The sequence below is a fragment of the Engystomops pustulosus genome, chromosome 7 (assembly GCF_040894005.1).
Source record: "Engystomops pustulosus chromosome 7, aEngPut4.maternal, whole genome shotgun sequence".
In the NCBI taxonomy this organism is placed as follows: Eukaryota; Metazoa; Chordata; class Amphibia; order Anura; family Leptodactylidae; genus Engystomops; species Engystomops pustulosus.
Genome location: NC_092417.1, coordinates 155,119,487 through 155,190,514, shown reverse-complemented (window position 1 = coordinate 155,190,514; position 71,028 = coordinate 155,119,487). Strand labels below are relative to the sequence as shown.

The 71,028-nt window shown below is 42.8% G+C and overlaps 5 protein-coding genes across 8 annotated transcripts in view; 3 read left to right on the top strand and 2 right to left on the bottom strand.

The window, feature by feature from the left end:
• Window positions 1–4,724, bottom strand: part of TTC9C (tetratricopeptide repeat domain 9C) — a 5,123-nt gene extending 399 nt beyond the window's left edge. Inside the window, exons 1-3 of one of the 2 annotated variants that reach the window (XM_072118440.1) lie at window positions 4,704–4,724; window positions 2,491–2,737; window positions 2,234–2,416 (exon numbers count right to left, since the gene is read on the bottom strand). In XM_072118440.1, the coding sequence (XP_071974541.1) occupies window positions 2,234–2,416; window positions 2,491–2,737; window positions 4,704–4,706 (433 nt within the window). In that variant the 5' untranslated portion in view covers window positions 4,707–4,724. Of the gene's footprint in view, window positions 1–2,233; window positions 2,417–2,490; window positions 2,738–4,467; window positions 4,678–4,703 lie in introns of those variants that run through there. The other variant, XM_072118439.1, reaches the window with a different exon arrangement.
• A 184-nt stretch (window positions 4,725–4,908) lies between these two features.
• HNRNPUL2 (heterogeneous nuclear ribonucleoprotein U like 2) lies at window positions 4,909–12,298 on the top strand. The gene is made up of 14 exons (XM_072118438.1): window positions 4,909–5,663; window positions 6,409–6,541; window positions 6,764–6,834; window positions 7,218–7,357; window positions 7,944–8,034; window positions 8,121–8,233; window positions 8,513–8,776; window positions 8,963–9,085; window positions 9,308–9,436; window positions 9,696–9,864; window positions 9,944–10,129; window positions 10,213–10,322; window positions 10,450–10,539; window positions 11,671–12,298. The coding sequence occupies exons 1-14, from the start codon at window positions 5,165–5,167 to the stop codon at window positions 11,734–11,736; spliced, it is 2,184 nt and encodes a 727-aa protein (XP_071974539.1). The 5' UTR covers window positions 4,909–5,164; the 3' UTR covers window positions 11,737–12,298.
• Window positions 12,299–34,110: 21,812 nt separating this feature from the next.
• On the bottom strand, window positions 34,111–40,652 carry GNG3 (G protein subunit gamma 3). The gene is made up of 3 exons (XM_072118437.1): window positions 40,484–40,652; window positions 35,387–35,491; window positions 34,111–34,534 (listed from the first exon to the last, which is right to left on the bottom strand). The coding sequence occupies exons 2-3, from the start codon at window positions 35,483–35,485 to the stop codon at window positions 34,406–34,408; spliced, it is 228 nt and encodes a 75-aa protein (XP_071974538.1). The 5' UTR covers window positions 35,486–35,491; window positions 40,484–40,652; the 3' UTR covers window positions 34,111–34,405.
• Window positions 40,653–42,787: 2,135 nt separating this feature from the next.
• BSCL2 (BSCL2 lipid droplet biogenesis associated, seipin) lies at window positions 42,788–57,747 on the top strand. Of its 3 annotated transcripts, none has more exons than XM_072118433.1 (10): window positions 42,788–42,931; window positions 44,076–44,600; window positions 46,548–46,629; window positions 49,317–49,460; window positions 49,539–49,673; window positions 51,236–51,333; window positions 52,319–52,442; window positions 52,531–52,603; window positions 53,960–54,034; window positions 55,067–57,747. In XM_072118433.1, exons 2-10 carry the CDS (start codon window positions 44,389–44,391, stop codon window positions 55,237–55,239), a joined length of 1,116 nt encoding a protein of 371 aa, XP_071974534.1. In that variant the 5' UTR covers window positions 42,788–42,931; window positions 44,076–44,388; the 3' UTR covers window positions 55,240–57,747. The 3 variants fall into 3 exon arrangements, with proteins under 3 accessions (XP_071974534.1, XP_071974536.1, XP_071974537.1); XM_072118435.1 differs by lacking the exon at window positions 42,788–42,931 and adding an exon at window positions 42,971–42,993; XM_072118436.1 differs by lacking the exon at window positions 42,788–42,931 and adding an exon at window positions 43,609–43,740.
• A 5,000-nt stretch (window positions 57,748–62,747) lies between these two features.
• On the top strand, window positions 62,748–68,164 carry LOC140069009 (LRRN4 C-terminal-like protein). The gene is made up of 2 exons (XM_072114355.1): window positions 62,748–62,942; window positions 67,226–68,164. The coding sequence occupies exon 2, from the start codon at window positions 67,226–67,228 to the stop codon at window positions 68,066–68,068; it is 843 nt and encodes a 280-aa protein (XP_071970456.1). The 5' UTR covers window positions 62,748–62,942; the 3' UTR covers window positions 68,069–68,164.
• Window positions 68,165–71,028: the final 2,864 nt, after the last annotated feature.

Genomic DNA, 71,028 nt, shown 5'->3' with positions numbered 1-71,028 from the left:
AGGTTCTCTCAGTAAATCCTAAAGTTTGTTGGAACAACTTCATTTGTAAGCAATGGACTTTAAAAGCGTTTGTCCAGAGTTTAGAAGTGATAGCCTAAAGGCCCGACTGCTGGGACCCCTACCGATCACAAGAACAGGACACCACACCATCTGGGAGTTCTGTTCCCACAAATTGATGGAGCGGAAGGTTACAGTAGCCATCTTTAGCATCCTTACAGAATAGAATGGAGCAGCCTTGAGCGCATACTTTTCCTGCCTCTCCACCCTCTGGTTAAAACAGGAGCCTTATTGTTCAAATCGACGGAGCCCCCAGAAGTCAGACCCTTACTGATCAGCTTGTTATCCCCCTTTCCTTTGGGTAGGAGATAACTGCTAAACTTGAGACAGTCCCTTTAAACTCAAAAAAGTTGAGATCAAATCAAGATCAAGACATCACAATGAACAAAGGAGTGGAAGGATGTGATGTAAAATGTACACTTAGTATATATACCTTATAGAGGACCTGTCACCAAATTTTGCTCCCCTGGCTAACAATGTCTGCTGATAAAGGGTTACAATTCCTCCCTCACCTAAAATTAGCTTCCAGCGAGGCACTGTACCTTAATTACAGCCATTTTTCAAATATGCAAATTAGCTTTTCAGACTCTCCAGAGAGGGGAGGAGTCAGAGATACTAGGGAGCCACGCCCCATTATTCTGACTGACGGCTCTGTGCCTCCTCAAATCATTGCTCTGCCTCCTTGTACTTAGGGACTGTCTGCTAATATTCAACTACAGACATAAAGCTCTATGTACAGATAGGAAATATTGTGTACATTTTTTTTTTTTTTACACGGTGCCTTGTGTTACATTCATGACATGTGACCAGTGACATCATCACAGGTCCTTCAGACGTCTAAGAATAGCAAACTGTACCCCATGTATGTAATTACATGAAATCACAGCAGCCTCCATGGACCTGAGATGTCACTAAGGGACCTAAGATGATGTCACTCTGGTCACATGGCATGAACTGTGACCAGCAAGGAGGCATAAGGCATGGGTTAGGATTAGATGGGATGGGCCGCCGAGCAGGACAAGCACCCTTCTGATGCCAGGTAATATAAGCTAAAAGGTGATTTCTGTGGATGCAAGCAAGCTAAAAGAAGGGAGTCAGTGAGTTATTAGAGCTCTATAGGAACCTGTCACTGGCTGTATATGTGCAAATGTGGTGACAGGTTCCCACTATAGGAGTTTGCCCATAGTCTCAAATCCCCTAGTGATGTTTACACAATAAAGATAATTTTTAAACCCTTTCTTTACAATTTTACTCAGTTTTATTGCCATTTTATCTCCTATCCCTCAGTGATGGTCAGTGTAATATTCCAGAGTGTGGGTAGGGACTCTCTTAGCAGACACTTCTTGATCTCTCTGTGCTGTGAGATGCTGTGTTCTGACCATGTGCTTAGATAATTAGGGTCCAGGTTTATATACACTTTCATTTAGTCTGAGCATTCATTAGTGTCGGACACATATATAGGGAGATAATTCCACACGATAACTCCCATTGATGAATGGAGGGACCAGATTTTCCATGTCATATGTAATCAATTCCAACTAATGGGACAATTGGGTTGCCCCATCTCTATTCCCACTGGTCAGCATTGCGGAGGAAAAGCAATATCTTGGGCTGGTGTTATAACAATTCTGAGGTATATCTTTTCTGCACTCTATTCTTCCTAATAGAATTTTATACAATTTTTAAAATTTTATATGTAGTGCAGGTATTGAACCCTATGGGATTGCTGGATATAGGTGAATGGATCAGAGCCCCATTAAGACCACTTCACCATTTAGCTGGTTTCACACAAACAGCCGCCTGTTGGAGAGAGGAGGGGTGAGCACTGCTCCACCCTCCTAACTCCATGGGGAGAAATGAGGCATGGCCATACTTACAGAGACAGGGAGATAAAAGCTCTTTTTAAAAATCTTTTTCCATGGTACGGCACAGTGGGCAATACGTCCATTAAATGGATGGATTTATTTCCTATATGGTATACAGGTATTTCCTGTATGATACCTGTACCAAAACATTATTGTATGGGTAGCATACAACCCAAAATATCTGCTCTTGTGAAAGATGCCTAAGGGTGCAAGGGAATTCTTTTTTCAAGACTATTGTGGTCCCAACATCTGGACCTTCACTGCTCTACAATATATGATATACATAGTAAGAAGCGCTGCAGCAGTCTTACCTTTGGGTTGTTGGGAAGCAGCTTTGGTTAAGTAACTGTGGGCTGTGCTATAGTCTTTCAAGTGGTAGCTGGAGACCCCTGCCCGGTATAGAGCCTTTACATTATGAGGCTGGATCTTTAGAGCCTGCAGACTGCATTCATAAACACGTTCATATTTCGGGGGCTGATTCTGGAGCAGACACGCTACAATATAGAAAGCATGGGGTTAACACCACATGGTTCACACTTCGCAGTTTCCTCTAGGGGTAACATACTACCTGCTAAGTTGTTATAACAATCTGCTTGAAGATTTTTGAGTGTTTCCATCTGCTGAGGCGTGAGCTCAGCTGTAGTCGGGCCCAGTCCAGGAAGGGGGGTCAGTAACGAAGGGTCCAGACTACGAAGCTGGAGGAGGGCTCGGTGATACAGACTCACAGCCTCTCGTATGCGGTGCTCAGAGTAACAGGCGTTACCCTGTGACTTGAATAAATTGGCCTGCAAGAGGCGCTCTTCCACTGTTCCATCCTAGGACAAAAATTAATTTTTAGTAGTGGCTATACTGGGTATTGCAGCTTTGTCCTATTCAAGTATGACTTGACGTAAGATACCAGATGTTTAACTACTGAATTGCAACTTAAAGGTAGCAGCCCAAGTTCCAAAAATAGAAACCTTTAAATAAATGACTAACTACCGGTATATAAAATTTGGTCAGCATCAACATGTCTTGACCCGACCACATACAAGTATCCAGTGAAACGCATGTGATTGGTAAACTGCAAACGCTGGTTTTACGGATCGCATGCGTTTCACTGGAAACTCACATGCAGTCAGGTCAGGCCACCCTTTGGCGCTAGCGTTGAGTTCGTAAATGCAACATTGACAGCACATGTGCCCACACTCTGAAAGGGATAGCTGACAAATATCTGTAGGGAGTCGGCACCCGTAGCTTTGAAAGTACTTAAAGGGAACCTGTCATCAGAAATTGGCCTAATAAACCAATACCAGGATGTTGTCCAGAATAGTATAGTTGTTGTCCAAAATGGTATAGTATAATAGTTATATAATAATAGTATAATAGTTATATAACAGGACAGTACCAGAATAGTTGAAATGTTTCTTTTGTGATCCAGCTCGTTGGCGTCATTCCGAAAATCATTTTTTAAGTTAGATGTATAAAGTCAGGGAGGTGTAGAGTTCAGCACTGAAGTCAAGCTCTCCCCACCTATGAACAACTCCTCCCATGTGATTGAAATCATGCGCCAGACCTCAGGAGATCGGACCAATGATGTCCCTGGATCCAGGACAATCAATTACAGTTAAGGAGGCATTTTACGGCAGGGAAAGCGTGACTTCAGTGTTAAACTCTCCGCCTCCTTGACTTCATAAAACCATTTCACATCTCACTTCCAAAGTTGATTTTCTGGATGATGCCACCGCACTTGGCCAAGCAAGAAACATCATCCAGAAGCTGCTCAGCTGCTTGACAACATACTGGTAGTAGTTTATTAGAACAAGTTCTGATGACGGGTTCCCTTTAAGTGTTCAGACAAGTCCTAGAATCTCTTCACTTTTCATCAGGCACAGCGCCATATATTGTACAGTGGTTGTGCTTGGTATAGCAAACCCAATTTATTTGAATGGAACAGAGATGCAAAAAGGTCTTGTTATGAATCATAGGATTTTTCCCAGAATCTGTAGGCGGGGTTAAATCTGCTATCAGCTCCCTGCTTAAAACTAAACTAGATGAGGGCGATTGTATGAGAAATGTAGAGAAGGACGGGTCAGGTGGAGGAGGAGAGACCAAAGTAAAAGGAACATGTCTTGTCCTCCTGCCTGGTCGTCCCTCTGTAGCATAATCAGAAACAAACAGCTCAGCGGATTGGCACTTAGACAGGAGCCGGCTCAGGTATTTCAATACAAAGCGCCAGCTCAGTTGCGAACAACCCTTTACTACCATCCTTGGCGTTAACGTGAATTATATCTGTGACGTAATTACTACAGGACTGTCAGGCGCCATCGGTGGTCGCTTCGGGTTACTACAGACTTATACACCCAATATTGAAAAGCTAAGAGATTATACGTATAGTGTTCTGATCTACCTGGACATCCCCTTTAAGCAACTAGCTCTGCTCTTACACAATAATGAGTCCTTCCCCTTTATCAAGAACAACCCCAGCCGGTTGTCACCTATAAGTCGTATAACGCAGCAGAACTGTGTGTCTGAATAGGGCTCCATAACGGCCTCTGCACTCTACCTGCTCAGCCATAGTTCTCCCCCAGTGACATGCTGCTCCAGCTCCACTCTACTCCCCAGCCGGGATCTCGTCACGTGACACCAAATTTAAACAACTTTATTTACAGTTAACAAAAAACGTCAACACGCAGCATCGACACCTCGCCGCATCACACCGGGGGCCGCACCGGATCTATAACAAAAAAACGTTGTAAACTAATCCCTCGTCTCCAACGTAACCAAAATCTTTACAATTACCATAAACCTGACCAATCACACGCTAGTACGTCACCACAGCACGAGAGAAAAAAAAGAGGCGGGAACTCTGGGGAAAGGTCACCTGACACCAAGAGCCAATGAACGCCAATTACAAATCTTGAACTACAAAAGGGAGGAGCTTTTACCAAATTGACGAATCGCTTGGCGAAACGTTCAGTTAATTTGCATAAACGGCCTTGGCAGACCAATCAACTGCAGTGTACGTTAAAGGACACGGGAATAGACGTTAATTGTCCCTAACTGTCGGTTGTGTAAAAAGATTTACCGTAAACGGTGGTGTCGTAATGTGTGTGTAGTGGAAGAATATTCAAGGTGTGTTGTAAGGACATCTTGGCGCCCACTTCCCTCTACTTCCGGGGCGTGGTCTGCGGGCTCCTCGTCCACTTCCTGTGTGTTCAGAGCACATCCGCCCTGTGTCTTTATCTGTGATCAGCGGCATCATGAGCGGCCTGGACCCGCGGAGGATGAAAGTGACGGAGCTGCGAGCCGAGCTACAGCGGAGGGGCCTGGATTGTCGGGGACTGAAGGCAGAGCTCAGTGATCGGCTGCAGGAGGCGCTGGACTCCGAGATGCTAGGGGGAGGAGAAGAGGAGAGAGCGCCGGGCAGCATGGAGGAGGAGACCGAAGAAGAGCGGGCCCTGGACCTCGCTGAGGGGGAGGACGACGAAGACGCGGCCGCCGCCACCGCTGATGAGCAGCTGGAAGAGGAGGAGGACGAGGCGGCGCACAATGAGCGGGAGCCCGGCGCCCAGGAGGAGCAGCAGCAGGAGGAGGAGGACGACGACGATGCACCTGCAGAGGGGGCTGCTGAGGCGCCAGAGGAGATGGACCAGGCGCCACCTACTGGTGATGCTGCCGCAGGAAACCTGAATGGAGCCGCGCAGAAGGAGGAGGCCGGAGACTCGGAGGGGAAGGATAACGCCGAGCAGGCGGCAGGAGGTAAGAGTGCCATGTGCCGACCACAACTCCCAGCATGCAACTGCAGCCCGGGAGATGTATCACAAAATCTGGAGTGCGACTAGATTTTCCAGATTAACCCCCTGCTGATGCATGCTGGTACATGTAGTTCTACGGCAGATGTTAAACTACATCTCCCATCATGCATCTGCCATTGGGGGCAATCTGGAAGATATAGTATCCCCAAATGTACCCCAGCTGTTGTGATACTACATCTCCCAGAATGCACGGACAATGCGGGTACACACAGAATTACATCTATTGTAAAAATTCAAATTCCCGTCGTGCATCTGACCGTGGGGGTTGTAGTTAACTATATATGTATCTGATTGCCACTCTCAGACCGTTGGTGAAAATAACACTCCCATCATGCATCTCTGCAAATTTATGTTCTGCAGGAGGCGATTTTGAAACTACTTTCCACAAATGTCCCCACAGCAGATGCATGATGGTAGATGTAGTTCCCCCAGTCAATGGGGAAACGGCTTTGCACCTGCTGGGGTATTTTGGTTGTATAACTGAGTGATGACCATGTCTAGGGAGGCATGTGTGTGATGTAAGGGGACGCCATACATCAGAATAGAAACCTTCAGGCTTGCATAGTATTATCTCTCCTATGGAATAATCATTCATGGGGACTGTGGTCCAGTGGTTTAATACTCTGCTGTACTCCTGGAACATTATATATATGTGTGTCTTTAACTTTGTGCTTTTTTTTCTTTTATAGATGAGCAACAAGATAAAAAAGACATACAGGCGAAGAATGCTGGAGCGGCACGTCAGGGAGTCAAGAGGGTGCGGGAAGAAGAGCAGCGGGGGCGCACCTATCATGAGTACAAGGAAGAAGGCTACTTCAGTCGGTGAGATAAACCAGGATATTACTTATGGCTAGAAGTCCTGTGCTAGTATCCATATGGGGAGGGCAACCAGACCAATCTAACAAGTTTGCCTCGATGTGTATAGTGCAAGAAGATTGGCGGAGTCGTGGTCTCTGTGGGATTCCCAGTGTTATTGTATTTTAAGAGTTTTATTATATAATTTTTGGAAGGATTGTATGTAAATTCCCTGTTCTTTATCTGTAGGTCGAAATCACCGGTACCCCCCGAGGAGGCTGCTGAGGATGTGGAGGACAGCGTGGTGTGTCTGGATAAAGGTAAGATGTTCTCAAAGTAAAACTACTATTATCCTGAGTAGTGAAGGGCCCAGTGATCGGAGACGTTAAGCCATAACTATTGATAAATGTGTGGGTTGTTCAAGGTCCAAAACTTGCACTTCACCTCTTGCATGATGTCTTATTGAAGAGTCTGCTGTGTTCTATAAGTGGTCTAGTGGTGATGAAAGGTTCCACAAGCAAATCCCATTTATGTGCACTACTTTCCTGGCTACTACATACTGTTTAAAGCTTATTCACCACAGAACTGTACTGATCACGTATGGATCGTATACAAAGAGTAGGTTGTCATTAATAACCCTAACATGGTGCAGTACATGGCTTTACTTGTCTGAGAGCTCACGGTTTCCCATCTCTGGTTGTAGCTACCTGCGATCTGCAGCTCAAAATGGATAAAGATCAATTTGGCGGACGACCACTATTCGCAGAGAAGTTCCCCTCCCTGTGGGCAGGATCTCGGGCTACTCACGGCGTGACAAAGGGGAAGGCATATTTTGAAGTGAAGGTAAGATTGCTTCTACCATGGATCTTGAGTGGTCTTGTGTTGCATTGAGTTTAGCCTTCTATGTAGGGAGTCCATTTATTGTGTACCAATGCCTTGTACAGGCTGGCTTGCTAACCATTATGTTAATCAGCTTATTGAGATGTGCATATGATAATCGGCGCCAGATATTCATGTGTAAATGAGCCGATGTCTTGGTCAGTTACAAAACGCCATTCATTTTCGCCCTGTTAACAGATGGTAACAAAATAAGGGAGTGTATATGGAGAACGGTGCTCCTATATAAGGGAGTGGATTCATGGCCATGTACACTTGCGGTTCTTTTGGATATAAAAAAAAAAAATGTGACTAAAGGAAATTTACCATCATGATAAACCGGGGACAGTTTCTGTTCCAGGCACCTTGACTCTAGTAACTTTCCTATATTTGGGGATATATGCCTGGATCTATGAGGAGGTGTCCTTGGTTTATCATGATGGTATCTGATTCCCTTAAATCTGGGAAATTAAACAGTTGGTGAAAACCATTTTCATCCAAGATGCACTTTGAACTGTTATCATTGTAAATCTTTCTCACTTTTTTATTTTAGGTGACGGAGAATCTTCCAGTGAAGGAGGGCTCGTCTGAATCTCCTCTGCTCCGCGTGGGCTGGTCTGTGAGCCGATCTGCCGCTCAGCTTGGTAATGCCGTCTTATTGCTGTGCTTTCAGTAAAGCTCCTTGTGACTGCTGCTCCCAGACTCACCACCTTCTTCTCGTGTCTCACAGGTGAAGATGACTTGTCCTTTGCTTATGACGGTCGTGGACTCAAGGTCACCAGTGCAAATTTTGAATCCTATGGGGAATCGTTTGAAGTAAATGATGTCATTGGATGTCTGGCTGTAAGTTCTTGCTTTGTATTAATGATCTATTGACAATTGTAGAGCAGGAGGAGCTGAGCACATAGTATAACTTGCTCATGTGCAGTCCTGTGTCTTTGTGAGCCTATGTATAGAGATGGGGCTACATGCTTGACTCCTAAGCAGAGAATGAGCTGATAATATAGAAATGACAACTTTTGCTAAACTTTGCTTTAGGTGTGTTTGCATGCTACTGGGAAGAGGGGCACTGAATTGGTGAATCCTTAAACAATCTTCTTCTGTTTTATCTCTTCTGTACAGAACCTAGACGCTGACCCAGTGGAATTATCCTTCTCTAAAAACGGCACGGATTTGGGCCAGGCTTTTGTTGTAGATAAAAGTACTCTTGGGGAGCAAGCTCTTCTGCCCCACATCTTGTGCAAAAGCTGCACTTTCCAAGTCAACTTTGGACAAAGGGAAGAACCTTGGCATCCACCTCCAGATGGCTTCTCATTTGTGAAGGATTATCAGCCTGAGGATCTGACCAGGACACCTGTCTCACCTAAAACTTCAGAGGAGTGCGAGGTACGCCATGTTACTAATGTCGGAGACAAAGCATACGTTTGTGCCATGGCATGGGGGCGAATGGCTGAGTTCCAGGATCCGCACCCATATTTAATAGTGTATGTGGGGTCCCCCTGTTCTACAGCCTGGCCATCTACGCCACAACTTTGTTTTTATGCATTTTCTATCATCTTTAATTTTATTTAGGTTTTACTGATGATCGGTCTCCCAGGCACTGGCAAAACCACTTGGGCCAAAAAACATTGCGAAGACAACCCAGAAAAGCGATTCCAGCACCTTTCTACAGAAGCATTAGTCCCACAGTTAAAGGTATGTGAGGAACATGCACTTCATGTTTTGGTATTTTCTGCCCACAGGATAGGGGGCAGATTGGGGGGGGGGGGTAGAATTGGCTATTACACGTTCCCCTTATCTGCTGTAGGCTAGCAGGTTTTGGAAATGCTGTAGGCCCATCTGGAAGTTCCATAGAAGTAAACAGAAGTCTTGACTCGCACTGCAAGTTCTACATGTTTTCTGATGCTTTCTTTTTAGACATTGGGTCCAGATGCTCCAGAACTGGATCAAAAAGCTAAAGATAATCTTGTGCAGCTGGCAACAAAATGTCTCATCAGGCTGGTACCGGTGGCAGCGCGCAGGAAGGGCAACTACATTATTGATCAGGTGAGGGGATAGTGGCATGGGCTGTAAGGTTTTCTTCAATTATTGTGACCCAAGACCAGGAGTGATGGAACAAACAGAACAGATAAAGGTATTTCCATTATACCTCTTTAGTCACTGGAAAGACTTCTGTGTTTCACCACTCCCTGGTCTAGGCTTACAATAACTTGAAGACCTAATAGAAATGTGAACTCTGCTTTAGATGCATTGGCCACTTGTCTTGTTGGCCCCTTTCCTTAATAACTGGTGTCCTCTCTTGCAGTGCACGGTCTATGGCTCAGCTCAGTGCAGGAAGATGCACTGTTTCAGGGGCTTTCAACGTAAAGCGGTTGTGCTGGTTCTTAAAGATGAAGAATGGAAGAAAAGATTGGAGTCTCGCAAGGAGCAAGAAGAAGAGATTGTCCCTGACTATGTGCTCCTGGAAATGAAAGGTATCTGATCACCACCATGGTCTCTACAGTGTGCAATGTTATCTGCTTGTTTTCTTATATCCTTTTCTTTCCTCTTCAGCAAACTTTGTGATGCCTACAAAGAGCGACTTTCTAGAGGATGTTGTCTATGCCGAGCTTAACCAGGAAGAAGCTGATGCGTTGGTAGCAGAGGCTAAGAAGGAAGCGCGCCTGAAACTTCCTACCAATGATAAGAGGAGAAATCGTACACAGAAGCGGGCTCGCACAGACAGAGGACAAGGCGGAGGTGAGTCGTCACTCAATGGAGGACACATGTCTATTGCAAAGCTTAGTGCTGGCCCTAAAATCCTCTTTTTTTTATTTTCCCAGGAAACTACCAGCAACAAAGGAACTTCAACAGTCGTATGTACATGCAACACTCCAGGCCGCAACCCTATCATCAGCAGCCACCACGTCAGTACTGGGGAGCCCAGAGAGGGGTAAGTATGAAGTACATATGTACATTGAGGATTCTGAATAGTCAGTTGGATACGTTGGAGGCTTGTCGTTTTTGTTCTTTGTGCTTTTTAATAGGATGTATGTAATTCTTTTCTATCGATCTTCTAGGGATACCAGCAGAACTACTACGATCGCTATTCTGACCAGCAAAATAGATACTATGGACAACAGAACTACAGACCACAGAGCAGGGGAGGGGTAAGTTTGTTGAGCGTTCTTCTAAAATGCTGATCTATATAGTACATTTCCACCAGCTTTTTAACGGCTGTATTGTGTTTGTTTGTCCTGAAGCTCTTAGTCTATTTCGCCTAGGTCATTGGTCATCTATCTCCTATTATTAAAATGTGTAAACTCCTACCAAATTTTTTAAACTAGCATTGAATAGTCATAAATTATAAAATATATATATATAATTTTTTTTTTGTAGTATCTAAAATATGCAGACAATAAAATGTCAAGATTCCAATACAACAATAGCCATCAGGCAGGCGAGTCATCATGAAGGGGACAAAGTTGTGTAGTAAATGAATTTCACGAAGACAGTAAGACTACCCTGTCACTACACTCTGTTTCCAATACAACTGATCTCAAGTTCCAATATAAAAGCACTGCATGGTTATAGCTTCCTTGCCCATGTTCAGTGACTGCGCCGCCAGGCGGCCCGGTGCACGTGGTGTGAAATTGTCTTGCTACACAACTTTCTGCAACTGTGTTTCCTTCAATGTCCCCCCCCCCCTGATAAGATTTGTGTTGACTCTCCTGCCTGATGGCTTTTGTTGTATTGGAATCCTTGACAAATATTTTGTCTACATAGTATAGAAACTACAATTAAGATGAAATAATTTTTGTAATTGTTTTTGACTATTCAATGCTGGTTTAATACATTGTGTAGTAATGCTTGGGGAAAGCAGCTCCACTCCTGCTCAAGGGGGTTATACCAGTTTTTGCTAGTTATCCATTGGGTAGTGGACAACAAGCTAATTGTTGAGAGTCTAACTGTTGGGACCCCCACCGATCACAGGAATTTCTGACGAATGGTGGAGCAGCATGTTTGTGGTGTTCCATTTTATAGTATAGGAGTGTCAGACATGGCCATGCTCTGCAGTCTCTGGCTCTTAGATGGAAGTGCTGGGGATGCCTCAGTGCGGCTCCAATTTCTGACCTGATGGAACTGCTGCTCCACCCTTTAATAACTGGAACGCTGTTGACTTGGACTGGGCGTGGTTCTGTATAGCTTGGTTTATTCTGTACATTTACAACTCTAAGTTGGTGCTATACAGCATCTTGTCCTTCTGCCTTGTATAAATTGGTTTTAATTTTCTCTTTCAGCAGTGGCAAAACTACAATGACAGATCACAATACTGGGATTACTACGGCTACCGTGGATATCGATGAAAAGTCCTAATGCAGGGGAAGGCAGCACGGGGGGCTTGGATTGTATATTTCTTTTTTTTTTCTTTTGTTTTTGTTTTCTACATTAAAAAAAAAAAAGCAAAAAATCCTTTTGTGAAGAAAGTGCAGCGCATGTAAAGGGTCATGGACTTGATCTCCTTTCAACGTGTGTGTGTGTTTTTTGTCAAGCTTAGAAAAACCTTGTGAGGTGTATTGCAGGATTGTCGTCCTCCTCCCCCCCCAGGGCATCTTGCAGCAGGCACCTGTGTGAATGTCCAAACAGAGGGCTCCGTCCTGCCCTGCATCCTCCTGCTTAGCTGGGAGTAATATGCAGTAATTTTTACTTCCGTCTCATTATAACCCTGTAACCTTTTTAATTTTTATGCCAAGAAACATTTTTAAGAAATAAATTTTGTGTGATGTCATTTCTGTTCAGTTGTGGGGGGGAGGGGGCTGCCCACGTCTGTATGCTGCCCACCACCTGCTTTCTTTTCACACTGCTCTGGCTTCAATGTTATTAATGTAGAATAAGTAGAAAATAAACCCTCCGTATCTTGTTGAATAACATTGTTTGTGTGCCCCCGTGGAATCGGATATGCACTTGCATTTTATTACGCGTTCTTCCCCGTTCTTTGACACTACAGATCCTCACTGCCTGGATGGTGTCTATACTGCATATGGTCCATCTCTCCTTGTACACATGACTGTACTATACTACACATCCTTCAACACCTTACACATTTACTAAGGTTGAAAGAAAAAAAATACACAGGTCTAATCTATAATTGTAGGGTGTTGATTTAAAGAAATGCAAAATCCCCTTTAGAAGTCAAAGTTGTCTTGTCTCCAATGCCCCAGCATTGCACCTTGCACACAGCTCCTGGTCTTTGATGTCCCATGTATGCAGCTCATATGGGTCTTAACATTATATTTTATAAACTCATTTCTAGAACAAATGATTTGCTCCTAGATGCAACTAAAGAAATTGGGGCACATTTACGAAGACTACACTGTGCAGTCTGCAGGGGGCGCTATAATCAGTATATCTGGTACCTCCTGCACTCTTCCAACAGTGCACTGCTTTTTTTTTTGCGCACCTTTAACATGGGGCGTTAATTATGTTGGACTTTGCATGTTAAATCTGCCACATGGTCTTCACCAGAACGACCCTTTCAATGCAGAAATCTGTGTCACATAATGAGTAGTGCAGCCACTACACACAAGGGCTGTGAGCATACACTGTATGTATTCTCCCTGCAGTTAAATCAAAATGAAGGAGGCAGGACAGGGTTAAAGTCATAATGGCTGCCTGCTATATAGTAGCATCCCTGTATTAATGGGCTCACCTGGTCTGTGACCCCAAATTATTCAACATACAAACAAAATGTACCCCTCAAAATGTAGTTCTTATTGTTCAGATTGTACCAATAAAGATTTACCCCTTTGTTTTATTGGAAAAGTCTTAGTCTTGTCCTCCCTCCCCTTGTTTTGAGGGGTTACATTTGGTTTGTATATTCTTCCTGCAGTCAGTCTTATAGTATCTTAATTTGACAGATGAATATGATGGGGTTCTCTGTATGATCTCAGTTTTGTACTTGGTGGTAAAAGAAATTTTTTAGCCAAGGTTAGGAATGGGTTTTTCAGCAAAGATAATTTTTTTTGGCTTTCCTTTTCATGGCCATAGCTATTCTAAAATAAAAAAAAATCCGGCATAGAGGGTAGAGAATTAGCAATTCCAGTTTTGGCATCTGTCTGTTTTCAGGTGTGCAAGTGGTGATAAATCCATCTCCCCTTGTGTTTTAACCCCTTAACGCTGAAGCCACTTTTCACCTTCCTGACACGGCCCATTTTTTTAAAATCTGACGTGTCTATTTAAGTGGTTATAACTTTGGAACGCTTTAACATATCCAGTTGATTTGGAGATTGTACTTCCTGTTGGTTCAGAAATTTTATCAATATATTTAGTATTTATTTATGAAATAAATGGAAATTTGGCAAAATTTTAGAAAAAAACAATGTTTTCCAAATTCAAAATTTTCTACTTTTTGGAAAGTTGGTCATACCACTAAAATAACTTGATAACTAACATTTTCCATATGTCTGCTTTAACTTGGCATCATTTTTCAAACATCTTTTCCTTTTTTTAGGATGTTAGGAGGCTTATAACTTTAGGTGCAATTTTTCAGATTTTCATTAAAATCATCAAAACCTTCTTTTGGAGGGTCAATTTAGTTAGAAGTGACTTTATAAGGCCCACATGACAGAAAACCCCCACAAATGACACCATTTCAGAAACTACACCCCTCAAAATATTCAAAACAACCTTTGGGAATTTTGTTAACCCTATGAGCGTTTCATGAGGGTGAAAGATAAATGAAAGTGAAATTACAGAAATGTAATTTTATCTTACTATAGATTCATTGAACACTAAAATTTGCACCTTCACAATGGGTTAAAAAAGAAAATGCATTTTACAATGTTGAGGGCAATTCCTCTTGAGTATGCCAATACCCATTTTGTCACTGTACCCTGCTGTACGGGCACAGGGGGGCACTTGGAATGGAAAGAGCGTTGTTTCGTTTTTGCAGGGCAAATATGGCTGAAAAAGTTTTCATGTGACAGGATGCATTTGGAGAGCCATAGTGGTACCAAAACAGAGGAAAGCCCCAACAAGAGACACCATTTTGGAAAGTACACCCCTTGGAGAGTTTAGCAAGGTGTAATTTGTGTAGTGGCCCCAAAAGGGAAAAAAGGTGAAAATTTTCTCAAAAAAGTCACTTTTACCCCAAATTTTTGTAAGCCACAAGGGATAAAAGATGAAACAACCCCATAAATGTGTAAAACTATTTCTCCTAAGCACAGAACTGCACCACTTTTGCATATAAAGTGTTGTATGGGTACACAGTAGGGCTCAGAAGGGAAAGAGGGGCTTTGGCCTTTTAGAGGCCAGATTTGACAATCATCCTTTACATGTGTCAGGATGCATTTAGAGAGCCCTAGTGGTACCAAAACAGAGGGGAACCCCAACAAGTGTCACAATTTTGGAAAGTGCACCCTTTGGAGAATTCAGCAAGGTGTAATATGTGTATTTTCCCCTACAGGTGTTTGCTTCAATTAGGTCCCTAAAAGGAAAAATATGAACATTTTCCCAAAAAAGTCACTTTTACGGCTATTTTTTGTATCCCATAAGGCATTAAATATGAAACAACCCCAAAAAATGTGTACTAGCATTTCTCCCGAGTATAAAATTGCCCCACACATGCAAATAAAATGTTGTATGGGTACACAGTGAAGCTCAGAAGGGAAAGAGGGGTGTTGTCCTTTTAGAAGCCAAATTTGACAGACATCCTTTACATGTGTCAGGATGCATTTAGAGAGCCCTAGTGGTACCAAAACAGAGGGGAACCCCAACAAGTATCACCATTTTGGAAAGTACACCCCTTAGAGAATTTAGCAAGGTGTAATATGTGTATTTGTCCGTAAAGTTGTTTGATTTCATTAAGACTTAAATAGGAAAAAGGTGAAAATTTTCTTATAAAGGTCATTTTACCCCTAATTTTTTATAGCCACAAGGGATAAAAATATGTAATAACCCCCCAAAATGTGTAAACCTATTTCTCTCGAGTGTAGAAGTACCCCACATGTGTATATAAAATGTTGTATGGGCGCACAGTAAAAGGGAAGGGGGATGTTTGTCTTTTAGAAGCCAAATTTGACAGAAATGTTTGACATGCATTTGGAGAACCCTAGTGGTATAAAACAGATTAGAATCCGAAAAGTGACCCTAATTTTTGAACGCACACCCCTTAGAGAATTTTGCAATGTGTAATATATGTATTTGCCCCTACAGGTGAATGATCCAATTAGGCACTAAAAATTAAAAAGGTGAAAATTTTCCTATAAATGTCACTTTACCCCTAATTTTTGTAAGCTACAAGGGATAATATATTAAATAACCCCAAAAAAGGTGTAAAACTATTTCTCCCGAGTACCCCACATGTGCATATAAAATCCTTTATGGGCGCACAGTAGAGGAAAAGAGGGATGTTTGTCTTTGAGTGGCCAAATTTGACAGAAATCCTTCACATGTGTCAGGATACATTTGGAGAGCCGTAGTGGTACCAAAACAGAGGCAAACCCGAAAAGTGACCCTAATTGTTGAATGTACACCCCTTGGGGAATTTAGCATGGTGTAATATGTGGTGTAGGGAGGTGGAATATACCAAGGGACCAACTAAACTTTTGTCACTCTGGAGTTGTCGCAGGTCTCTTAGTAGTATATAGTGTCCATCCTAACTCCTCTTTTGGAACAGACTCTTTATTGAGTCCTACCTTTAGAAGGGAAATTATCGCCAAGTGTTGCTCTTATTCACCCTAGCGATGCCCATTGTGACGAATATTGCTGCTTTTGGCTGGACCAAATCGACCAGCCAATAGCGGCAAACATGGACAGAGGGGGGCAGCAAAACCCTTCTGGACCGCAAGGCACAATTGGTGGCTGTCAGGAACAGCCGCCACCCTGCCCCGATCACCGTGTCTACAGACATAGTGACCGGTATAACTGACGTCATACGTAAATTCGCTTCTATTGGCTGGTCTGAATTGATGAGCCAATAGCAGCGATCATGAACTGGGGGTGTGGGGGGGATCGGAGCCATCTTGCCCCGATCACTGTGTCTGAACAGTGTTGGCAAGTCACTACCCGCCGCACCGTTCTATAACAATGCGCGTTGGGAATGGGCTATACAATCTTTATTTATTTTTTAAGCAATTTAGTCAAATAAGGGATTATTTTGATGCACTGTAAAAAAAAAACCTTCATTTTAGTGGGTTTTTAGTTTATTGAAGCAATTTTATTAACTTTTTACATGTGGAGGAAAATAAAATCATCAATTCTTGTTTGGGATTTTTAGCATTTTTTTGGGGGGGGGTGTTCACTGTAGCATAACAATAATATATTATCTTTATTCTACGGATCACTACGATTACGCTGATACCTCATTTATATAGTTTATTTTATATTTGTCCAATTTTATTGAAGGAAAACTAGAATAGAAAAAATTGCATTTGTTTTAGTATTGCCATTTTTATAGCAGCATAACTATAGTATTTTTTGATTGACGGAGCTGGTTGTGAGCTTATTTTTTGTGTGAAAAGTTGTTCTTTTCAGTGGTATCATTTTGGTGCTTGTAACTTTTTCGGATCACTTTTTAGAACATTTTTTGTAAAGCAATTTGATAAAAAGTTTTAATTTTTGGCAAGTTTTTGGGGCTTTTTTTCTACCATGTTCACCGAGCGGGTCCAATTATGATTAGGATTTGTACAGATTGTTACGGACGCAGCGATACCAAATAAGTGGGGTTTTTTTGTGATTTAGTGTTTTTTATACTTTATTACTTGTGTACAGGGAAATGTGGTGTTTGTGGGGACTTTCACTTTCTTTTATTATTTATTTTTATTGTTTTAACTTTTTTTTACAGTAACTGACATTTTAGCTTGAACAAGTGATCTTCTGATCACTTGTTCAAGCTCTTTTACAGGTTACACAGTGCAATACAGAAGCTGCGCATGCCCAGTGTCTTACAGCCGGGTCCTGCCAGGAGGCATGGACCCGGCACCGGGAGGAGGATCGCGCAGCGGGGGGGTCCGATTCACTTGAAATGGTTTTTAAATGCCTCTAACACGCCGCGGTCAGCGCGACCGCAGCGTGTTAGGGGTTAACACCCGCGATCGGAGAAATCTCCAATCGCGGGTGTTAGAGGCGGGTGTCGGCTATAATATATAGCCGACACCCGCAGCTTGACGTAATAGTACTGCATTTTGCGGGAATGCAGGACTAAACCTAAGATGGCAGAAATAAATTGGGGTGGCATTTTAAGATCTAGTCTCGATCTCTGAGTGCTAGGAATAGACAAAGATGACAGGATAGGAGTAATAGTTCTGTGCTGTCATATAAGGAAATATTCAAATATGTTTTCCAAGGTGGGAAATGGAAAACAAGGCCTCATTTTGCTACCTTAACGCCAAGTATAACCTACAAGAAATCTAATAACATGATGTGGGATATAACCAAACCAGTATATCTATCCCAGAAGGAACAGACTATAGACAGGACTGTTTCGATCCTGGTTGGGTCTCTTCAGCACAGGATTGGCTGATATAAGGCGGCTTTAATTAGCAAACTCACCATAAGGAGAACTCTTACATGCTGTCATATGCAGGCTAGGGACAGGGCCATCAGCGGGTGCGTTTAGTTTGACTAAGGTGGAGGGAACTCACTGTGTAGGAGTAATGTCATTTTGTGCATTGCTCAGATATGCAGGCTGTGAGGAGTTTTTTTGTTGTGTGTCCATATATACAGAATAAGAGCAGTACTGTCTCCATATATACGCATATATGCAGGACAGAAGTAGTAGTACAGGATAGAAGATATAGTACTGTGCAGGGCCCACATTTGCAGGCAGAGTGGAGTATGCAGGGGAAGATCTGATATAAACGGACACATAGGGGGAGGAACTTCTACACCAGTTTTGTGGCATAGAAGCACAGATATAATCACAAATTCTTGTGCACTGCAATAAATTGCAATTTATTATGTAACCTAGTGTAGTTTTGGCCGGCAGATACATCATGAGTTTTATGAATATGTAAATCAATTTTATAAGGGAGATTTTTTTCATATTCTGTCTCTATTCCAGGTCCTGTTCTTGAACATTATGTTACATATGGATCTATTAACCCTTTAAGGATACAGCCTATTTTGAGTATCCATTTTTTTGCTCCTCATCTTTAATAATCTATAACTTTTTAATCTGCCTGTGTGCAGAGCTGTGAGAGTGATTATTTTCTGTTTGAAAAAAAAAGTACTTCTTATTGAAGGTATTTAAAGGGAACCTACCACCACGATTCTACCTATAAAGGTAGAACGGATGGTAGGTGGATGTATGGGAGGTGAGGATAGCCCTTTTTAGAGCTAATCTTCACATCCCCGCTATCTTTTTTCAAACTTTAATACCCTAATATGTAAATTTTCTTTAGCAGCTACTGGGGTGTGGAGTAGCCGGACATGAGGCTACACGTTACGGCTACTCCACGCCCCAGTAGCCTACTTTCTCCTCCTACCCTAACAGCTTCAGCGCGCAGCTTCTCATAGCTGCGCGCCCTCCTCCGTGAAGCTGGAGTTCTGAGCATGAGCAGTAGTCCCGGCTTCGGAGCAGTGGCTGCGCAGTAGCCGCTTAAGAAAATTTACACATTAGGGCAGTGGTGGCAAACCTATGGCACGGGTGCCAGAGGTGGCACTCGGAGCCCTTTCTGTGGGAACTCAGGCCTTCACCCCAACACAGAGTTTGCCAACTAGGACTCAGGGCTTTCTCCTGTGATCCAATACAGCCCAGGACGCACCATGCTCAATGCTATTTTAACGCAACATCCTTGACTGCCAGGACTACAGGAGGAGCGGGAAGGTGTGGATAGAGATGGATTGTCATTTGAGCTCCTGCTCTGGGTCCCCTGATTCTTCCTCTTCAGGGGGCCCTGGAAGGAAGCTACAATCCATCTGTCTATTGTATTGGTGAACTCAGGACACCAATACGATTAAAACCTGTGATACCGCAGGGATCAATAAGTTACTGCTTAAATTGTCATGTTGGCACTTTGCGACATAAAAGTAGATTTTGGTTGTAGCTTTGGCACTCCAAAAGGTCCGCCATCACTGCATTAGGGCATTAAAGTTTTAAAAAGATAGCGGGGATCCTCTAGGGTACTTTTGACCCAAGACAGTCTGAGTGCTTCTACCATATACTGCAGTATATGGAGAATTAGGGGACATATACAAATAAAATATTACATTACAGAGTAATAACGGTCATATGGAACAATAGGAGTGAGGGCCCTGCTTATAGCAGCTTACAGTCTATGAGGATGAGGGGGTGACACAAGAGCTTACAGTCTATGAGGATGAGGGGGTGACACAAGAGCTTACAGTCTTTGAGGATGAGGGGGTGACACAAGAGCTTCCAGTCTATGAGGATGAAGAAGGGACTCAAGAGCTAACAGTCTATGAGGATGAGGGGTGACACAAGAGCTTACAGTCTATGAGGATGAGCGGGTGACACAAGAGCTTACAGTCAATGAGGATGAGGGGGAGACACAAGAGCTTACAGTCTATGAGGATGAAGAAGGGACACAAGAGGTATAAGAGTTTATATAATTGTCCACCCATTCTTTATAAGGGAATGGAATAAAATTTTTTAAAATAAAGTTGTTGCTGCTTGAACCAGTCATCAGTCGCCATCTTATATACAAGTCCAAGGTGAAAGTGACTGCAGAGAAGCCTGGAACTTGGTATCTGGTGTGTGCTGGATAACAGCTGAGAGGAGGATACCGGATGGATTAGTAACGAGAGAGTTGACATTTCATGCAGTTAGTGAGTATGATAGGTTTGCCTAAATTGATGGGTTTTAAGAGCACATTTGAAACTATTAGTCTGATAGTCCGGGGAAGGTCATTCCAAAAAATTGGTGCAGCTCAGGAGAAGTCCTGGAGACGTGCATGAGAGGTTTGAATTAAGGTAGAGAATAATGTAACATCACTGGCAGATCGAAGAGCACGTGTTGGGCGGTAGTCTGAGATGAGATGAGAGGTTAAAGTGTGCCATTGGCACACTGTTACACATCTTCAGCAATGACAGGTCCTGCAGTCTTAAAAAGGCTCCAGATTGTCATGGCAACTGATCGTCGCTCCCTGATGACATCACACACTTGCAGGTGCTACCGGTGGTTGTTTGCTGCAATTTATCATACGCCGGTGTTCTTTAAAAAAAAAAAGCACAAAAATACATGATTGCATAGTGTTGAAAAAGTCTTACCTTCCCGTCTAAGCTAAGAAAGAAAACTTTGCCCTTGCATTTAAATGGTTGATACCTGTGATTGTTGACAGCATTATGCAGCAAACACTTGCTATGTATGAAGCTTGTGAACCCTCTTCATACATCCTTAACAGCACAGTGGCGTACAGTTATTGTCGCTAAGGGAAGGGTGGGATTAAAATTATGCCCCCAGTAGCCAGCAGTCATAAGTAATTATGCCCCCAGTAGCCAGCAGTCATAAGTAATAATGCCCCCAGTAGCCAGCAGTCATAAGTAATAATGCCCCCAGTAGCCAGCAGATATGCCCTCAGTAGGTATAATTCCCCCAGTAGCCAGCAGTCATGCCCCTATTAGCCAGTAGTTATGCCCCCAGTAGTAATAGAGCTCACACTGTAGAAAGATCCCTCCCACGCAACACAGTGATGGCGTCAACGCGTACGTGTGTGCTGGGGCAGGCCCATCACAAGTCAAAGTCCGATTCAGGTGCAGGCGGACTTGATTAGCACGCATCACCTGCATCAGGGAAAGGAAGCACACAGCAGGGAGACACAGGTACTTCCAGTTCCGGCCCCGGCATGTAAGGAGGTGCACAGCGGAGCTCCACTAACCCGACCACATAGCACACAGCACAGCCACACCAGACCCTAAACCGCACAAGCTTGAGTCCCTGAACCTGGAGACTTACCGACGGAGCTCTGACAGAGCCTTTCAGACCGGGAATCACAGAAGGAAGGGGGAGATGTCGGAGGACGCAATATCAGAGTCATACGCCAGGTCACAGCAATGGGTGAGACAACCTATCAATTATAGAAAGCTAGCCAAAGAAGTGGCTAAAAACATTACCCCAGGCATAAAGGAGGCCGTTTCCATTACCACAAAGGAGACGCTGCAGGGAATATAGGCGGAGGTAGACCAGCACACCTCCCAGCTTACTGAAGCAGAGCGCAGGATATCTATTCTTGAGGATGACCTGAACAAGCTAAAAGCAGCCACTAATGACCCATATGGCAGAAAAACTAGATAACCTAGAAAACAGGTAACGCTGAAGCAACTTGAGCCTGGTTGGACTTCCAGAGGCAGCTCCAGCCTCCCAACTACCTCATGTTTTCTCAGTCCTCCTGCCACAACAGCTGGGCCTGCAAGGCTTGTACGAAGTGGAGCGGGCACACAGAATAGGCCCCCAGAGAGTGCCATGGTCCTCCTCTACGCAACCATCAGGGAGGGAGGATTGGCCGCGCCAGGTCATTGCAAAATACCTGGACTGTGCAGAGAAGGAAGCAATTTTAAGGGCCTATAGAAAACGCCAGGAGCCACTGAGGATCAACAACGTAATTGTCCTGATCTTCGCAGATTACTCCGCAGAGCTCACAAGAAAGAGGCGCACTTTTAGCTCCCTATGCTGTGAACTTTTCCAGAGACTATGGAAGTTTCAATTGCTATACGGAGCCATGCTGAAGGTCACCCATCCAGATGGCTACAGACAGATGAGTCTCCAGAGAACCACATATGTCTGGTGTAGGCGTATTAGCTTTGCAACATCCACCACCGGGGCCTAGCCTTTTCTTAGGGCATGGAGGCAGCCGGGGCCCAGAATACCGGAGTGGCTGGCTAGTGCGGTCTTGGACACGCTGTGGTCATGGTGCTTGGTATGGGACCGGAGGGCTGTCCTACAGCCTGGCAGGTCTCCATCAGGTGGTGTGGGCAAGAAATATGGAGGGAAATCCGATGTACTGGTTCTCCCTGGGGCAACCCCTGAGGTGTCTGTAATATATCTCCCTGGGTAATGGATAGGGAGTCCGTGGTAGTGATACAGCCGTAACCAGAGATCAAATGAAGGCAACGTGGTGCAAAATAACTCACTGTTCTTTATTAGAACAACTGCAGGCAACAGGCCAAACGGTCTTGTTACAGATGCCGGATTGTTGGATATTCCGGATTACTGGAGTGGTCATGGAGAGTGATCCTCAGAAATAGATTCACCAGCCTGGTAGTAGATACAGGCCGGGATGTAGCTGTGTCTAATACTGGAAGCTGCAGCTTTGTCCTGGGTTGGTTAAGTGTCTGTACTGGAGGTGCACAGACGCTGTCCCTGGTCACTCTGTCTCTGATGACAGACCTGTGCTCTCTAGGTGGAGCTGGTGGTAAAGAGGTGTGCTCTGTAAGAGAGCTAGATTCCAAGACCTTGTGCTCTAATAGGTTTTTGGAACTCAAGACCCCTAGCCCCTCCCTGTCCAGGGGTTTTGTTAAACCATGATCAGGTAGTGGCTCACTCCTCAATCACACACCAGTGTACATAAAGGAATACAACTGGATAATGGTTCACATAACTTTAAGCCTTGCTGTACAGGCAGTGTCCACCGCTGCTAACAACTGATGTCCAGGTCTGGAACCTTACTGGAGGGTTCCTGACTCCCTCTGACAGCTCCTAACCTGGAGAGGGCACTGTTCTCCACTACCCCCTTGCCACTGTATTGGCAGGGGTGTTGCAGCTTCATAAATCACAAACTGGTTGTGAAGCTTCCCTTTCAGGCAGGAAAATGTGAAAGACACTCATTGGACTACTCATCATGGCCAGTAACTAGGTCACGGCTGAACGTGTTTGCTTTGGTTTCCTCCAGGTCCTCTGATTTCCTCCCACACTCCAAAACATACTGGTAGGTTGATTAGATTGTGAGCCCCATTGGGGACAGGGACTGATTTGGCAAGTTCTGTGCAGCACTGCAGAATCTGTGTGCGCTATAGAATTAAAAATATTATTATTATACACCTTTTTTCGTATTATGTTGTGTTAATGTTAATGTCACACTGCACTCCCACTCCATGTTAGAAGACAATTGGGTACTACATCCTATTCTGGACCACCCCACGGGAAGTGTATACAATGTACTGTATATGCCCTCAACCATGACCAACATGTGTTCTATACTAACCTAAAGGCGATATTGGCCCAAGACACCTCGTCTCATATACTCTTAGCTGGCGACTTTAACCAGGTTATGAGCAGCGCAGAAGACCAGTCATACCCAACACATACGCCACAATTAGAATCACAAACAGATCGTGATAATACTGTCGAATGACCTGAGGATGACAGAAATGTGGAGATATTGGAGCTCATTTACTAAGGGTCCGCAGAGCGCATTTTAACAGGGGATTTTGGCGCATCGCCGCCGGCTTGCACGCGACACGAATCAGGGGGCAGGCCGTCGGACAACCCGACGGATTCGGACTAGGTGCGTGATTTAACATTTCGAATTGTGTTGCAAGACACGCGCTTACAAGCACCGGGAAGAAGAAGGTGAACTCCGGCGGACCTCGGCCGGGGAAGCGACGGATGCAGGAACTCGGGTGAACGAGCTACGTGAATCGCGTCGGACTTCATCTTCGTCTGAATCGGGGATCGCGTCAAGACCAGGTAAGTAAATTTGACCCAATATCACCCTGATGTACATCATACGTGGTCCAGACTGGACTACATATTTGTGAAGGGGCCACTGTTGAACAGAACAATGGACATGACTGTAGAGCAAATACTAATTTTGGATCACACTGACTTCTGCTGGCGATTTCCAATGTACCTCGCCAGAGATGACTCTTTTAACCAACTCTTAAGGGGCTGGTGGACAGAATATGAGATGTTGCAGGCAGGACACCAAATAGAACCCGCTCTATACTGGGAAGCAGCTAAAATGGAGGTTAGAGGGAAGATCATGTAGCAGTACTTAAAAGACGGAATAGGGAACCGTATACCACCAGCAGTGCAGCACTTAGGGAGGCCTACACCAAATACCTATCGCACCCTACCTCAACACACCTAGAAGTTTGGAAGGCAGCGAGAACACACCATAAATCACCCGCAGCCGGGTTGAAGCAACATTGTTTAGATTTAGAAACAAACCTGGGAAAATTCTTGCGAACTTAGCTAAGGGATAAACACCACATACACCCATCACCAGGCTCAGTATTCTATCGATTTTTCACAAATGTTATTCAAAGCTGACGCAACCGCGTTCCATAGTGTCAATGCGGAAGCATATTTGTCTCAGATTTCTCTGCTGAAATAACCCCAGAGGAAGTAAAAGGGGCGATTAAGGAGCTGAGACATGGAAAAGCACCAGGACCAGATGGGTTCCTGGCAGAGTTTTACAAGGGTGTTAGGGACCAGGTTGTGTCCACACTGGCAGGCTACTTCACGAAGATCATGAGAGGCTCCACGATCTCCCCCTCGGCAAACCCTCTACTGCCCAGCTCATACCGACCTATATCACTGATCATTCAGGACCTAAAACTGGAAGCTAAAATAATGGGCAATCGTTTGTCAGAAATGTTAGCCACAATAATAAAGCCATCTCAAGTAGGTTTTGTGAAAGGCAGAGCAGCAGTTACCAACATCCTCCGGGTACTGGCAGTGTTGGATGTGGTGCCACACCAACTGCTGTTGGCAGGCAAGTGGGCACTGTTGTCTCTGGATGCAGATAAACTGGTTGACAGAGTCCGCTGGCGATGGTTGGATGTGGTACTGGACAAATACGGATTCTCAGGTGATTTAACCTTTATCTCAGTTTTGTATACTGATCCAAAAGTGGAGATCCTGCTTGCTGGTTGTAAATCAAGAGTAATACATCTATATAGAGGAACAGTAGTCGCCCCTACTGTTCAATTTGGCACTAGAACCATTGGCAAGGGCTCTGTGCTCACCCATGATGTATGGAGGGATCAAAGCAGTGTAAAAACTGCTTCATGTGCAGAGGATATTCTGTTATCTATAACTGACCCTGTGCGTGCAGTGCCCCGGATATTGACACATATTGTGAAATTTGGGGAGGTGTCGGGGTTCAAGGTAAACTCGGCTAAGAGAGACCTTTTACCATTAGACCCACTACTGTGTTCTGAATAAAATGCCATAAGGGCGTTAGGTATAGGGTTCGCCACCAAGAGCATAAAGCACCTAGGTTTACACATAGGGAAGACATTCTCCTCTCTGTATACTCTCAACTACTCACTATATTGGGTATATAAAAGCAGTGCTCCTTCCCTGGGAGCCCCTGCCACTGAACATCTCTGGCAAAATGTTCCTAATTAAAATGATTAGCTTCGAGTGACTATTATACCCCCTACATACTTTACCCCTACTACTGAAAACGACAGACATAAGAGATCTGAACAAAGCCTTTACCAAGGTCATATGGCAGGGCAAAAAGCAAAGAATATCCCTGAAGCGCCTAACCTGCACTAAACTCTCCGTAAGACGATACAACCATGCTTCCCTACTGCGACACCTAGTTGACTGGATACATGGCACAAACCACTTCTCTTATAAACAACTGGAGTAAGTACTTCCTCAAAACTGAGGTCTATTAGCGGCCCTCCACCTACCCTATGCAAAACTGCCAAAATTAGGGAAACAATCAGCACTTCTGAGGGATACCATTACAATGTGGAAGGTGTTGCACAAATAATTTGGGATGTCATACCAGATGTCAAAACATCTCACTCTATGGGACAACCTAGAGTTTCCAGCGGGAAAGACAAGTCGGTTGTTCGTACCGACTTGTCCACAGAGCCAAGACTTAAAGGACACCTGTCATCAGGTCTGTGTCACTAGTCCTGTCACCACTACCTGTTGGAGCAGCTCACAAGGATCCCATCCCAGCCTTTATCTAGTCAATTCATACATTAATCATTGTAAAATCAGCTTTTCTTTATTATGTAAATGAGGCAGGTCACATGGTCAGAGGCAGTGATGTCACCCCTGTTCCCCCTCCCCTCTCCTCCCCCTGCTCATGTCTGTGTGTAATGTATAGTAAAGCATTGCTAGTGTGTGTGCTTTATCTGCTGACATGCTGCATCCTCCCATACATATGTGACATCAGACATCAGCTACACAAGTACCTGACATGTTCTGCTATAACATCGCTGCCTGGAGCTGTTGTATCTTTCACATACACATGCACATGCACATACACACACAGGCTGCAGGGGTTGTGCCCACCAGCAAGCACATGGAGGAGCCATTACACCATTATACAGGCTGTCAGTCAAGCAGTGGGGGGTGTGGCTGTGCCTCCCACTCATGAATAAGCTGGACAGCTTGAATATGCTAATGACTCATTGGACATCTCTCAGGTCCTTTGCTTGGGTTTACAGGCACAAGGTCCTATGAAGGGATAAAGGCAATGCTTTCTAATGGCAGTTTATGGAAATATATTTAGATTAGGGGGTTATTTTGCCTGACGGGTTCTCTTTAAATTCCTGACGGAGTTGACTGATGAGCTTGCATTGCCAGGATTTCCCCTACATCCAGCCAGCGACGTTCTGTGCCTCAAAGAGACGTAATTTAGCATGCGAAATTACCACAAACACTTTCGACAAAGTGCTATGGGAAATACTTCCCGTATTGGGAAAAAGGACAATGAGTGAACCATGTATCTTCCCGAATCCTACGGGGCTGGGCCGGGGTACGCAGACACATCTTAAGTGAACGCCATGCTAGTAACGGTTTGGACCCCCTTTTGCCTTCAGAACTGCCTCAATTCTTCGTGGCATAGATTCAACAAGGTGCTGGAAGCTCCTCAGAGGTTTTGGTCCATATTGACATGATGGCATCACACAGTTGCCGCAGATTTGTCGGCTGCACATCCATGATGCGAATCTCCCGTTCCACCACATCCCAAAGATGCTCTATTGGATTGAGATCTGGTGACTGTGGAGGCCATTTGAGTACAGTGACCTCATTGTCATGTTCAAGAAACCAGTCTGAGATGATTCCAGCTTTATGACATGGCGCATTATCAGATGTTGGGTACATTGTGGTCATAAAGGGATGGACATGGTCAGCAACAATACTCAGGTAGGCTGTGGCGTTGCAACGATGCTCAATTGGTACCAAGGGGCCCAAAGAGGGCCAAGAAAATATTCCCCATACCATGACACCACCACCACCAGCCTGAACCGTTGATACAAGGCAGGATGGATCCATGCTTTCATGTTGTTGACGCCAAATTCTGACCCTACCATCCGAATGTCGCAGCAGAAATCGAGACTCATCAGACCAGGCAACGTTTTTCCAATCTTCTACTGTCCAATTTCGATGAGCTTGTGCAAATTGTAGCCTCAGTTTCCTGTTCTGAAAGGAGTGGCACCCGGTGTGGTCTTCTGCTGCTGTAGCCCATCTGCCTCAAATTTCGACATACTGTGCGTTCAGAGATGCTCTTCTGCCTACCTTGGTTGTAACGGGTGGTGATTTGAGTCACTGTTGCCTTTCTATCAGCTCGAACCAGTCTGCCCATTCTCCTCTGACCTCTGGCATCAACAAGGCATTTCCGCCCACAGAACTGCCGCTCACTGGATGTTTTTTCTTTTTCGGACCATTCTCTGTAAACCCTAGAGATGGTTGTGCGTGAAAATCCCAGTAGATCAGCAGTTTCTGAAATACTCAGACCAGCCCTTCTGGCACCAACAACCATGCCACGTTCAAAGGCACTCAAATCACCTTTCTTCCCCATACTGATGCTCGGTTTGAACTGCAGGAGATTGTCTTGACCATGTCTACATGCCCAAATGCATTGAGTTGCCGCCATGTGATTGGCTGATTAGAAATTAAGTGTTAACGAGCAGTTGAACAGGTGTACCTAATAAAGTGGCCGGTGAGTGTACACTTTCAATATACCGGCACCAGAAACACGCCCAGACAGAATCACCAAATCTCCAAAATGTGAGGCACCTTAGTGGCCTATACCACGGTATATGGACATATACTGTACTCTCTACTACAGCTGTATAAGGAAAGGAAAATGCACGTATTAAGTCTTTATGTCTCCTGTGGTTTTGGTTACTATATCAGTGTCAGTGTTAGTACCATGTCTGATATACTAGTTGCGTCTACGTATGTTACTTGTTGACGGTGGAACAATGTAATAGAACAAAGGTCAATAATGGAAGAGAAATCGTTGCTCCTTTCATCTATGCCTGCGTCTACAATGTATATACAAACAATGCATGCATGTATGTTTTCTCCAATCAGACCAAATAAAGGTTTAAAAAAAAAGAAAGGAGACACAGGCTCCCTTGTCTTGTGGCACCCTAGGGGAGGGAGCTGTATCGCATCCTGGCTTCTAGTGATGGGAATTATGGCTCTTCTTAGTGAGAGGCTCAGCTCACTAAGACGTGCCGGCTCTTCTGGCTCCTGAATGGCTCCCTATTAAATATATAATAGGGAGCCCCAAGCCAGTCCAATTGTATCGGGTTAAAGGGGCGTGGTAAGCCGGTTAGGGGAGGGGTTAAGTGAGCCGGCTCTTTGAGCTGGCTCTTTTGTGAATGATACATCACTACTGGCTTCCCTCTGGCCCCTAGTTTTAACAATGTGCAAGCTGGAGAGAACAGGTGGATCCCACCCCTGCATTAAGGTTTTAAACTAGGGAAACACAGGGTAAAAATCTCTGCGGTTTAGCAGGAGCAACAGAATTGTCTGTTGCTAACCCGCAGTGATTTACATTTGCACCAGAGAGGATGAGATATCTATAAATCCACAAACTACATTCTGCGTCTAGAGTCTCTGAAAGTGACTCGTCTTTGACCCGAACCGCAACTTCGGGTTTCGGGAAGTGCCAGGGCTGCTGGGTGGGCCCAATTGTGGCCACATCTCAATCCCCAGCAGTGCCTGGGTGCTGGCCCTGTAAAGGGGCGCTCCATGTACTGCAGTGTGCTGCCGGAAAGAGGAGCTGGATGAAGACAGCAGAGTGAAAACCCTGAGCGAAGGACTGAGGTGAGTATAATTTTTTTTTCTTTTTTTACTGATCATATGTAGTCCATCGGGGGGTGAGAAGGGGCTGCATATAATCTATGTGGGGTGAGGGCGGCCTGGGCTGCATATAATTAATCCATGTGGTAGGACGCTGCATATAATCCATGGGGGCCCCCGGCTGTATATAATGAATATATCAGGGGTTAGGGGGGGCTGCATATAATGAATCCATGCTGATGTGAGTTTACTGCAAAGGGGCCCACTAAGGCTCTGCCGCCGAAGGGCCTACTGAAACCTGGAGCCAACCCTGCCTAGAGGGTCCCAGCAGTCAGATCCTCACTGGAGATGGAATAAATTTTGTAATGGAGCCTTTCCATCTGCTAAAGGTAGATGCTAAATCATACAAACTTGGTGCAATCCCTCTGTTCTGGTCATGTTTTATTTTAAACCATTTATTTTTCTCTTATTTCCTTTGATAACCCCTTTAATTTTTGTTCCTATTTAAAAAAAATATATATTTTACATAGACATCTATGGTAGACGTACAGAATTGTCCTAAGACGCATGGCCTTGGACTGCGATGACACACTGCTTTTACTCAGCATTTACGTAAACGCAATGGTAATGCAGGTTGTACACACAGCCAGGTAAGTGCATATACATAGTGTAAAGTGTAATGTGCACTACTTCATATATTTGTGTCTTATGCTGCACCCATAGACATTTCATATGAAGAAACCTCTAACTGTTCCACTGCACTGACTGAGCGCCTCACACTGACATAATCCTCTCAGAGACGCCCGTTATATAGTCCCAGACAGATCACGTGCCCTGTGCCGTCCAATCAGGGCCATGGCGCGTATTACAGCTGCGGATAGTATGGAAGCCGGTTCGCGGAGAGCTACTGCCGGTTCTGGGCGCCGCAGCTCCGGACTCCTGCTGAACGCCACCTCGGCTCAGGGAGGAGAGACGCGAGTCCTGTGTGAGGCGCTGAGAAAGCTGACTGCGGTAACGCGTGCGATATCTTCAAATCTGCGGAATGTCAACGAGAACCTAGAGAGGCGAGTGTATGACTGCGGCTGCGCACTACAACTGCCTGTAGACTAGGGGGGTAACTCTCCACTGCCCCCTACGTGCCATAAAAGGTTGTGACATTTGCCCAGTCTTATAAGAAGGGCATGAAGCTAGAATTAAAGGGGCCGTGTCGCTTTTATAATATTAAAGGGGTTTTCCAGGAACCTGATAAGCCCCTGGGTGGTCCCCCTTGTCACTGCAGTACCTCCAGTTTTCCATTCAGATGATTTGGGGACAGTCATGGGACCAGCTTCAGCCAATGAGAGGCCTCCTTGGATATTGTTGTGACTTGTCCGAGGAGGCCATTTATTGGCTGAAGCTGGTCCTGTGACCCCCAGAAAATTCCACACAAAGACTGTAGGTGGGGAACAGATCAATTTTGCATTTTTTTTTTTTTTTTTTTTTTTTTTAATACCCCTCCCCTGCCTCGTGTGTTTTCAAGGAAATTGCTTGGCACAGCGCTCATCCATCCCCAGCACATAGCCAGTTTGTGCCGGAGATACCTGGGCGCAGTGCTCTGCAATTTCCAACACTCAAAGGTAAATGGAGTAACGGCACATGTGTTTGTCCTGCACGCGTTCTGCTAGCGTTGTGTTCATAAGGTGATGCTTGCACACAGGGGGAGGGCCTCTGGATACTCATGTGCGATCGGGCCGAGGCCTGCCCTCCCCCTGTGTGCTAGTGTCGCATTATGAACGCAACGCTAGCGAAACGTGTGACTGCGGCCTTAGGGCAAATTCCAGATTGCTGCGATCCATTACTGTGACCAGACAGGGAGCTGGACCTCCACCAAACAGATTTTTATCCCTCTATCCTGCGGATATCTTTTGGTCTTGGAGGAAACCTACCACCACGGATCTACCTAATTAAGGTAGGTGCCTCTATTGTACGTGAGAATAATCCTCATGTCCGCTGCATCTTTTTAAAAGTTCTATTGTGCTAATATGCAAATTTTCTAAAGAGGCTACTGGGGCGTGGAGTAGCCGGAGCTGAGGCTACGTAGTGCGGCTACTCCACACCCCAGTAGTCTCTTTGATCCTCCTACCCAGATATCTTCACCGTGCAGCTACAAGGAGCTGCGTGCCCTCGTCCGCAAAGCCGGAGTTCTGCGCATGTGCAAAACACAGGCCGCCGGCTGTGCGATCTCAGCTCTAAAGCCGGAACAGCTTGTAGCTGCGCGCTGAAGATATGTGGGTAGGAGGATCAAAGAGGCTACTGGGGCGTGGAGTATCTGCACCGTGTAGCCTCAGCTCCGGCTACTGCACACCCCAGAAGCCTCTTTAGAAAATTTGCATATGAACACAATAAAAGTTATAAAAAGATACAGGGAGTGTGAGTATTAGCCCTTGAAAGGGCTATCCTTGCGTACAATAGAGGCTCCTACCACCCTATCTACCTTAATAGGTAGATCCGTGGTGGTAGGTTTCCTTTACTAAATCAGACCTTCGTCTGTCTCGGATTATCCGTATACAATGAGTTTTTCTGTATATTTATGTCACATTTATGACCTATCCAACTTATTCTCGGGACAGAAAATAAAACTTACTATGTTTTCTATGGACAAAATCTGAGCAGTCCCAGGTTATATAGTGTATATCTCTATCTGTCACTGATTATATATCCCTGACTAGTGAATTGTGCTGCATATAATCCAGATTATTTAAAATTTTATCTTTAATTGCAGGATCCTCCTGGATAAAGAAGACATTGAGGAGCTGGAGAAGATGCTGGTAGGTAACATCATTGTGTGCATCAGTCAGTTCCTAAATATCCTAAATCTGTGCTGCAGATTTACAGACTATTTACAATGAGCAGAACATGTCTCGCCCAACCCCCTTCTCTTTACCTCCCTCCTCAGCCTGTGTAATCTAGCAGCTGCAGGGATTGCACAGGGCGGGGACCTTCCCATCTCACCGTAACAGCCAGCGAAGCTACAGCACAGAAGGGCTCTGCAAACACCCCCCTCAGGCCTTCAGACTAATTAGCATAATTTTACATTGATTTTAGAAGGAAGGAGATTACCACAGTCACGGTGTCTGGATATATGAGAAACTGTCCCTGGTTTATCATGATGGATTTTGATGGTAGATTCCATTTAAACAGCAGGGCATTGTCATGATATATCTATCGATGGGATCTGCATTTATCCAGCGAACACTAAACCCAGAGTCAGCTCCAGGTTTCAGTAGGCCCCTGGGCGACAGAGCCGCACCCTTTGCAGTGAATTTACGTGGTGGCATAAAAGATTCCCTAGTTTCTCATACCAATCAGCCCCCTCACCCTCTATGGATTCTTTATCTACAAGCTTATGTGAGCCACCCCAGCAGCCCTGGGCCCAGGCACGCCAAGTGCTGGTGCCCGCCCCGACCAAACCCCATCCTATGGTCTAAAAAAGTGAAGAAATTGCTACCCATATGCATTCACAGTCCATTCAAGTCAATGGTAGAGCCAGAAAGTGGATACATTCTCCATTTGACCTTGTGCTGAAGGTGTTCAGTGGACCCCTGTTCTCAGGATGAGGTGGGTCCCCATGTCTTTTAAGTGATCTATCCTCTGAACATTTCATAAATATTTTTCACAGGGAGATAATACCCATTAAAGGAAATCTACTACCAGGAAGAAGGATTGTAAACCAAGCACACTGACATACTGGTGTGTGCCCCCTCTGACAGGATCCACTTATTGTTTTAGCTTCTTATCTCCTTGTTTTTAGGAATAAAAGGCTTTAAAATTATGCAAATGAACCTGATGGACTCCAGGACTCCCTCAGGCTTACTTGCATAATTATGAAATCCTTTTTTTTGTAAAAAAAAACAAAACAAAACAAAAAACTGTCCATAAGAAGCTAAAAGAAGAGTGGATCCTGCCAGAGGTGCACACACCAGTATGTCAGTATGCTTGGTTTACAATCCTTCATCCTGCTGGTATATGTCCTTTAAGTAGATGACAAGCTGTTAGGTTGGCCATTATACCTCATGTTTTTCTAATGTGTGTAAGTGTGTGTGTGGGGGGGAGTGTACACAACATTATGTGACTTACCAATATGCATTTATTTGTTTTTTTTAAGTCCAATATACATTTATTAAAAGTTCTGCATCACTTTCCTAAAATGAAGCCTTCTGTCTTTTACCTCATCAGCCAGACATTCCTGTCCATAAAATGGCCGCAGATGGAGGGTCATGTGATCTCTATCTGTCCGTGAACAATCGCCCTGCCAGGACCTTGATTGCCCATGCGCAGTTAGTGATCACATGACCCTCCATCTGTCGCTATTTTATGGACAGGAATTACTGGGTAATGAGGTAATTCGCAGGAGGCTTCACTTTACATATCAAGAATGTGGAGCAGAACTATTAATAGATGTATATTTGTAAATTGGGTAATATTTTGTCCCCCCAAACTTACTCACACATTACAAAAACATGAGGTAAAGTGGCCAACCCCTTGAAGTTGTCGTGGTCACATGAGGACTGAGACTGTTTTTTTTTAATGGGTGGATAATGATTTTTTTTTTCTCTCCCCAGAATGCCTTGAAAGTACAGTGAAGAATTGCTTTGATTCTCTTAAACTGAGGGGCAGAATACAGAAGTCTGTTTACATGGCTGATATTCAGTCTCGTAAAACCCCACGTATGTCATGTTATGTGACTGCCATTTCTCTCTGCTCGCTGTGATATGGACAAACCAATCTACACTTGTTTCTTTTTCTAATATTTATTAATTACTGTTGGTTTCATTTACAAATAAATACTGCTTGTGCGACCGGCCCCCGTCTCCCATCAGATGACAGAAAAAGTGTCTAAGTCCCCTTTAGATTGGGATACAATAATTCTTCATGCTGAGGAAGAAGAGGGTCAACATTAAAACCACTGAAATGGTGAAGAGATGGAGGGTGCAGGGCTTTCACTTTAAAAGATGAGACAGACGAGTGGTCTGGCCTGGATTGCCAGAAATGGCGTAGTGGGGGGGTTACGTCATAATCGGGACAGATCAGAGAAGGGCACAGAAGAATTTCTTCTCTCTGAATGGGTTCTCGGATGTGGGCACTGGTGTTATCAGCGGATCTTCGCAGGCATGAGCGTCACAGAATGCCATCAGGTCTGATGCTGCCTTTGAGACCTGTGGAGGATGAGTGAGTAGGTTAGGTATTAGGGCTTGGTTATGACTGTGTATTTTCGCTTAGTTTGATAACTCGTTGTGGTCTGGTGAAATACAGTGTATACATTTCTTGGCTGACCTGGGCTTGGCAGGACTGAACTCATAATAATCATAAATAACTAAAAGTCTAACTGAACATAACCGCGTTCTTCGTACACGTCCTAAACTTGGGATAGTTTGTGGCCTGTAGGAGATTCGAGGGGTGAGCGCTACTCACCCCTCCCATCTCTGTGGTAGCTGAATGTCCGTGCCACAAACCAGCAATGGAATAAGACTTGCTTTACCATCTGTGGTGCGGCCGCACGGCTCAGTCACGGTGCGGTGGGACACAGTTTGTACAACGATTTCATAGCTGTTTGCATGATGCCTAATACAGTAAGTTCGCTTCAGCCATTTAGAATAACCCTAGCCCCCTCCATAGTGTTGTAGATTCAGCACTGATTGATGTTTCCAATCTACAGAGTCTGATACGTCCACATCTAGCAACACCCCGCTCTCTATTTATTAAACCTTTATTTCTAGGAGGAATAACAGAGAGTCCGAACATAGTTATTAGTAAAGATTCTCCAGAATTGTCCTTTCAGATGGAAAACACTTCTTTACTCTCAATTATTTCTCTTTAAAGCATAGATATTTGAGAATTTTTTTATTTTGTCATATTTCTGGTCTACTGTATCCCCCTGTTTTTGTTTAAAGATCCCCTTACGGTCTCTATGCTGCAATACTCTTACTGAAGGAGTTTCTTAGGGCAGCCATATTCAGAACTCTTTCTCTCTCCCTCCTTTTCTAGCTGAAAGCGAGACCGTCACGTACTTTAATGCGACACATAGAGGCTTCGATCTTGAGTTGCTCTACAAGCTTCCTGGCCTGTCCGACACTTAGTGTGCTATTCACAGGGGTGTCCCCTTTCATGTTTGCCTGGAAAGAGAGAAATAGTAAAAAATAAATAAATATCAGTGAGTTGCAAAAGTAAGGCACATCTATGGCAGCAGCAGAGTAAAGTCTCACATTGGCGAGTGTGCTTTGCTTCTATTGCGCATCAGTTACATTTTGTCTCCGTGGTGTCTCTGTTTTTCTTCTGCTTTGTCTCCGCGTCCGTAAGACATTGCTTTAAAATGTAACACCTGGATCCCCAGTGTCATCAGTGAAAAATACGGACCTGTCTTTAGTTTTTTCTGTGGACCCATAGACTTATATGAGCTTTTGTGATCCACGCTCGTGAAGAAAGTAGGACATGTTTCATAATTTTTTTTTTTTTTTCAACGGACTGAAAAATAAGCCAATTGGAAAACAGTGGCTTTGTGAGGAATCTGTGGAAATGGCTGAACCACGGATGTGAAAAACGACACCAATGTAATAGAGATCTAATAATAAGATATAGTCATAGATTTGATGTGAAGCTTCCACTATTGTGTAATACAGTTGAATAGTATTATATGTAACATATCACCTTGATATGAATGCAAACTCCTTACCAATGGCTGTTTCCTTGGAGTGCACGTAATTGGGGGATAAGATGCACTTAAGTCGAGAAGATGACAGCATCCATTAGCGCTGCAGACCTATACTCAGCACTGGAGCCATTCCAATCTTTACAGCAAAATATCCTTGGTCATAGGGACTCTGCTCATGTTACAAAACCAATTACTCCTTCAGCTAATTCTTTGCAGCGTTCTAGAAAGTGACTGTGGCTGTAACCGCTCAATCTTCCTGTAATAACTGGAATATGTTGGTTGTGGCATCAGACCCATCATATTTACGGTAGGGACTGAAGCTATGATAATGGAAAAAATAACTCCTTGGCTTGTATGTAGGGTTCTAACAAGGTTATTACTTTTATTAGAAATACAATGTGCAGATGCAGGCGGAAGCTCATTGAGGTGTCATTACTATAGGCGCAGATGCAGGGGGAAGCTCATTGAGGTGTCATTACTATAGGCGCAGATGCAGGGGGAAGCTCATTGAGGTGTCATTACTATAGGCGCAGATGCAGGCGGAAGCTCATTGAGGTGTCATTACTATAGGCGCAGATGCAGGGGGAAGCTCATTGAGGTGTCATTACTATAGGCGCAGATGCAGGGGGAAGCTCATTGAGGTGTCATTACTATAGGCGCAGATGCAGGGGGAAGCTCATTGAGGTGTCATTACTATAGGCGCAGCTGCAGGGGGAAGCTCATTGAGGTGTCATCACTATAGGCGCAGATGCAGGGGGAAGCTCATTGAGGTGTCATCACTATAGGCGCAGATGCAGGGGGAAGCTCATTGAGGTGTCATCACTATAGGCGCAGATGCAGGCGGAAGCTCATTGAGGTGTCATTACTATAGGCGCAGATGCAGGGGGAAGCTCATTGAGGTGTCATCACTATAGGCGCAGATGCAGGGGGAAGCTCATTGAGGTGTCATCACTATAGGCGCAGATGCAGGCGGAAGCTCATTGAGGTGTCATTACTATAGGCGCAGATGCAGGGGGAAGCTCATTGAGGTGTCATCACTATAGGCGCAGATGCAGGCGGAAGCTCATTGAGGTGTCATTACTATAGGCGCAGATGCAGGGGGAAGCTCATTGAGGTGTCATCACTATAGGCGCAGATGCAGGGGGAAGCTCATTGAGGTGTCATCACTATAGGCGCAGATGCAGGCGGAAGCTCATTGAGGTGTCATTACTATAGGCGCAGATGCAGGGGGAAGCTCATTGAGGTGTCATCACTATAGGCGCAGATGCAGGCGGAAGCTCATTGAGGTGTCATTACTATAGGCGCAGATGCAGGGGGAAGCTCATTGAGGTGTCATTACTATAGGCGCAGATGCAGGGGGAAGCTCATTGAGGTGTCATCACTATAGGCGCAGATGCAGGGGGAAGCTCATTGAGGTGTCATTGCTACAGGCGCATTCTGCTCTTCCACAGTGATGAAATCTGTGTTGCCCATGGCTCATAACTGAGATCTACATTGTGGCATGACCTCCATAAGCGAGATATTTGCTGACCCACAGCCATTGTGTCGGGAAAGCTTCTAAAGATGAGTAGTAACAGAAGAACAGAATCGGAAAAGAACTGAGAATGACAGGAGCCACTACAGGACAGGATACCCTAATACCATAGATTACAGAAATAAAAATTGTGGCAGAAATATTTTCATAAATTGAATCTCAATTGTAATCCTACGGTCAGCTGTACATGAACATGTTCGGTCTGCGGACACGGACCAAACACTGTGCAATGGATGAGAGTCCTTTCATCATACAAAAATATGATGCAAGCAGTCAGTCAGGGAGCCCAAGGGTCCATCACACAGCCGTATGCGCCAGCCAGGCATACTGCTGTGCACTGGAGAGGAGGTGACCCCCTCCAAAGAGAACAGCGGTGCACGGCAGCACACACGGGGCGCGGAACGGTGCCACATATGTGCCACTGAATTGCCACCGGGCCGCCATTGCAGTCTATGGGGCCGCATATACCTAGACGGCTGTGTGAATGTGCCCTAAGGGCGTGTTTTCTCGTGCATTGTTTGAATCACTTTTACAATGTATTAACAATGTGTAAACATTTGTTATGTAATTGCAGTATTAACACAAAGTAAACCCATTCATTGGCTTTTACAAAAGCTGTGTGTGAATGTGGCCAGAAGGAAGTGGTGGAAACGGAAAGTAGTAGAAATCCATCCAAGTCAACTGAGATTTCAACAGAACCTTCAGACTTCTTATATTATCATTTTAGTGTAGGAAGATAATAACGGATGGCCATACCTTGGTGTGACCGAAGTCTTAGGTTTGGCAATCCATACATTCTCTACATGGAGAGGTAGGAGCGGTGAGTGACTGCTGGATGAATGCAGCGCTTCTCATAAAACCAAAAGCATTATCCCCAAAAAGTTGCTATAGGCAGCAAATAAATGAATTTGGTCTACAGCAGTTCCCAATATGGCAATAAATAGTTGAATTTGCATTGCAGAGATGGAGACCTATCTAAAGCGAAATACTAGATATATATAAATCGCATTTACTGCACTTGTACTGGATATCTGAAATGTAAATTCCTGCCGATTACTCCCACTAATTTTGAACCAGCTAAATATAATAACAATTCTTTATATAGCGCACATAGATTCCGCAGCACTGCACAGAACTTGCCAAATCAGTCCCTGTTCCCAATTGGGTTAACAATCTAATCAACCTACCAGTATGTTTTGGAACCCACGCAAACACGGAGAGAACAAGCGAACTCTTTGCAGATGTTGACCTGGGTGGGACTTGAACCCAGGACCCCTGCTCTTCAAGGCTGTAGTGCTAACCACTCAGGTACTGCACGGCTGAATTCTTGAACAAAAGTGGGTTATGAGGGAGCTAGTTCTCCTTATACGCATGTTACAAAGATGGTATTCCAGGTCTAAACTCACTGTCAGGCTTTCCAACATGGATTTTGACCAACATGTGTCATAATCTGAGCAGTGTCCACCTGGATTCCCCTCAGATTACAAGACCTGGAACTTTGTGGATTTCAATGGGATGTTAAATCTGTGATAAAAAGTGTTTTGTGAATGGTGCCTTATTCTTCTGATTAGTGGGGATCCAGCTTTTCTACTTAGAAGAGAAACTGAAAAAGATGTTTGGATGTAACCTGGAATCAAGAATCTAGAATATGTAAATCATCAATAAAGTAAATGATACATATGTATTGATGACCAGCTTTGCCTGTTGGGTCTGATAAATTTGGATCAGTACATTTCTGTGTAAAATGAAAGTGGATGAAACTGAAAGTCAATCCACAACAGCATTTTAATTAAAGGCATAGGCAAGTTTTACTTACAGGGTAAATTTAAAGGGGTTTTCTAAATATTTTAATTCTGTGTCAGTTTTGCGCAAAATGGAAATAGGGAAATCCTCTGGGTCTCTGCAGCATATATTGTATATTACTGTGTGTTCCCTATGGAAATCTCTTAAATTTACATGCAGATCGGGTAGAACCCTTCCCACCACTTTGTTGGCCCTCGCTGCTACAGACATCACATACATTATTAACGCGACCACTGCATCCAATCACTGGCCTCAATGTGAAGACATCATCACTGAGGCCGATGATTACTTACATTACGTCACTGCCGCGGGATCAGCATGGACATTATATACTATACTTTGGCCGATTGTATGAAATACGCAGTAATACATTATGCTAATATTATGTTATTAGTTGACACTAAGATACAACTCTATAGGTTATGGAATAAATCAGAGGGGTGCAAAAGAGATGCAGAAGCTGGTGCAGGTGTCCTGTCTGTCACTGGTTATGTTTCTACTTTGGCCATATTTGCCGGAAACGCCTGAGTGACGTCTTTACCACAAGAAATCGCTCATTGACACTCTTACACAGTTGTGTTTCTCCCTCTGTATCTTTATCATTAAAAACAAGAATGGATCCCTGCAGAGGATGAAGAAAAACCTAGCCCAGAGCAAAGATGTCCCCCTCACTCCTGGGGTGAACCAATCCCATTGTGATGACATGAAGAATGGAAGGGAGGAAAGAGGCAAAATCTGATGCTGAATGAGCTACTATGGATCCTATACATTCAGCCTATAGTACTGTAATATGCATACTGCTATGTACAGCATCGTCATATACAGCTACAAGGGACGGGATGCTGAACAGAACTAATGTTTCCTTTTTTGTTACTAACACAAAATTGTATCAATATGTCTAAAAGGATACAATCTATACAGAATTTATTACTAGATTGCAAAGGTTTGATAAAATACATCCTGCACGTCCATACATTACCAGAGTGGATGGAGAAGGTGGGGCGAATCAATGGGGGATGCCTCTTGGTATAGAAGGAGCAAAGGACAACACTAGGCCTGGGTGCATACATGTCATCCTCCACCCATCCTCATGTAAAGGTGTCTGTCATTGGTACCTACCTGTGTATTTTGGTGATGGAGGGATACAGGATGCTGAGAAAATCTCTTTCAATGCAGCTTCCAGCAGACACTCACACCCTGCAACAAAGAGAAATGAGGGGGGAGGAGGGACTGGAGGAAGGAGGAGGATGGTGAGAAGTGGCTGAATGACTGACTCTGCTCACACAAAGCTAGGCTGGGTATACAGAGACCGAGGAAGGAGGAGGAGAAGCAGGGAGTGGACCTGATAGGGAATGACCAGAGATTTACTGCTAACACCCCGTATGGATATTCCGCCATTAATTCTAACGTTATAATCCCCAATCCCATTATCATCTTTGTATTAGGTAATAGCATTAAACACAGTAGCAGTTTATGGATAATTCATTCAATAATCTGCCAGCAGTGATGACCTCATGTACTAATGGACAGTGTAAACGTCAGTACATCACTGGCCTCATTGGTCATGTCTGAATGAATGGTACTAGAGACTGGAAATCCTACATACAGATACACAATGTATGTTACTTCTAGTTCTAAAGGTCCCAGAGACTGGAGAAATGCTGCACACGTGCGGAAATATCCTTGCTCAGGGGTATTTACAGAGGTTGTTGGCTTTTCTGGAAAGACTCTCTGTATCTCTAAGAATTAGTGCCCATAGAGCCAATAGAACCTTAATAATGGCCGGTACAACGTTGGGTGAGAAGGTCGGTCTTATAATGTGTGTAGAAGTTCACCTAGATGTAAGACAGGGTCGGGTCAGGGTTCTGTGCATTGTACTAGAGCTTCTTAACACATTCATGAAACTAAGTACTTATGGACCAGGCATTGTGCACAGAGCAACACTGGGAATTACCGTTTTTATGTTTTGATAGATCAGGCATTTTGAGATATGGGGATAACCTATCATTTTTATGATTTTTTTGCTTATTTTTATATCAGTTCTAGGGAAAGGGGGTGATTTAGATTTTTAGGTTTTTATATATATTTACCTTTTTTTAAAATATTTTTTTAGATCCTAAAGAGTTCTTTAACCCTTGTATGTGTGATCAAATCCAAAACGGGGGTGTTATCAGTGGGTGTTGGTTGCAATATGCAGTAAACACCCACTTTGTACAGAGAGGTCTTTTCCTATGAGCCCTCTCAATGCGTTGGGAAGGTGTTAATTAGCATATGGATTAAAATAGGAATTTATCAGGAACGTCATAATAGACAGAAATAATAAAGGTATTTTTTTAAATTATGGTACATTTCTCTACAAATTGCTGCCAACAGATTATGATGCTTGGGGAGGGAGTAGACCTCCTTAAGGTGTTTTTTTGAGGACAGGATAGGGAATCAGAGTCTGAATGCTGGGGGTCTATTTTTGGTTGGCGCCAGTGATCACATGATATGGTGCCCTCTAGTCACCTTAGGTCACCTTTGCTTCATAATTGTAATGCTTGTACTTAGAAATCAACTCAAAAGGACTCCAGTTACAGAACCATGACTGATCTTAAAGATGAGATCCTTATCTTTAATATGACACCAGAAGCATGTTTCCAGGTACCAAAGAACCAAAGATAGATTCATCTGTAGTGACACTTGCCTTGCACCCAATAAACTTGACTTGTCTCATGTGAAATAGGATGAGAAGAGTCGTATTTTGGGGGAGATGTCACATAAAAGAGGGAATTCTAGGAGTCTGATAGTTTAGTGGGGTAAAATCTGGCGACAGGTTCCCTTTAAGTAATTTGTATATGGGTGTATTGGAATACTTGAAATTCTATGTACAGTATTGGGCATCAAGAAGGATTTTACTGGTGGGTCCTAGGTATCCCAGTCCTACACTGCATATGCCACCACATGTTGTATAGAATATATACGGGCCCAATAACTCTCCATGGGGGACATGTTTCTTTATGTTGACGTATTTTTTTCTCTTTTTGCTCATTTTTTGGGAGTATTTCCACATTTTTGCACCTAGGCCAGGGTGTTATGAAGTTCGCCCGATGTATGTGTGTATATTACAGTGTTCCTAATGTATTTTCACCACCTATTTTGAAGCAGAGTCTAGAATTTCATGCGATTGTTCACAACGGTGTAAATAAAAATCGCATCAAAACCGCATGCATTTTTTTCCTGTGGCGGTTTTAACCGCATCATCAGCTTCACAGTATGCATAGCCCTAAAAGAGGCTATTCTCAGTCTCAGCGGGACACATGACACTTTACAGAGGGACCATCTGTCCCTGCCTCACACACCCATCAAGCGGCCACACCAGTCAAAGACCGCGGAGCGGCCAATCACATCCTTCGTTTCATTTCACTATGGCCGGGAGATCGTGCCAGGTCGCGCTGTGGTTTGCTGACTGTGTCGAGCTCGGCCACTGGCTACATTGTAGCGTGTGGGCGAGGCCAGATGCAGCTAGGAAGTAGTGTGTGGTTGTGGGGCGCTGCGCGTGCGGCAGATGCTGCTGTGCACCGAGCGGTAGGTATCAACCTACCCTGTCACCCCACTGCTCATCCTGTGACTGCCGGGGGCCGCTACTGGTACAGGAAGTAACTTTTACCCTGTCTATGTAAATGAGGCTTCATGATTGTGTGCGGAGTAGTACATCTAAGGATATATTCACATTATGCGGTTTTTGCAAATGGTCTTGTCATTTCAAGTAAAAAGTTTTACTCTTTTACTAATAGAAATGCAACAAAAACTGAAACGGATCCATCACATGTTAATATAGGGTGATGGAATTTATGCTGTTATTTTGGGTTCTGTTCACTTCTGCACAGTTTTTTTTGGTGCCATTATATAAAAAAAAAATAAATAAATAATGGCTTCTTGGTCACGTGATGGACCCTACTGGTGCTCATCAGGCCCGAACATTTTTTATAATGGTATCCATTGTTTTTTTGCAGTGATCATAAAATACACTGGACACAGATGTTTATGTCCGATGTAGTCACAAGGAGGGCGTTCTCCTTATTTTACAGTGACTGAATTAAAAATTCAGCGTTGATAAACTGAGCTTCAGTGGAGACGTTGGATTTACAGCGCTTACCTGTGAATACATCAGACTCATAATTATATGTCCAGTGGATTTTAAAATCTCATTGATAAGAGAAAAGATACACAAACTTTTAGCTTTATAAGAAAGTGGATCTGTGCCCTACCCCTGATGTCAGACAAATGGACATGAAGGCTGCAGTATCGGTTTCTGAGGTGACATGTTCCTGTTAGGCATCAAATGGACTCACCAGTCACCAGATTTTACCCCATTAAACTGCCAGTCCCCTCAGGTGGGTATAAAATGTCCTTCCCTCATTTATTCAAAATCTCATGAAAAAAAAAAGTGAAAATGAGCAGAGAAGAGTCAAATTTGTCTGAGATGAGTCACTTTTAGAGGCTGCAGGGGAATTGTCACTTCAGTTCTATAGTACGTAGAAGCATATAGGGGAAGTGAACAGGAATGGACAGTCTTGCAAATCTTCCTTTGCTCAGTTTTAGACCCTTATGCCACATAAAAATCTAGAAATTCGTTGGTGGTCAGATCTGTACTTATCTTTATCACTTTTTAGCTATTGTAAAGTAATATTTTTCATTTTTCTCTTTTTTTTTTATAACCTCTACCCAGGCTGGCATTGCCCTAGGACTACCCCCGCCCTACTTCCCTGCTCCTTCCTCTTTCACCCAGTTCTGTATACTCCACGGATGACCCTGATTTCCTCACTGATGTGACACATAAAGCGCTATACACAGGGATGATCCACCATGTCTGTGCCCAGTGCTGTGTAATATTCTACAAGCATGGACTATCCTCTGGCGGCCATATATACATCCTACACTGTACACAGAATCCTGTGTGTGGATACATCCCGTAGATCCCATAACTAATGATTACTGGATACTCTTCTGTATCAGTTCTCAGGCCTCCCCTATAGCTCATCATGTCTCAAGGTGTCTCCCCCCCTCTCCTTCTATGGGTGGAAGACATGTGTTTGGTTCTGTTCCTGCGGACCCGGCGGCTGCTTCTCCAGACGGGGATTTTGTGCTGTGTCCTCCTCCTGCTCCTCTGGGTGTCCGTCTTCCTCTATGGCAGCTTCTACTACTCCTATATGCCGACTGTGAAGTATTCCACGCCAGTGCACTACCAGTACAGGTATGTCTGTCTGTGCTTAACCATATATGTCCAGGGTTCTGTGCTTCTAAAAACACTGCCACACCTGTCCATAGGTTGTAAGTGGTATTGCAACTGTGGTCTGTTCACTTTACTTCACAGCAATACCAGACTCAACACAAGTGTGGTCCTGTTTATTTAGATAAAGCAACCATGTTTTTGTCAGCCAGAACAAATCTTTAAAGGGGTCGTCCACTTTCAGCAAATAATTGAAATTGTTTGTATAATGAAAGGTTATACAATTTCTCAATATACCTTCTGTATCAATTCCTCGCAGTTTTCTAGATCTCTGCTTGCTGTCCTTACATAGAAAGCTTATGTCTTAACTTCCAGTGCATAAAAGTGGACAACCCCTTTAAGTCGAAAGAAAAATATGCATCTCAAGAAATGTACATGTCACAAAATTTGTAAGGCATTGCTCACATCAGGGGCCATATGCAAGCGAGTTTACTTGGTGACTGGATAGAGGTACACAAGTGCTGTCTCATGAGGTATAGAGGGGTCACTTGAAATTAGACGCCACCTCGCCAGGTGGGACAGGGGTTGGGGCATTCGTCATGCAATTTCTGTGTGTTAGGGCACATTCACATGGCCGTCTGCGGGGACGTACATGCGGCCGCATGTACGTCCCCATAGACGGCAATAGTGGCGCGGCGCAGATACGGTGCCACACATGTGTGGCACCGATCCGGGCCGCACACCGCAAAAAGATAGAGCATGCTCTATCTTTCGGCGTGTGTGCGGCCGTGCGCCACTATTCTCTATGGAGGGAGGAGGGGCCGCCTCCTCCTCCTGTCCAGCACACGGCGGTATGCCAGCACGGCGGGCATACCGCTGTGTGAATGTACCCTTAGCATGGTGCATAGCCTTAAAGGAAAATTTACCATCAAAATCCATCATGATAAATCAGTGACTGTGGTAATCTTCTTTTATTTGTTATCCATGGCCTCCTTCCTTCTAAATGAACCCCGTCCCAGTAGCCTTTCAAGTTCATTAAAATACTTTTCCAAGTTGATTTTTAGAAGGAATGAGCCCGTGGATAACAAATAGAAGATAACCACAGACGCGGTGCCTGGGTCTATGAGTAAGTGTCCCTGGTTTATCATGATGGAGTTTGATGGTAGCTTTCCTTTTAAAGGACATCTATCACCAGATCAAGGATTGTATACTAGCACACTTACATACTGGTGTGTGGCCCCTCTGGCAGGATCTGCTAATCTTTAAGCTTCTTATTCCCTGTTTTTTTTTTTTATGTAAATTATGCAAATAAGCCTGAGGAGCTCCAGGTTCCATAGGAGTTATTTGATCCTGGAGCGCCTCAGGTTCATTTGCATAATTTAAGCCCTTTTTTTCCATTAAAACAAGGGCATAAGAATCTAAAATAACAGCAGTTCCTGCCAGAGGGGGCACACACCAGTATGTCTGTATGTTTGGTTTACCATTCTTGATCTGGTGATAGATGTCCTTTTAAATTCCTACAATAGTAATCTAACCTCTATCCACAATATAATGTATAAATGTAGGTTCTGACTACCAGACCCCCCATGGTCAGCAGAACAGGGACAGTAAATCCCTCTTAGCTGCCCTGTGATTCTGACTTCCAAGTCAAGGGAACACAGAATGAACCAATGCCAACAGTCGGACCTCTATGAATCCGATATTTATCCCGTACCCTGTGGGTAAGGGAAAATGTCTGTTATGGGAAACCTCTTTAATGATTATACCGTAGGCACAAAATATTGGATAACTATCTGATCGGTGGTGTCTGACTTCTGTGACACTCGCCAGTCGCGCTCCTAAGTGATGAAGTTTTAAATCGACCATATTGAATGTAGAATTTTATTTTCTGTTGTAGTTCTATGTATTGCTGCCCATGGGTAACCGGAGTGTGAAATGTACATTTTTATGTATCTTATTTTCTCTCTCCAGCTCTGCGTGTAACCCCTCTCCTGGGGTTCTGTGCTCCTTTCCTACAGCTAATGTATCACTATTGAGGAATAACCGCGACCGGGTGAGTTTCTATATATTGTATCTTTTATACACAAAATCTTCTAAATATTTCTACTTACAGCGACCAGTAAAGTAATAAAATGTCACTCACTGCTCCCCTTTCCCCCTCCCTGCTCCACAACACCAAGGAAGACACTAGAAGAGACCCACTCAGCCACTCGCTGGTTAAGTTGGGTCAAGACCACTTCCTCCGGTGACTGGTTGAGTTGTCCTTTGCTAGTGTTTTCCTGCACCACGCCTCATTCAATAAACTGATTGGTGGAGGTGTTAGGTATTAGACCCCCAAGGATCCCATATTGGCCTGTCCCAAGGATAGGCTATTGTTAAAATCCCAAAGCGAACCAGTCACATTTAAAATTGTCTTTATGAACAACACTTTTAGTAGACTTTTAAATCATGGTTATGGTGGCACTTATCAATCTCTGTTGTGCCGAGTTGTCCCCCAATCCTGAATAAGCCATCACACAGACACTATTGAATCCACCTTAGAGCAAAATGAGATACATATCTCATATTCACTCAACTTTACTTACAAGGATTTTTTTCTTTATATAAAAAACATATATTCAAAAACTCATAGTCAAGAACAAAGATATAAATAGACTCTCTGACTCTATCCTATTTCTATGTTTTCTGATTAATTTTTCCATTATGTGGGTTTATGTATATTTTCACTATGATCAGAATTTGTCCGTAGGTCGTTAAGACTTGCTCTGACACATATATCATGAGCAGATGTTGTTTTAAGAGAGTTTAATTAAATTGGTCCAGGTCTGGTTTTCTAAAGTGCGATCCACTCCATATGGATCCAGACCAGTCAATGTCCAACCCAAAATGGATATTTAACCACACACAACAATGAGGAGGTCTCACAATTGCAAGGCTACTGAGGAAGAAGCATTGCGCTTTGAAACGCGTCTAGCCATTATCCACAAATTACTGGACTCTTACAGAACCTAAATATCCTCACAATTTGATCCACTACACCACCCTCGATATAAATACAAGAAAACTTTCATCTACGAGTCGTGGTTGGACTTGAGCCTATTGTCTGGAACGTTGCATGTTCCCAAGGGCGACATCCTCCGCGGCATCTAACAAACACAGAATCTACACCGTGAAAGGAGGAGAGCGAGGAGTGTGAAACGTACGAACTTGTTTCCCGTGGAAGCGCTCCCGGAGGACATACATAGATGCCGCTGCACGTGGAGGACGCCATCACATATTAAAAACGATTACCAACAGTGAACGTTTCCAGCCCGAACAGAGAGAAAGACGTATATGATCAACCAACCGTGAGTGATTAGACTTTAAACATCGTATACTTTTGACAAACAACTGTAAGAGTCTACACAAGTGTAGGGCCCTACACTTTGTGCAACATAAAAACCTCCTGGATACCAATTTACTCTTAAACAAATTTGTTTTTAACTATTCATTTTTTAATGCATGCAATTTTCTTTTTATGAATTTTCTCATCCCCATGAATTTTTCAGCTCTATGAATTTTTTCTTCTTCTTTATGAATCTTTCCATTGGGACATAGGACTCCCCACTGTATACGGGACTACCAATATTACTATATCTAGAGATTCAATCGTTATTAGAAGGAATATAAATTGTTTACGAAATTGTTTACAACATTTGTTTACAAAATGTTTACAAAACTGTTTATAAAGCTCTAAAGGAATCCTGTCAACAAGACACATATATAATTAAGGTCGAACTAAGTTCCTATATCTACAGTAAGATCTTTACATGATCTGTACGCGGACGTGTTTACATTGTTTATTTCAATTTTACTCAATGTCTGTCATATTTTAGAAACTATTATAAAATTAAAAAAACGTTTTACTTGTGTACATCTGAAACCGTTTTCGATTGTGCCCACACCCATTTAAAAAGATTACTTTTAGTAGACTGGCCAATCATCATTATTGGATGTCACCAGTTATGCTTGTGTATAATTATAGATATCTGAGCACAGTTGTGTCACAGTCACCAGCTTTTACTCCTTAAAACTACCTTTCCCCAGATAGGGTATGAAATATCCATTCTAACAATCACTATTTTATGTTCATAACCCATTTACCTGTAAAAAAAAAAAAAAAAAAAATCTCATTGAAGGTCACATTTAGAGGCTGGAGTGGAACGTCAATTCAAATTGCTGCTGTCTTTGGTTCTGCTGTAATTGTAAAGATGATAACCTAATCATTCAAAACACATAATTCTGGTTTTGAACCACAATTGAGCTACAGGACTTAAAATGAAGTTGGTTAAAGACATTCTCAGAAATTGGATCTTCATCTGCAGCTCACATTCCTAGTGATGTCTTTAACTACCTCTATCTCCAGTTCTATAGCAAAAAGAAGCAGAATAGGGGCATCTGAAGTGACCCTGCCCCTTCATTGTCTCAGGCTCGTCCAAGGAAAAAAGTGACTCTTCTTTTCTCATGGTCACATGACTCTGGAGGAGATTTTTTTTTTAATAGGTAAACAGCTAGGATTTCATATAAAAGAGGGAATTCTTGAAAGTATATTTCATACCCTACCTGAGGGGGACTGTTAGTTTAATGGGGTAAAATCTGATGACCAGTTCCCTTTAATAGTAGAAAATCTACAAGTGGTATGGGAGTTCCTTTCTTTTATTATACAGAGATGTCTTCTTCTTCTCCTCTCTTCACTCCCAGGTGCTGATGTACGGGCAGCCGTATCGTATAACCCTAGAGCTTCAGGTGCCTGAATCTGCAGTCAACCAAGACCTTGGGATGTTCCTGGTTTCAATGTCGTGTTACACCCGAGGAGGAAAGGAGATTTCTTACTCTGCTCGATCTGTAAGATACTGACACTGCTCTCTCTGTCTGTGATTTCCTGTAGTCCTGATGACATTGTGACCTGTTATATCCCTCCAGGCGATGCTGCACTACAAATCTCCCCTCCTGAAAACACTGGAGACCTTGTCCGTATTCCCTTTGTTGATCTCAGGGCTTTCTGAGCAGAAGCAAACGCTTGAAGTTGAGCTGCATGCAGAATATCGAGAGGATTCGGTCAGTCCGTCTAATCTTGGTCATAGGGTTTTCTTAGGATGGACATTTATCATCTAGATGTAAAATATACCTTTCCTTTACTAGACACTTTCTATTCAAACACCTACTCCCTAAAGATGTGCTCTTAGGAACTACGAGGTAATTAGGACCCCCTCTCTATTCTAATAATCAAGCCTTGCTCCACTGTTAAAGGGGTTTTCTAGTTACTACTTATTAACCCCTTCATGACTGCCATACGGCAATATACATCCTACTTGTATATATATACGTGATGACCGTATCTAACTTTAAACGATCATTTCTCCAGAACCTAGAAAAACACTTCTGGTGTCCTGTTTAAGAGGAGAATCTCCCCTTTAATATAATATCATTGTGTTCCTGGGTCAAACAGAACCTAAGATGAAAAAAAATGTGATTTTTAAATGCAGCTCTCAATTTGCGACTCTAAACTTTTAATAAGTGGATATATCTGTTTCACCTAGAAACACAATGCTGTTATTATATCAGTTTTTCCTCTTTAATATGACCGTTTGAAGTGACCTCTCCTCCTGTCAGGTAAAGCCAAAAAAAGACATAAGGAGCGGCAGAAGACACTTTGCAGAAGTACATGCACCCTCTGCCTCTGAAACTAGAAAATGGTAAAGGACGCTTTACATATTTCTAACATATTTTGTTAAAGGTTTATACAATTTTACTGCTTCTTAAAAAAAACTCGGGAGAAAAATACAAAAAAAAAAAAGCATATTGTTTCACATTTTTACTTTTACATTTCTAAAAAAAAAATAAAAATAAATGTTTAAATTGTCCTATCAAGTTAAGGTCTCACGTGTCATGAAAAAAAAAAAGTAAAACACGTTATGATATGTACCGTATATACTCGATTATAAGCCGACCCGAGTATAAGCCGAGGCCCCTCATTTTACCACAAAAAACTGGGAAAGCCTATTGACTCGAGTATAAGCCGAGGGTGGGAAATGCATTGGTCACAGCCTCTCCAGTATGTAGCCAGCCAGCCCCTGCCCCAGGGTATATAGCCTGCCAGCCCCTGCCACAGGGTATATAGCTCCCCCCCCCCTTCCCCGTAGTGCAGCACAACAATACCAGATGGATCGCACAGAAGATCTACGGGTGCCGCCAGAAAGGCGAGTTTTGATTTATTTATTTTTTTGACTCGAGTATAAGCCGAGTTTGGGTTTTTTCAGCACATTTTTTGTGCTGAAAAACTAGGCTTATACTCGAGTATATAAGGTAAATTGGTTCCAAAGATTTAAAGTCCAAAGTAATTTAAAAATGAAGAGAACATCAAATATTGACCTGGACATTCAGGCGAGAACCTCGCTCAAAAAGGGGTTAAAGGCCTGTTAATAGAGCAGATCATCAATATGTAATCAGTCCCCATCAATAAGTCGTTCTGGGCTCCCACTACAAAGTGGACATCCACAACTCCATCTGCTATCTGCCTTCTCTTCCCTTTATGGAGCTTATTTATTAAATTCTTCTTTGTAATGTTCCACTTTTATACTAATTGGATTTCTTACTATTATGTGTCCTTCTCTCTGCAGTATGTACCAACCACAGGGGCTGTGATACAAGTACATAGTGTCCACATACAAATATACAACGCGGAGCTGCGGGTCCATGCACATTTTACTGGTCTCAGGTGAGTCTAAGTGTTGTTACTCACATTTCCCATGTGACCGTGTTATATACAAAACACATAATACGGAAGAATGTAACGTCTTAAGGCCCCATGCACACCCATGTACTGATATCGGTCCCTATAGTCGTCTACGGTGCCCTGTCACGTTGCAGTGAGCACACGTCTTACCGTGAACGGGAAAAAAATATATAGAACATGTCCTGTACAGTATTTTGCTATACTACGACGCTGGCCATTTGCTTCTCTATAGAGAGGGGAGGGGTGAATGCTGCTCCTCCCTCCTGCGCGTAGTTGTATGCAGTCTGGGCGAGCATACATTGGTGTGCAAGGAGCCTACTCTGGACTGATTCGCATCGCCAACATGGAGCTTGTACGTACAGATGTAGATTTCACTAAACCAACAGCCAAGCCTCTCTGCTGTTTGTAATGTTGGTTCATGTGTGGTGCATCACATTAATAGGTGGATTCACACTGCTGTGGTGGGTCTGTGAATCTGGGTCGTGCAGTGTCCTGTTTGGTGGACCGACCACAGTGCCTGGAATGGGACGCCATGCATCATAGTGACATATAATACAAGGAGTCCCTTCTTCCCTGCTGTAATTACAATTTGTCACTAGAGTTTTGTGAGGAAGCAGGGACTCCTTGCATCATAGATCTCTACTTGGCCCTGTGGGTGATCCATGAAAACTCAGACCCACCACAGCAGTGTGGATCACTAGAAGCTATGGAATCCTATCTCACAGTTTCTTTAAATGGGAAGGTGACCAAGCATGCATGTCTCTCACTTTTCAACTTTATGGGATGTGCATATACAAGCAGGTAAGCAGGTGTGACTGTTCTATAGTTTGCCCTAGTTACATCACTACTACATTGCTTGTTTTAGGTAATGATAGGTGACATATTAACATGAATTGTTGTTTGTAATTAACCATCTCTAAGTTTTTGGGTTTCTTCACTTACTTTTGGTCATGTGATCTCTTTGCAGGTATATACTATATAATTACCCCATCATTTCGGCTATAATTGGCATTACCAGCAATTTTGTCTTCATGTGCGTCCTAGTGCTGCTCAGCTATTTGCAGTTTGGATTCGGAAGATCTCGTGTGAGGGTGAGTGGAGAATAAACTGCGTAAATCCATATATTGATAATACACAGTGTATGGAAATGGATAACTACATGACTTTTCTTCTCTCTAGGCTGGTAACAGGGGGCAGGGCAGCAGTGATTCTGGAAGAACTGACCCCCAAGGAGGGAGCAGTACGCAGTCTGGTGAGACCACTTATTACTACTAATGATTTTTGCACCACAATAAACTGGCTTCATGTAGAGACATTTTGGATCCATTTGGACCTTGCTGCTGGTTTGTTTTTCCCTATTTTAGGTTCTCTTAAAAGAGGATCTTTATCCTTAATCTTATCCCACATGTTGTCATTCTGGAGCCTCTTTTTTTTTTCCCCTTTCACTGTGCTGTTCCTTTGTTATTCCTCTTAGAAAAGGCTTCTTGCTTGTCAAAGGGGTGTAGCTTAACACAGTTCACATGAATTCAAGTGACACACCACTTTAAATAATGCTTCAATATCTTTATCAATTTTTCTGTCTGTCCTGTCCTGCCAGAATCTTCATCCTATATTCATGAAAACTATCATAAGGGCCTGGCAGGGCAATTGCTCACGGACAGATAGAGATCACATGACCCTCCATCTGTGGCCATTTTACGGTCAGGAATCTCTGGCTGATGAGGTAAATGACAGGAGGCTTCACTTTACATATCAAGAAAGCGGAGCAGAACTATTAATAGACGTAATTTGATAAATTACCGAACCCCCCAACACTTAAACACACATAACAAAAAACATGAGGTAAAGTGGCCAACCCCTTTAACACAGTTTGACATTATCTGCTCTGTTTGGACAGTTTTACAGTGTATGGGGCACCCCCTTCTCAACTTGTAATGTCCAGCTACCAGTTTATAGATCTATATCTAGCAGGAATAACAGAGGACCAGTTATAAGAAATAAGAGTTACCAACAAAATATCAAGTCTGGACTAATTAGAGGATTTACTCAAAAGAATATATCGACATCCACCACAATGTATTGTTTGCCCAGCAAAATTTATACTGTAAATTACTATGTCGCCACTAGATGGCAGAATTACTCCACTCATAAATGGGTTTGTCCTAAAGCTGGATCTCATTCACTTGAATAGGACTTAGCTTTGGGGGGAGGGGGGAGCTTTGATTTTACACAATGTAGAAAGCTGTAAAATTCTGGTAAATTGGTGACAAAAAAAGTAGTTCCCTTTTTGTCACATTAGTTGTATGAGCAACATACATATCCCCCCCCCCCCCCACTCTCGTAATAAAATATTATTTATTTAATCAATCACTGAACAATAGGCTGCATTTATATTGTATATGTAGTTTCGGAAGTTGTGTGATAACGTGTCTACAGAGTGCTGGTCTTTCATATATTTATGTAAAAAAAATCAACTACTAAGTTGCAGGTTAGGATAAGTATGTCTGTATGACACATTTAGTGAAATTGACCCCTCTGCTCAATCTTTCTTATAAGTTATTAATATGATCCTTTCACCTGGTCACAAATGTAATATTTGTGATCTCAGAACATGGTGAGGAACCAGACGCAGAGACAACTGGTCAAGATGAACATTCTAGAGAGGAATCTTCAGATGACCTGGGTAAGAACCATAGTATTCTACATTTATTAGCTATAAATTACATCATATTTACCCCATTCCCTCAGGTAGGGTATAAATGATCCTTTCTAGTATTCTCTCTTTTATGGTATAACTCATCCATTTACCTATTAAAAAAAAAAAATTAAATCAAAGTCATACCTAAAGTTGCTAAAATAAGTCACTTTTTGCCAGAGATGAGTCACTTTCAGAGGTTAGAAGAATAATGTAACTTAAGGTGTCCCTTACTTAGACCCTATAGTACCAGAAACCATTTTTTGCTGAGATACTCAAGTTAATGCGGTTGGCCTCTTTATCTTTATGTTTTTTGTAATGTGTGTGTGTATTGGGTAATTTACTAATATACAGTAATATAATAGTTCTGCTCTGCTTTCTTGATAAAGTGATGCCTCCTGTCTTTTACCTCATCAGCTGGATATTCCTGACCATAAAATGGCCGTAGATGGAGGATCATGTGATCTCTATCTGTCCATGAGCAATCGTCCTGCCAGGACTGTATGATAGTATTTATGAATATAAGATCAAGGTTTTGTCAGGGTGATTGTTCATGGAAAGATAGAGATCACTGATGCGGCAAAAGACAGGAGGCTTCACTTTACATATCAAGAAATCGGTGCAGAACGATTTACAGTTGTATATTGGTAAATTACCTAATATTCTTCTCCCCCAACAGTTACACACACATTACAAAAAAAAAAAAAAAAAAAAATAAGAGTTGGATCCAACACCCTACAGTGTGTTTAACGTTCTATGTCTCTGGTTCTCTACCTCAAACAATAACAATTGTGATGCAATTTAAATGATAAGATTCTCATCTTTAAAATGACTCAAAAAGCTTCATGGTTCTAGCTGCAATAGATCCCAAGATAGGAGCGCCTGAAGTGACCTCTCTTTATCAGGGGCAAAAAGTGACTCTCTTTCGCTTTATTTGCTAATGGCAAACCCCACATCTGAATTGGCTCTTACTGTGATTTAAACATAAGCAGAGAAGCTGATCCTTGCTGTATCTCCTAGGTATAGGGCGGTCTCCACAGACATTGGGGAGCACAGAAGAGAACGATGTGGATAATGAAGAGGATTTTGACATAAGTGCACGTGAGGACCTGGACACCTCTGGAGCTGTGGGCACGGATACAGGCACAGGATTGATGCTGCGGCAGAGGGTGACTCAGTGCAGTGCCCACTGATGCCCCGGACCATTGCACTCCCTTCCAGAGTCATTGATGGAGTGACACACCTGATCAGGATATTGTTCCCAGCATGAGTGTTATTCCACCCCATCCTCGGTGACCTGTGGTAACGCAGACTACAACACCCAGCATGCCCTGACTGCAGCTGTGTCCTAATGGTTACAGTGGAACAAGATCATAACCTTGTTCCTAAATTGGGCACTGGAAGCTGAAATCTGCTTGTTCCCAGATTTAGTGCGGTGCTTAGGCCATTTATACACATGTAGTCATCAGAAGTTTACTCAACCCACCAAGGATCCTGGCGTTCTGACACGTCCCTTTTCTTCCTTCAATAATCTCTATTGACTCTCAGATTTTTAACCCCTCCTTTCCCACCATTGCCACCTGAGGCTTATCTCACACCAGCGCACAGTAGAATATGATCTTGCGTGATACGATGACTCACATATCTTAAGATGTAGAAATTTATACCCAGCAGCACATTCCACTAACACTTAAAGGAAGTCTCCTCTTTTACCTTTATCACGTTAAACTTTTCCCTGCTTGGCAGACTTACAGACACACCTTAAAGATCTGCTATGTAGCGGTGCATGTAGAATGAGTCCAGACATGATGATGCCATACAAGTTCAGACTATGTCCTCTAATCCACAGTCATAATATGACCTTCAAGGGACACTAAAAAAGAAATTGCACTTGGGGAAGTACAAGATTCTTAAAGGGTCAACCATATTGCACTTGCCCTAGTAAAGGTTCTGTATAGTCCTCCAGTGTCTTGTGAATCCAGAAATCCTGCAGTCAGATGGACACTCCCTTTTACTAGGGTAATTACTTTATGGGTGACTCTATTAGTGTCTTATACTTAAAGGGGTGTTCCCATCTGGGCATTTAATTTAATTCATTCAACAGATGTAAACATTTTGTTCAATTGGAAGTTACTAAATAAATGTTCCTGTGTGAAGATAATTTCTCATAAATGTAGTCATGTTGTCCCTTCCTCGGATACGACCACCTCACATTTAGGTAGCAGTGGCCAGACATGCGCTATTGACCCCTGCCTGACCACATGGTTTCAGCGTTCATTACCACAGGACGGCAGTAACCCCCGGACATTTAATTTCGTTTCAATGTACAATGCCCCCAGCAGAGGTGGTCGTATCCAAGGGGTTAGTCTTGTTTCTAAGGGACCACATGACTACATTCATGAGAAAATATCTTCACACAGGTACATTTTTTTTAAATGACTTCTATTTGAAGAAATGTTTATATATGGTAGATTAATGAATGTGGATGTGAATGCCCAGACGAGGATACCCCTAACCTAGTAAAGTCAAAATTATGGAGTCGAAATCTATCATAGGGTGGCCATACGTATCACTGAAGTCATTCCTTTGTCTCAGGCTACATGGCTTTTTTTGTTGCTCACATTTCTGGGGAATAGAATTGGGGTTTAGGCCTTTATTTCCTGACCAGATGAGAGGCAGATTGCTGTTGCAGGAACTTCCCATGATAGTCCCACTAAACCTACTAGTTTTTGTGCTAACAAAATGTAACCCGTTTCCATGTTGTGTAATCGCATGGGGTCTAGCCACTGCAAACACAAGAAGGGGGGGGGGGGTCACTTAGTTTACAATGTGAATAGAGCTGTGCTGGCAGATTTATCATACGTTTCTGAGGTAAAACTGTTCTAGTTGGCCATAGAAACCAATCAGAGCTGATTGGTTGCTGTGGGCAACTAGAACAGTTCTGCTCTAAGAGACTTCTGATAAATCTCCCCCATATATAATTTATAACCACCACTCTTAATGGAAGGGTTTATTAAGTACAGGGCTCCATTAGGAAGGAATTGAAAATTAGGCAAAAATGTGCTTTCTATTGTGGATGCAGGACCCCCTTTGTTATGATGGCCGAATTTCACTACCAGATAAGGGATAAGTGTTATGAGTGAGATAATCTTTATAGACCCCATACACATAAGAATTACTAGGATTAGCTTGCAGTCTTATCTATGGACTCCACCTCATTCACTTATTGGGAAAGTTGTATTCTAACCCCTGATTCACTGGCAGAGGTCTCTTTCTTTGTTGACAATGCATGCACACTTGGCAATCAGTCTGACCAAGTATGCAAGTGTAGAAAGGAATAGCTGTTGAACAAACTAGTGTTTGGCTACCAGTTAGTAAAACAGTGAAGACACCCTAAAGGGGTGTGTAAGTGTGGGGTGAAGAATATTAGATAATTTACCAATATACATCTATTACTAGTTTCGCTCCGTTTTCTTTATATGTAAAGTGAAGCCTCCTGTCTTTTACCTCATCAGCAAAGAGATACCAGTCCATAAAATTGTCACAAATGGAGGATCTTTTAGTGTCCATGAGCCATCGGCCTTTATCTTTATATTCATGAATACTTTCATCAGGTCCTGGCAGGGCGATTATTCATGGACAGATGGAGATAACATGACCCTCCATCTGCGGCCATTTTATGGTCAGGAATCTCTGGCTGATGAGGTAAAAGACAGGAGGCTTCACTTTACATATCAAGAAAACGGGGCAGAACTACTAATAGATGTATAATGGTAAATTACCTAATATCCTGCCACTCACACTCACACACATTACACAAAACATGAGGTAAAATGGCCAACCCCCTGGTCACACCCCAGCTGAAGATTATACTTTGACATTTACATTATACGATAATATAAGTTTTGCGTTCATTTCTAGGTTGGTTTTCCAGGAAGATTGACAATAGTTAGTTTTCTAGGTTGTTATTTTGTTATAGGGACATGTCGGCTTTAGGCTATATTCACACTAACGTATGGAGGACGTATATACGGCCGACGTATATACGGCCAATATACGTCCTCCATAGACGGCAATGGGCGCACGGCGCCCACACGTGCGGCACCGTACCACTCCGTACTCGGAAAAAAATAGGACCTGTCCTATCTTTCTCCGTAGTACGGCGCCGTGCGCCATTAATTCCTATGGAGAGGGGCTGGGGTGAGCTGCGCTCACCTCCTCCTCCTCTTCCCGTACACTGCCGTTGCCCGGTACGGTACGGGCGGGCAACGGCAGTGTGAATATAGCCTTTGTGTTACACCCAGGGATAGTTTTATGTCTGTACATTGCTTAATTAATAATAGTACATTGATTATTTAATTATAGTACATTGCTTATTTAATAAGTTATTTATTAATATTTTCATTTCTTAGGCCTGAGCCTGGCGATACTTATAGTATCATATTAATACTAGCACAAAAATACACGTAATAGTAATATATTATCACTTTAGGTGCATAGAATCTACACGAGGAACATTCCAGTACTGATCCACACACACAGATACAGATACAGCTGTGTTACAGGATAAGCGATTGTTACTTCCTCAAACTGAACTGTGAATATAGTAAAGACTAATGGACACCAATAAACCTGTGCTGCTGCTTCTTTTTTATGAAACGTCTCTCTCCTTTATCCTAATCTTCTCCATTTTTAATGTTTTTTCTTATTGACTTCACTTAAAAAAAACACCCTTAGATTTTTGTATGCAGTAACATTTTTTTTTGTCTTTTCTCATCCGCATGGGCATATGCTACAGATTTTTATGAATTGGGCACAGTCGTGTAATGCTAGTCTTAATAGGCTCTTAAAGGACACCTGTCATCAGGTCTCTGCCACTAGTCCTGTCACCTCTACCTGTTGGAGCAGCTCACAAGGATCCCATCCCAGCCTTTATCTAGTTATTTCATACATTATTCATTGTAAAATCATCTTTTCTTTATCATGTAAATGAGGCTGGTCACATGGTCAGTGATGTCACCCCTGTTACCCCTCCCCCTGCTTATGTCTGTGTGTAATGTATAGTAAAGCATGGCTAGTGTGTGTCTGCTGCATCTGCTGACATGCTGCATCCTCCTAATATACAGGTGAGAGACACAGACATCAGCTACACATGAATCTGACATGTTCTGCTGTAACATGGCTGCCTGGAGCTGCTGTATCTCTCCTAAACACACACACAGGCTGCAGGGGGCGCCAGCACCAGGAAGCACATCATTATACAGCCTCACATCATTATACAGGCTGTCAGTCAAGCACTGGGGGTGTGGCTGTACCTCCCACTCATGAATAGAGTGGACAGCTTGAATATGCTAATGCTTCATTGGACATTTCACAGGTCATTTGCATACAGCTTTAGGACCTCATTGCTTAGTTTTGCAGGCATGTAGAGGGACAATGAAGGGATAGAGGCAATGCTCTCTAATGGCAGTTTATGAAAATATATTTAGTTTAGGGGGGTTATTTTGCAAGGATTCTGTCCATACAAAGCTGCAGAAAGTGTTCAGTATTGGAGATCTGTGTAACCATAGCCCTTGTGAGTGTTGTTAGTAGCACGAGGGCTGTGTAAAATTGATTTATATTCCAGGATTGCAACTAGACTTGGAATATTCTAGTGTACTGAGGTATGAGATCTCTTCACTGTACTGCTGCACAGATCCTCCCCCATGAGTAAATGTTGTACTATTCATACAGAAGGCTGCTATACGGATGTGACTATGAGGGGAGGAGCTGTGCTGTGTTCTGTGAAGAGATCTCACACATTGGTGCACCAAGTCCTGCTGCAATCCTGGAATCTAAATTTATTTTTCACAGTCCTGCTGCTACTAACACACACATCTCCAGATACAATTCCTAACACTCAGTAGCTTTGTACTGTCATATTCCCTTTATGTCACAGGTTGGTTTAAAGATTGGTGATTCCCATCCAAGAAGTACCATGGGGTTGGTGGTTTCACATATTATATTAGTCTCGAGGGACATAAAAATCATGTATAGAAAGAAGATGCTGAGCTCTGGGGACTGCACACAGGTTTACTTGTTCCTTCAAGAATTTTTGAATTTGCTTGAGTTTGTGCCAATTTTGCCTGGAAGTGACGTGACCTGGAGTGTTGCGACATGCGGGCTCTTAGTAAGAATAATCCTGATGTATTGTATTTACTTAACATGTAGAGACGTCGCTGGAATAATCTGGGCACTAGTACAAAAGCTGTTCATGGAGCCCCACCTATCCCCCGGTCACTTTACATGCCACCTTCTGCTACTACATAGATTACGGAACATTGGAACATTTGGAAAGGTGAAACATTACATTCTATAAGAACATTACATTCTTATAGGCAGATGTGACAATAGTAAACTCTTCTCTAATCCTGGACAATCCATAGTTTGTAAAAAAATAACCGGGAATCCCTCCAGAACAACTAAAACATGGCAAGGACGTGACTTCCTTAGAACAAGCTGGCAGATTCCTTCTTTTCCGCAACCCATTGGAATTACCTGGATTTCTGCATTCATTTCTATTACAGTGTTATGCGGTTGTGATCAATTTTAGGGAAAACCATTATCTAAATAGTCTCCACAATCGTGAGGGTGGATTAGAGCCCTGTAAACCAGCTTTTAGTAGCTGTAAGAGTACACCAAAAATTGTGGTAAAAAGTGTCAAAGCTGCGCCCAAAATTGTGTGCCCCCCAAAAAAGAGTGTCGGAAAAGGACCAATACCGTGTGAAACAGACACTTCATAAATAAGGCGCAGCAATGGGGACGACGACAGAAATCTAAATAATGAATGCCCCCCATTGTAAAGTGCAAAAACCTCAGTTCATGTGTTCACAATTGAAATATACTGAATTAAAGGAAATCTACCATCAAAATCTACTCATAGATCCAGGCACCGTGACTGTGGTAATCTTCTGATATTTGTTATCCATGGCCTCCTTCCTTCTATAATCAACTTTTAAAATTATACTAAAGCAATGGGAGGGTGGTAGTGCTGAGGGAGCAGGGGGGATCGGAAGACGTCCCTCCCCCCGGGAGCCCGGCTACTGGCTGCGCAATATAGTTTTAAAAGTTGATTATAGATAAGATATAAGAAGATCACCACAGTCACAGTGCCTGGATCTATCAGTAAGTGTCCCTGGTTTATCATGATGGATTTTGATGGTAGATTTCCTTTAAGAGGACGCTCATAAAAGAACATCACAAAGGAAACTACTGCTGTCCAAGAATAATATTGCATCTTTTTCAAGTTTGCCGGAGACCGTCTGGGAAAATGTTCTATGGAAAGATGAGAGAGAAAGGTGGAGCTCCGATACAAATTTACATTTCACACCAATAGAGAAATCTCGTCCCTACTGTAAGGCATAGTGACCCCTGAGGAAGCCAGTTGGGTGGCGATACGCGTGGGGTCTCGTGCCCCAGTCTCCCCCTACCTCTCCTTGGTCTGTATTTTCCTCACCACAGGTAGATACCTTTCTGATCCATTATAGTGCTTTACAGAGAGTTATATGCTCTTATTTTGATTTACTGCTTCACAATTTGGATAAACCTCTGTTTGGTTTCTACCATATTCTAGTATTTCCACCTGTTTCATTTTTTTGTCATTTACCTGGTCAGGATGGGCTTTGCTCATTGGGGGGAGCTGGTGTGGGTCAGGTTGACCGGCTCTATCATATGCCAGGTCTCCCTGTCGGTTTACATTTGTGTGTAGTCCACACTTTTAAATGTTTTTAATATTTCCGTGTTGTGGTGTACTATGGTACAAATAAAATTGGTTTACTTTTTACTTTTAGGTCTCATAGCATACTTTTTTCTTTGTGTATTTGTAATTGGTTGTTTTCTGTATGCTATGATCCTTAGTATATTTACGTTAGTAGTGCTAGTCCCTTGCTCAGTTTTATGTCCCTACTGTAAGGCATAGTGAAGGGAGTACCAACACTTGGATCTCTGCTTCTTAAGATTCTGGATGCATTTCAATCAATAAATGGGTTTTGTCATTTAAAGATGTGTTTCTGTATGCCAAGCTGTGTCCCTAGTCCCATGGGGTGGCCAGTGAGTAGTGGGGCAGACATGTATGATGTCCTGAGGGGGAGAGGAGATATGGGGGACGTTGGAGTTTTTTAAATTTAATGCATGACAGAGCGGTCCTCAGTGGCCTCTCCCATGGGACTAGTGACACAGCTCTTCATTCAGAAATGTAAACTTTCACTTAACTATTTTTTTTCGGAAAAAGACAGTTTTACTATAAAAACTCTTTGGCAATGTGTACACTATTCTCTATGTGGACATAGGGGAGCTAGAAAAAGGGTCTTCTGATGACAGGTTCCTTGTTCAAATCTTATTTACAGCTATAGGAACCTTTGATAACAGTACATTATATAGTAGTCTGTCATCCAGACAATACATCAGACCACATTTTATTAGTGATCAATGCACAGATCAAGGAGGCTCCAATTGGAAATAATGGTAATTATAGGATTTCTGATTTTAATATAGGGCAATCTGACAAAATGTTATAATTTTGCCCATAGGTTCCCCTCTATCATGTGGAAATAGGTTGATAAAAGATTGCATGAAAAATGTGGACCCACATGTAAACATCCTGAACATTTCACTGAGAACACGCCCTGATCATTCTGTAAGATCACATTACTACATGAAGGAAGGTGCTATAGACCTGCTGAGGTTTATCCAATTTGCCTCCGTTTCCTCATCCCATTCACCTTGCAGTCATTCTCCACTCCCACATACTCATCCTATGATTCAGGAATCAGGAATGGCGTCACACCTCGTGTTCATATAAGAAGGCTCCTAGCTCCGATATACAAGGAGTATAAACCAACCAATTCAGCTCTGAAAGGTAAGTGAGATGACTCCTGTATTACTGATAATCTTCATTGTATGGGAGATGGTCGTCAGAAGTTATTGGGAAACCAAAACCACAGATTTTGCTATCCTGAGGCTAGGAATTATAGTCCCTCAGTAGCTGTAGTGCCATAGATTGTATTATAAGTGAGGTCATTCTGACTAAGTATGGGTCACTTGCATGGGCGGCACAGTGCCTGAGTGGGTAGCACTGAATCCCACCCAGGTCAACATCTGCAAAGAGTTTGTATGTTCTCTTCCTGTTTGCGTGGGTTTCCTCCAGGTCCTCTGGTTTTCTCCCACACTCAAAAATATACTGGTAGGTTGTTTAGATTGTGAGCCCCATGGGGACAGGCACCAATTTGTCATGCTTTGTGCAGCGCTGCATAATCTGTAGGTGCTATATAAATAAAGAATTATTATCTGGTGCTGCCGAGCATAGCAGGAGATGTAGTGCAACATCTGGTGTGCCCTAGACTACTATGTACTACAGCACTAGCAGGGTCGGCTCCAGGTTTCTGTAGGCCCCTGGGCGACAGAGCCTCAGTGGGCCCCTTTGCAGCGTGCTCATGTCGCGGCATTAAAAATTCTGAAACTAAAACCCCTCCTGTCTCCTGCTCCCTAAAATATTCCCTATACCTTATTTTATATAAAGACCCCCCCCCCCCCCCCCGCCCCCCGAAGGATTCCATATGTACAGCCATATGTGTGCCCCCCAGCAGCCCTGGGCTCCGACACTTGCCCAGGTATGCCCAGTGCTGGCGCTCTAGTAAAAAGTATGAATGATTTGGAAAATGTGGCCGGGTGACTAAAGCTGCCAATATACTCTATAAAGCCGTCGGCAGATACTTGTTGGTCTAACTTGTTGGTTTCAACTTTTGTGGCGGAGAAGTGCATGTGTATTAAATGGATATTTAGAATATTTTATTGAAATAAAAAGGCATTATTGTAGTAGTATATCACATGTAACACTATATAGGATTAAACTCTTGGGTGCTCGGTAATGTCTTTAATACACATGTAGTACTGGGTAGCAGATGGTACAATGACACGCTCAGCTCTCCTACATCTGTATCTGCTGTTCCTGTGGGAGAAACTTGGTTACTTTAAGTTGACAAAACAAGAAATACCAGTGGTTTGTCATGACATGTTTCTGCATGAGCTGACTGGGTATGATCCTGAGCGAGCTGCCTTATATGTCAGTCTAAAGAGGATCAAAACAGAAAATTTCAAGCAAAACTGTAATCATTCTTTATTATGTCTCCACACCGGGTTCTGACTCCCAGTTTTAATGCAACAACATAAATAAATATCAATTAACTGACTTACCTCCACAAGCTCCATTCAGGGCAGTTAAGGACACAGGCAGAGAGAAGGGGGTTCCCCCTGTCACCCTCATGGCCCCCTGCAATGTGATTGCGAGGTGCCATAGGGTTGTCAAGTATGGAGAGAGTCTGGGTCTAATAGGCTAATAGGCTACTGTCAGTGTAAAGCTGACAAATATATTACACTGTGTTACCGACGTATTGCAGCATATTAAATAAGCGATCATGATATTGCATATTTAAAGAGAACCTCTCATTGAAATTAACCCACCCAAAATAAATACTTCATTAAAAACTATTATAAAGAAGAATTGCCCTTATCCCTAAATGATTATTTTCCATGGCTGCACTGTTAAAAAAATCAATTTGTAAACTTGCACCTCACCTGATTTGGGTCGAATGATAGTGATCACTGCATTGCTCCTTGTTCCTGAATGACAGGTCTCACTGCTAGAACCTCTGCTACATTATTGGGCACCTCATGTCATATAACCACGGTGATGTCATCTAAGGTCCTGTTACATTTGCAAGGTCTACCCCATTTATGTATCTGATCACATGAAATCACAGCAGCCTCCATGGAGGATGGGGAGGAATAGAAGTTAATGGTGGCTGCTGTGATTTCACGTGATCAGATACATACATAGGGTAGACCTTGCAAACATAACTGACACATGTTAGTCAGCTCTACTTCCCCCACCTGATCGGTGGAGACCGGTCAGCCGCGATCGGAGTGCCCAAGGCAAAGGCACAAGCAAACAAAAGAAGAAAAAACTCCAGCGAAGGCTCCTGGATCTTCTAAAATTGTATTCTTTATTCATATTGATGTATTACGAATACAATTTTAGAAGATCCAGGAGCCTGCGCAGGAGTTTTTACTTCTTTTCATAACTGGTTAAAGTACCTTAAATGACATCAGCACGGTCACATGACATGCTGAGAAGAGTCAGGAGACATGGGGAGGTGTAGATAGGACATGCCTCCTCTGATGCCAGGTCATATAAGATAACGTTCATTTATGGTGTTGTAATGGTAGCAATTTTTAGCTAATGGTGTCAGTACATAGGGCTCCATAGAGACTGTCACTAGCTGTATTTGTGAAAATATGGTGACAGGTTACCTACTGGTATATTTAAATAAATTATAAATAGATAAAAAATTAAATAAACCACCATTTTCCCCTTATTAGTTATTTTACTCCATAAAAACTTTAAAAACCACCCACAAAATTGATATCACTATGTTCATAACAATCCAGGCTTAAATAATATGCAATAATTATTAGGTATAAAATATATAGTATAAAAGATTTAAAAACTATGTCAAAAAGACATATTTGTTGTTCGTAGCGCCCAAAACATTTAACACCAACTGGGCAGTAAAGTGAGCACCAAGGCTCAAACAGGAGAACAGAAAGTCCCCCACTTTAAAACCCATACTGTTAATATTAGTAAGTATTAGAGATAAACATAAATTATACTATAATACAAGCTTTATTTCAATAATAGAGTTAAAATACAGGGGTAGATACAAGTCAGGGGAAAACCCCACCCAAAAATTGCATTTATCAATATCAAAATATAGCACATAAACCCATATTGGCCTTAATTAAACATGAATAAAAAAGTTGTAACCTCCTGCATTCCATATGAAACACAGAGTGATTACATAAGTAGACGACAGCAGGCAAATACAATACCAAACAGCAGTAGATATTGGGACTCTTGGTAAGAACCAAACCCCAACAGATCCAAAAACATTAAAATAAAAAGCAATAAAAAAGTCAAACCCAAACAAAAATGTTACCTTACAAAACTAAATCTCATCTTGCAAAAAACAAGCCATAATACCACCCTTTTGATAAAAAAAAAATAGAAAAGTTACAGTTATGGTTTGACAGAGAAACAAATGAGATTTTCACAAAAATAAAAAAATTGGAGTAAAATGTAGAAAACTAGTAGTAAAAGAAAAAACTAAACATATTTGGTACCTTTGTAGTCATATGCACAAAAATTATATTTAAAAAACAAGTGACCTTAAATTCAATTAGTTTCATTCTGTACTCAAAAGAGTTAGTGCGGGTAATTTATCATTGTTTATTTTTGTCTATGTTTGCCAGCACAGCAATTTAAGCAGTAATTTATTTCTCCTTGTTCTTTGACAACTTTCAATCGTTCAGCCTCCTAAAGACACCAATGCAGTTGAAAGGAGGAAAGCAAATTTGCCTATCATTGTAGGAAGATTCCGTAGGAAGAGTCTTTGAGTCCTGTCTGGTGAACTTCATGCTGGGGTGATGGCCTGGGTGCCCACAGAGAGGGCTCCGAGTGCCGCCTCTGGCACCGGTGCCATAGGTTCGCCACCACTGGTCTAATAAATAAATTACCCCAAATAAATGTTGTTTATTAAGGTAAATGTACTCAAAATTACGCTTTTGAAAAATACAGCTCATTCTGACAAAAACAAGCCCTCGCTTGCCTATGTCGACAGGAAAATCTGGAAAGCGAGGAAGGAAAACCAAAATTTAATAAGCTAAATGCTCGGTATTAAATGGGTTAAAGGGTACAAAGAGTTGGAGTTAGAAAGAAATGCAACAATGACTAATATATGATCCAGAGTTGGTGAAGGTGGTGAAAGGTCCTCAGAAAACAATGGGGCATGTAGACATGTTTAGACATTGTAAACTCTCTTTAGCATTAACAATAGTAACAGTCATTTGATAAAAGTGACAAAGTTATGACTAAGAAAATATGCAAATAAGTTTTCCAAAATTTCTACCTTGTAATACAACCCTCGTAACACCAAACATGACTTCCACTAATGACCGGTTACGACTAATCAGAATTGACACAAATGTATAAGACCTATCATTAGAAAAAAGAACAATAATATAATTATTCAAAAGATTTTCTATTATTTCTTGTCATTCTCATGTCTCCTATTTCCTTCTTCTTAGATGGCTCCGCCTCTCCCGTTACTTCTTCTGCCTCTAATGCTCTTCACCTCAGGATTCACAGAAGAAAGAATCATCTCTATCTCTTTAACCCCTGACACTCCAACCTCCGATATAAACCAAACATCAGTGACCCAGCGTCCCACACAATCTCGTCAAACGACTCCGGAAAGGATCAAGTTCATCGTCGGAGGGTCAGATTATGAGTATGAAGACGATGAAACAACAGTGGCTTATACCTCACCTGGTCCTAAACTTTCCTGCCAGTATGATAGGTGTGAGCATTTGGCACCTACTTGTGAGGAGATCCAGAGGAAGGCGGGTGGTCACTGTCTCTGCCCAGGAATTTATGGTCCAGAATATAAACCAGAATTTCCACCTCTTAAGGAGGTCCTAATTGGTGAAACACAAATGACTGTACACTGGTGTTCCCCATCATCTACTGTACGTGGCTACCGAGTGTTACATGGAGAACCAGGGGGTTCAATGGAAAAAGGACCAGAACTTAATGCTTCTTTTCGCTCATACACCATTGAGAACCTTAAATATAGTTCCCCCTATATAGTATGTGTAGTGGCATTCAATGAGGCAGGAGAAAGTCAAGTAGATGATGGAGAAGAAAAACCAGTCGGCGGTCTACCGGGTCCCTGTAGATCTGTCTATACCTCCATGCAGACACTATACATAGGAATCGGGATAGGGTTGGCAGCAGTTGTTGGATTGATGATAATTCTGGGCTATTTTCTCTGGACACGAAAGGCAAACAAGACCAAGAGGGGAACCAACCTGGATAAAAGCGGCACCACTAACTACATCTATAAGGCAGGGAGCATCGACCCGTTGTGAGGAGTTTGGTTTCGTATGGCTGGAGTTGTGTAAATGTATTAAATATATGTGTATATGTCGTGATATTTATTGTAATAAAGTATTTTTTTTATAGAATATGTTGTAATATTCTCACTTATGTTGCGTAGTTTGAAGTTTGGGAGGGGAGGTCTACATTTAGTTGGCTTACATGAATGTTTTTAGTACTATTTGATATGGACAACACTTTTGTGAGCTTGGGCCTATTGGGCTAATGATCCAATTTACCGACCCAATACAAATTAGACAATTTCCATTCTGAAAACATGTAATATCCATATTTCATTCACAGAAGTTGGGCCCAGACCCATGATGACTGCACTTTGTTAGATTTCTAAGTTAATTTTTATTTTTTGAATTGAATAATTAACTATTTATCTGATGGTTTGCTATTTATGTACAGTCATGGCCATAAGTTTTTAGAATGACACAAGTATTATATTTTCACATGATCTGTTGCCCTCTGGTTTTTATGTGTGTTTGTCAGATGTTTTTATCACATACAGAAATACAAGTACAATCATATTATGAGGAACAAAAGCTTTTATTGACAGCTAGAATGAGTTACTGCAGAAAGTAAATATTTGCAGTGTTGCCTCCTTTTTCTTCAGGACCTCTGCAATTCTCCCTGGCAGCTCTCAATCAGCTTCTGGACCAAATCCTGACTGATAGCCGTCCATTCCTGCACAATCAATGCTTGCATCTTGTCACAATTTTTCGGTTTTTGTTTGTCCACCCGTCTCTTGATGATTGACCACAGGTTCTCAATGGGATTAAGATCTGAGAGTTTCCAGGCCATGGACCCAAAATCTCTGTTTTGTTCCCTGTGCCATTTAGTTATCACCTTTGCTTTATGGCAAGGTGCTCCATCATGCTGGAAAAGGCATTGCTGATCACCAAACTGCTCTTGGATGGTTGGGAGAAGTTGCTCTTGGAGGACATTCTGGTCCCATTCTTTATTCATGTGTTGGGGTAGGATTTAAGACATCCTCTTTTAGTGTTCGTTGGCTGCGTGTTTCTAATTAATGAGCATGCGTGCACGTCATAAGAAATAATTCAGACACATTTGCTGATTTAAGTCTCACTCATGACCCGAGTAAGTTGGCACTGCGTGAACTTTATTTATTCTACTAGACTATATAGAAATTAGGCAAGAAGCAGAAGGGGGCTGAGAATTCCCAGCTCATGTAGTCTCTTGATTGGAGAAGTTCCCTGCTATTGCTTATTGACGTCATGTTGACATTCTTTAGCCTTGATTGTTTTGGTTATAATCACGATGCCGGCACCATCTTAAAATGAAGTCTCAATGCTTTTAGGAAAATAGAACAAGTAGAAATGACAGGATGTGATCTATCAGCTAGGTTTACCTTAACACATGGATGTGTTTTTAGGTGAGACTGTGAGAGAGCCGATTCCCTTGAATGAGAAGCCACCCCACACATGAATGGTTGCAGGAGGCTTTACAGTTGGTATGAGACAAAACTGGTGGTATCGCTCACCTTGTCTTCTCCGAACAAGCTGTTTTCCAGATGTTCCAAACAATCGGAAAGGGGATTCATCAGAGAAAATGACTTTACCCCAGTCCTCAGCAGTCCACTCCCTGTACCTTTTGCAGAATATTAGTCTGTCCCTGATGTTTTTTCTGGAGAGAAGTGGCTCCTTTGCTGCCCTCCTTGACACCAGGCCTTGCTCCAAGAGTCTCCGCCTCACAGTGCGTGCAGATGCACTCACACCTGCCTGCTGCCATTCCTGAGCAAGCTCAACACTTAAGAGACGGTCCTGGCGCTTGCTGGTCCTTCTTGGGCGCCCTGGAGCCTTTTTGGCAACAATGGAACCTCTCTTCTTAAATTCCTGGATGATGCAATTGATTGTTGACTGAGGTGCAATCTTTCTAGCTGCGATACTCTTCCCTGTTAGGCCAGTTTTGCGCAGTGCAATGATGATTGCACGTGTTTCTTTAGAGATAACCATGGTTAACAGAACAGAAACAATGATGCCGATCACCAGCCTCCTTTTAAAGTGTCCAGCTGTTACTTAATCATGACAGATTGATCTCCAGCCCTGTCCTCATCAACACCCACACCTGTGTTACTGGACCAATCACTGAAACGATGTTAGCTGCTCCTTTTAAGGCAGGCCTGCAATGAAGTTGAAATGTGTTTTGGGAGAAAAAGTCAATTTTCTAGGCAAATATTGATTTTGTAATTGCTGTTAAGCTGATCACTCTTTATAACATTCTGGAGTATATGCAAATTGTCATTATGAAACCTGACTTTGTAAAAATTAACATTTGTATAATTCTCAAAACTTTTACTGTATTTTCAGTATCTGTCTGAATACTGCTTCTACACGTATCCCTGTAGCTACATCTGATCTTCTGATCTTCCTCAGTCATTTGATTAGGAGATTGAGTTCTCCCCATCTGTGTCACCTGACATGGAGGATATTTGCCAGTTAGTTGTCTGTCATCCTGACCATCTTCCTTCTGTTCCTACAAACCCTTCTCTCATGTCTGAGATCCTAGGTGTAACTGACAGAAACCAGGAGCTTCCAGAAGAACATGGATTGTCACCTGGAAGATGAGATGGAAGACTTCATATATGGCAATCCAGGACATGTGTATCGAGATGCCTTCATGCTGGTTCTGTTCTACTGACAGGAAGATCATGGGGTATGTGATACCAATCAGAGCATAGAAGACATAATAAAGATAAGGGATGACTCTTAAGGCGTTGCTTGCTACTTCTGTATGATTTGCAGATCCTTATAGAATGAGAACATTCCTTAAATATCTGCTACTTAAGACACAAACCCACCCACATCATATATATTTCAAGTAAGTTGGTTTGCTGCCTCGGAAACTCACTTTATTATAAACCAATTTTTTTTTCTCCACAATCTCAAATAAACCCAAATTACTAATGCCCTTATGCCAGTTTTGG

What these genes read in the sequence shown, in the direction of transcription:
- HNRNPUL2 (XM_072118438.1), top strand. Translation starts at nt 5,165, where the DNA reads ATGAGCGGCCTGGACCCGCGGAGGATGAAAGTGACGGAGCTGCGAGCC. An exon ending in CATTAGTCCCACAGTTAAAG is followed by an intron (nt 9,086 to 9,307) that starts GTATGTGAGGAA and finishes CTTTCTTTTTAG; the next exon opens with ACATTGGGTCCAGATGCTCC. An exon ending in AGACAGAGGACAAGGCGGAG is followed by an intron (nt 10,130 to 10,212) that starts GTGAGTCGTCAC and finishes TTATTTTCCCAG; the next exon opens with GAAACTACCAGCAACAAAGG.
- GNG3 (XM_072118437.1), bottom strand. Translation starts at nt 35,485, where the DNA reads ATGAAAGGGGACACCCCTGTGAATAGCACACTAAGTGTCGGACAGGCC. An exon ending in CCTCTATGTGTCGCATTAAA is followed by an intron (nt 34,535 to 35,386) that starts GTACGTGACGGT and finishes CATCCTCCACAG; the next exon opens with GTCTCAAAGGCAGCATCAGA.
- BSCL2 (XM_072118433.1), top strand. Translation starts at nt 44,389, where the DNA reads ATGTCTCAAGGTGTCTCCCCCCCTCTCCTTCTATGGGTGGAAGACATG. An exon ending in TCGGAAGATCTCGTGTGAGG is followed by an intron (nt 52,443 to 52,530) that starts GTGAGTGGAGAA and finishes TCTTCTCTCTAG; the next exon opens with GCTGGTAACAGGGGGCAGGG. An exon ending in AGGGAGCAGTACGCAGTCTG is followed by an intron (nt 52,604 to 53,959) that starts GTGAGACCACTT and finishes TTGTGATCTCAG; the next exon opens with AACATGGTGAGGAACCAGAC.
- LOC140069009 (XM_072114355.1), top strand. Translation starts at nt 67,226, where the DNA reads ATGGCTCCGCCTCTCCCGTTACTTCTTCTGCCTCTAATGCTCTTCACC.